The sequence below is a fragment of the Dendrobium catenatum genome, unplaced genomic scaffold (genome assembly GCF_001605985.2).
Source record: "Dendrobium catenatum unplaced genomic scaffold, ASM160598v2 fragScaff_scaffold_1520, whole genome shotgun sequence".
In the NCBI taxonomy this organism is placed as follows: domain Eukaryota; kingdom Viridiplantae; phylum Streptophyta; class Magnoliopsida; order Asparagales; family Orchidaceae; genus Dendrobium; species Dendrobium catenatum.
This window is the reverse complement of record NW_021319982.1, coordinates 3,324-65,226: the sequence shown is the minus strand read 5'-3', so window position 1 is coordinate 65,226 and position 61,903 is coordinate 3,324. Positions and strand designations below refer to the sequence as shown.

The 61,903-nt window shown below is 35.1% G+C and overlaps 3 protein-coding genes and 1 long non-coding RNA gene across 5 annotated transcripts; 3 read left to right on the top strand and 1 right to left on the bottom strand.

Moving 5' to 3' along the window:
* The first annotated feature begins 1,641 nt into the window (after positions 1 to 1,641).
* On the top strand, positions 1,642 to 10,762 carry LOC110109186 (COMPASS-like H3K4 histone methylase component WDR5B). 2 transcript variants are annotated; one of them, XM_028700431.1, is made up of 3 exons: positions 1,642 to 2,425; positions 9,922 to 10,235; positions 10,447 to 10,762. In XM_028700431.1, exons 1-2 carry the CDS (start codon positions 1,748 to 1,750, stop codon positions 10,213 to 10,215), a joined length of 972 nt encoding a protein of 323 aa, XP_028556264.1. In that variant the 5' UTR covers positions 1,642 to 1,747; the 3' UTR covers positions 10,216 to 10,235; positions 10,447 to 10,762. The 2 variants fall into 2 exon arrangements, with proteins under 2 accessions (XP_028556264.1, XP_020695786.1); XM_020840127.2 differs by having other exon boundaries at positions 1,643 to 2,425; positions 10,403 to 10,762.
* Positions 10,763 to 18,563: 7,801 nt separating this feature from the next.
* On the bottom strand, positions 18,564 to 40,052 carry LOC110109185 (5'-nucleotidase SurE). The gene is made up of 10 exons (XM_020840126.2): positions 39,804 to 40,052; positions 36,720 to 36,814; positions 34,793 to 34,860; positions 34,656 to 34,699; positions 33,374 to 33,451; positions 25,546 to 25,699; positions 21,502 to 21,681; positions 20,620 to 20,688; positions 20,403 to 20,520; positions 18,564 to 18,820 (listed from the first exon to the last, which is right to left on the bottom strand). Exons 1-9 carry the CDS (start codon positions 39,956 to 39,958, stop codon positions 20,407 to 20,409), a joined length of 957 nt encoding a protein of 318 aa, XP_020695785.1. The 5' UTR covers positions 39,959 to 40,052; the 3' UTR covers positions 18,564 to 18,820; positions 20,403 to 20,406.
* A 14,478-nt stretch (positions 40,053 to 54,530) lies between these two features.
* LOC110109199 (uncharacterized mitochondrial protein AtMg00810-like) lies at positions 54,531 to 55,853 on the top strand. The gene has a single exon (XM_020840147.2). It carries the CDS (start codon positions 54,531 to 54,533, stop codon positions 55,851 to 55,853), a length of 1,323 nt encoding a protein of 440 aa, XP_020695806.2.
* Positions 55,854 to 58,918: 3,065 nt separating this feature from the next.
* Positions 58,919 to 59,959, top strand: LOC110109230. The gene is made up of 2 exons (XR_003702920.1): positions 58,919 to 59,110; positions 59,682 to 59,959. It is a non-coding gene; the product is annotated as an uncharacterized LOC110109230 (long non-coding RNA).
* The last annotated feature ends 1,944 nt before the right edge of the window (positions 59,960 to 61,903 follow it).

Here is a 61,903-nt window from a genome sequence, read left to right as displayed (position 1 = left end):
TATATATATATATATATATATATATATTAGAAATCAATAATAAAGCTCCCAAACGAAACCTTAATCTCAAACTTACTCACACATCCATATTTATTAGGCCTGAAATTCAAGATCTTATGATTGTAGCAGAAATAACCATCAATTAGATCAAAATTGGCCAAATGTTATGCTCAACAAATAATTTTTTTTTTGTTCCTCCATCATCATATCTTTTGTTCTCTTATCTTGCTTATTAAGAGGTCATTAACTTCCTCTTTAAAAACATGAAACATGCATGAAATTTAAGAAAATAATCAAATAAACAATTGCATCATATTTAAACCAATATTTTTTAATCAATTGATTGAGAGTTATAACTTTTCTCCTTTGTTCCTCCATCATCATATCTTTTGTTCTCTTATCTTGCTTATTAAGAGGTCATTAACTTCCTCTTTAAAAACATGAAACATGCATGAAATTTAAGAAAATAATCAAATAAACAATTGCATCATATTTAAACCAATATTTTTTAATCAATTGATTGAGAGTTATAACTTTTCTCCACATAGACTGAAAATAGAGAAAAAATGTATACAATATGAACAAAAATAATCAATTATAAAATATAAAATAAAGTGTTAACAAAATTTAAATTTATTCAATTAATCTATAAATAATGAGAAACAACAAGAAAATAGCAGCCACATCAAATTGTGATTGTCAGTAAAAAGTTATGACAAATAGACTATTAAATATAAAAAATGAGAGGTCATATTATATAAATTATAGCACAAATGAATTTAATGGACAACAATTTCATAGTTTTACTTAAGTTAAATTAAAAATACATATTGAACGTTAATTATTAATTATTAGTGCAATGCTTTGAGCTTCATTCGAAAATGAGCACAATCTCAACATGAACTCTTAAATTGCAATTGATACTATGAAATTAGATTTTAGTTGAAAATATGAATTGAATTTTGAATCAATTTAATTTAGGGTCGTTTGGGGTGGCTACAGCTTTTTATAAAGTCGGTTGTAAAACTGCAATGGAGAAAATAACTTTTAAAAAAGCTACAGTAAAAGAAAAGATTCATAGCATAAGATTCCTTTTTAAAGTCTTAGAAAAATAGTGGTCAAACAGAAATTATGATCGTGGCCTGAAAACAAAGCAGCAAGAAAGTTATCTCAAATGAGAGATTATTACGTGCGGTGTTCGGACACAACATTTCGTCGGACTCCAATTACGTGAAGACATTTGTATTTTCTTTCTTTTGTACACACCCTGTGTACAAGAGACAAAAAATAAATCCAAATGCCTTCATGTGAGTGGAGTCCGAAGGGCATTCAAACTTCCCACTTAATAAATTTTCTCCAAATGAAGCCTTAATGTGAAATCTTTAACCTACTTATAAGAGCTAAATATAATGTTTTAAACATAAATTTATCCAATTTCAATTATATATTTTTTTTTGCTCTTTCTTAAATATAAAATTGCTTTACATTAATTTTTAATTTGTTGAGAATTATAATAAAAAATCACCTTGATAAGCTGAATTTTATCCAAACATATATAAGGTTTTATCAATATTTTAATTTAATTATAAAATATTTGAAAATTATAATAACTTTTTTACTTCAACCGACATCAATCATACGTTTACTCTACGGCGCGCTATTTTGTCGATCTAACCGCCCCTCGCACAAAATTCGCTGGTTGGATTTCTTGCTCATTAAAACCGTAGTCGACACCACCTCGACCACCATGTCGAACGCCGTAGCCGCCGGCGGAGACGGTGGAACGCCGCCGCCATTCCATCCCTACCGTCTGGCTCGAACCCTAACCGCACACACACGCGCCGTATCCTGCGTCAAATTCTCTAACGACGGCCGTCTGCTCGCCTCTGCCTCCCTCGACAAAACGGTTATCATCTGGTCCTCTTCATCCCTCTCCCTCCTCGCCAATCTCTCCGGCCACTCAGAGGGTATCTCCGATCTCGCTTGGTCCTCCGATTCTCACTACGTCTGCTCAGCATCCGACGATCGCACCCTTCGCATCTGGGACGTCCGATCCCCAACCTTTGAATGCGTCAAGGTCCTCCGCGGTCACTCCTCCTTCGTCTTCTGCGTGAACTTTAACCCACAGTCAAATCGGATCGTATCGGGCTCCTTTGATCAGACGATTCGGCTCTGGGATGTGAAGACGGGGCGGTGCGTGAGAGAAATAGAGGCACACGATTTACCCGTGACATGCGCGCATTTCAATAAGGATGGATCGCTTATTGTGTCGGGAAGTCATGATGGGACTTGCAAGATTTGGGATGTGGATAAGGGGACTTGCCTCAAGGTTTTGATAGATGATAAGGGTGGACCAGCGGTTTCTTTTGCCAAGTTCTCACCTAATGGAAAGTTTATACTCATCTCCACATTGGACAGTACCCTGGTATGTGAAAACCCTCAAGTGCTATATCCTTTTGAATGTATGAGCTCCATTACGCTATATTTGTTTTCGACGACTCAACTTTTAAGCTGCTTTTATACGCATAGTTATAGTTATTGTTTGGATTAAGAAGAGCTGAGAAATTCAGCATACACGAAATTTGAAACCATACTTTTTAATCTTAAATTTTAGGTTGTCTAAGATGATAAGGGGCCGTTTGTTGGCGGTAAAGCCATCATTTTGTTAATAATTTAACCCCCGCAAAGTGAATATTGTTTATTTTTCTGCTCTTTATTTGTAGCAGGTATATGAAGAGAAGGTGCTTTGAGATAATTGTATTTTTTTTTATTTTACCTTGAGCGAAGCCCAGAAAAATTCAGCACAGTCCTAGTTGCACCAATTTTACAGAAAAGCTACCCCTAGGGTTCTTGGCCAGTGTCATATGGGGGGCAAATTATTGGGTCAGGTGACCGAACGCAGAGATAGGTCCGGATATTAATAAAATATTATTTTAAAATTAGCGCAACTAAAGCGCAAGTCAAAAAGCGCAACTAAAGCGCAAGTCAAAAAGCGCAACTAAAGCGCAGGTCTAGCGCAACTAAAGCGCAGGTAAAGCGCAACTAAAGCGCAAGTCAAAAAGCGCAACTAAAGCGCAGGTAAAGCGCAACCAAAGCGCAACTAAAGCGCAAGGTGACGCGGCAAATTTTTATTGGATGTTCGAACTTATTTTTCGCCTCCGGTCACCTGACCCAATAATTTGCCCATATGGGGATACTTTAAAAACGACTGGTATTCATATCCACTTTATTGTCTAAATTTGCTTTTTAAAAAAAAAATTAGGGCAACCTTCCCTTCCATTCTTTCTATTTAGTCTACGTTAGCCTTGCTTTTAGTAGTGGTTAACTCTCATGGTGGATCATGTCTTGCCTACTTAATGTTGTCATTGTGGTGTATATGGAGGGTGAAAGAACTCACTATAGATGGATGTGTGGTAAAACTAAGAAGGATAGATTGCAAAATGGTCATATTAGAGGGACAGTGGCGATTATATCTGTTGAGAATAAGCTAGTAGAAAAATAAATTTTGGTTGCTAAGGTGTATAAAACGTAGGACAGAGGATGCACTAAAAGATGCGTGGATAAGATCAAAGTTGCAGGATTAAGAAAAGAGAATGAGCAGATTGAAGAGAACATGAATAGAAATTGTGTAAAAAAAAAAAGGCACAAAATAGATACAACATGTCATGCGTCACTCAGCAACAACAAATGATGAAAGGGGATTCATAAACAAAACTAAATAGTTGGGATATGACCAATAATGATGAGAAGACCTTTTAAATAATGTTTTCTTTGATGGTGTTGTGGTAATGGTTATCTTTATTTAGAAACCAAGCTGTAAGCTGAGAATTATTTCATTGAAAACTGCCAATAACTTTTGCATATAGAAAGCAATGGTTATCTTTATTTATTTATTTATGATGCTTATATCATCTTCAATGTTCAATTACAACTTTGTTTTTAAAAACAAAGTAGTTTAGAAAGAACATATAATCTGATGCTCCTCTCAAAGGATTTGGTTTTATGCTTTTTCTGACTAATTTTGGGTATGTTTGGTACAAATTTCTTACAGTTTTTTTTTTCAGACTGCGACCACAATTTTTATTTGACTACTATTTTTTTTCTATGCTTTTAAGAAATTTTTATGCTAAGAAGTGATTTTTTACAACAGTTTTAAAAAAAATTATTTTCCTTACAACAACTTTATGTTAGACCGGTCCAGTGGACCGGTCCAGCCAGTCCGCACGGGACCGGTCGAGTCGCGAAACAGGCGACTGGTTTCGCCTGGGCGGAAGCTGCACGCCGCCGATTCAGCCGCACGCCCGAATAGGAAGGTTTTTGAATGGATTTTAGGAGGGAAATTGATTGTAGGGATTGTTTAGGGAATTCCTTTTGAATTGTATGCATTAAATAGTAGATTTTCCTAGGGTTTGAGCATCTTGAATTTGGCTGAAATTTGAGATCTCGTAGATTTAGGTTTTCTTTGGGCTCTAGCGGCGTCTAGAGATTTGGGAGAGATCGATCCTCCTCTCGAATTGAGGATCAATTGTATCTTTGCTATTTTCCTTGCAACTACTAGAAAAATACAAGTCTTTTCTCTGATTTTTCTGCAGTTTTTCCCTGCTTTCCTACTGTTTTTGGCTGTTTTTCTGCTGTGGACAGCAGTTTTACATTGGATCTACTTGGTTTTGGTGAGAAACACTTGCAAATCCAAGTGTTTCCTATCACTTAACAATTATTTTTATAAAATGTTGCAACCATCCCAAATATGTTACTTGTTTTCAAGGATGAAATTATGGTTGAATATATTGTTTGATAGTTTTAATGAAGATACCTTTTAACCACACATCTATCTAAAGTGTACCTATTGATCCGTCATCATCAGCTAGACATCACTTCATATTAGCATAAATTGAAATTTTCCAATTGGTTGGAGCAACTCCATTCAAGGAAGTTAACTTTGAGCATTCGATCAACTTCTTTTCTCACAATATTTTTTATAAATTTGATGTATTAAATCGTATGATCTTCAGACAATGGCCTCGCTTTCAAAAGTATCAAAATATACAAATTCATCAATCGACATATAATCGATTGGCAATATTCATCAATTTACAACCCAATGGTGAATGTCTTGGTGGAAGCCTTCAACAACACCAATCGAGCTACCCAAGATGATCCTCACTAAGAACAAGAGATAATGTCCTACCAAAATGATAGAAGATTTATGGGCATATCGTACTACCTATAAAATGCCAAAAAAAAAGTCAAGTTTTATAGTGTTTTGAGCAAAACCAGTGCTGCCACTTAAGGTTGAGTTGTCATCAATTTGAGTAATTATGGTTCAGTATAACCTGACCCAAGAATGAAATGCTCGCTTGCAAATAGAAGAGCTTAATACACTCGATCAAGTTAGACTTTAAGCTCAAAAAAATTTAGAATTCTATCGGACAGGGTTGTCAAGATTCTTTAATTATATATTGCGTCATCGAACATTTCAAGAAGATGAATTGGTTATAGTGTTAGGAAAGTTATCATCCTTCATCGAAGCATTATTGGGAAATTTGAGTATAATTATGAATGCTTTTTCATCACTAAGAAGGTATATTTAGGAGCTTATGAACTCATCAACCTGAATGGTCAAAGTCCCATGCCACTAATCAATGACCAGCATTTGAAGAAATATTATATATAGCAATTTGCTTAATAAATCATTATGCTTAAAGCCTTGTAAAGTTTTTATATATGTAAGTATGTATGTCAAATTTTCTTGAAATTCTCTTATAATATAAGAAAGCCTTTCAAGTTTATTATTAAAATTTCCTTGCAAGGGGCATTTTTTAGCTTTTTAATAGTTAAAGTTTATTCGAGTTCCCACTGTATAATAGGGTGCACTACTTTTAAAGTTTTTATAGTCAAAGGCTGTTGAAATCCCCTGTAAGGCAAGGGAAATTTTAAATATTTATTTAAGTTGATATCGTGCTTTACGTCGAGATCCACATATACATGTTTAAAATTATTGAGAGTAAGCTTTACCTGATCAAATGAGCGCAGAGAGATGATATTCTTTTAACAAGCATATAAAAGTTAATTTTCAAAAGTTCGAGGTAATGTTTCTTTGAAACCCAATGTAAAGATCAAAGAAACTTATCTTCTTTAACAACACGACAAAGCACTAAATAAATGATCGAAAATATTATCCGAAAGTTTATTCAAAACTTGAGGCTAAATTGAGGGAACTTCGTTGTCAATCAGTCCAGAAATCATCAAGTATCAAGTTGACGAGTCTCTTCCATCGATCTAACATAGGGTTTAAATGAGCCGCGCCGGCTGGAACTCGACTCGTTAATGAGTTCATGAGCCAAGCTTATCTATCCACGAGCTCGACTCAAGCTTGTTTATTAAACGAGTTTGATTTCAAGCTTGATGAGGCTCAGCTCATGAGCTCACAAACTGGCATGAATCGCTATTACTATTTTTAGATAATTATTATTTTATTAAATTTGATTATTTTAAAAATAATAATAATTGATCTACAGCATAATAAATGCAACTTTAAAAAATATATATAATATTAATTTTATATTCTTAACTTATAGCTTTTAATTGAAAAAGACAAAAAGAAGCTGCTTTATAATAAATGTGCACCAGTTTTTTTTCAAGTATGTTCTAAAAAAATAATAAAAATAGACGGATCCCTTTGCTGGGCGTGCGGAAGAAGATTAGGAATTCTGGATACAGGCGGAAGGTGGACTGGACTACGAGCGAGTCGTGATCTCGATTACAGTGCTACGATCCTTGCTCGAGCTTGAGATTTGGCTAGTGAATCGAGCTCGATTTAGGTCTGACTTGAGCTCAACTCGACTCGTTTACACCTCTAATCTAACATAAGTCTCGAAAGCCTTATCAATGGCATATACACTTTGTCAAGTTCACCGCACAAAGCATATAGGATAAAAGGGGCCCCAAAATCAATTCTTAAATCACAAATCTAGTTCTTCATCATTTAACTGTAAAGCAGTGGTAAATTTTAAATCTTATACCAAACTACTGCTATTATATGTTAAATGCTTAGTGCTTATTTAATAATAAGCCTTAATCAGAAGTTTTCTCTTATTATCAGGGTCAGGGGGTAATTAACTACATGGACTTACGCCTATGAGAAACATGAAATTTAATTATATAATCATCATAAAATGAGGAAAAAATATATGGTAGTTAGGGGTGTCAAAATGAATTTTTGGGTTGGATTCAAGTCTGACCTGAAATCTACTTGATTTGAACCCATCTAATCAGAACCTAACCCATTTAATTAATGAATCAAAATCCTAGACTCAAGCTTGAACCATCGGCAACCCATTTAATTCGACCCAACCTGCCAACCCGTTTATGTAAAATAATTATTTTAATGTGGCTCCTTTGAATGCTGAAATGTGCATGTATGGGTTATTTTGATTGTTGAAATGCATATGATCTGAAATATATAATTAAATTTTGTGTTTGTAGGTCAAATATGGATTGATTTTGGGTTGGGGTCAACCTGAATTCGACCGGGTATTTAAATGGGTAAAAAAAAAAGAATTTGAACTTGACCCATTTATCAAATGGGTCGACTCGAATTCAAAGTTTTAGATCGGGTCTATATTAACATCCCCATTGGTAATGTCTTAACTTAAAAACATAAAGGTTGCGGTGTGAATTTTTGGAGTCCACAATCATTTATCAAAGAGTTTAATGCGACTCATGCGAAAGCACTCCAAGAGATCAAATCAAAACCTATAAAGATCCTACTTGTTTTTCATTTTTGTATATAGAATATCTTGTAATAGATTAAGAAAATGAGGTTGGTTAAATCACACACACTCTAAAGAACATATATTAGCCTGGAGTTTCACAAAACCAAAGTTTCCTAAAAAATCCATTTTTTTTTTATCTTACAAATGATTTTTGTAATTGCATGTACGATAGATTTGTCACACATATAATTAAAATCTGTTTATATTGTGAACTATTAAAATTCCACATTATATTTCCAATATTTTCTTACTCTCTCATATTTGCTAAATTTATTTATTTGCATTCCTTATAACACAAACATTCCATGCATGTAGTCATAGCCTTGAGAGTATTGTTTGTCAGTTTATTACTTTCACTTGGTAGAGTACCTTTTTATTTCCAATGTCAAATGGTCTTAAATGGCAGTTGTCTATTTTGTGTAGTGCAAGTAATTAAGGTTTTTATATTAAACTTTTAAACCGTGACAGTAGCTTTAGTTCTCGTGGGAGACATGAGATCTTCTCAACTAAAAGCTTCTGTAAGCACCTACATATGGATCTTACATCACTGGTTTTTTGAGTTGCTATTTAATTTTTGACTCAGATCCTTCTAAATTTTAGCCCTTTGCTTATTTGAGACCAAAAGAAAAAATCAAGGTTATCATCTAGTTCTCAAAAGAAAAAATCTAGGTTATCATCTATTCAACCTTACATTTTTCTTTTCAAACATAATGACTACTTTATCAATCTTTTAATCATTAGCTTTCTTAGTAGAATTGTTCTAAGCACCTTTACTTAGTTGTGTCAATATTTGACCCGACCTGAAAACCCGAACCCGACCCGAAAATTTCGGGTTCGGGTTAGGGATTTAAACCCTTTTGTAAAACCAGGTCGTGTTCGGGTTGAACCGGAAATCCGAAATCAATCCGGTTTGACCGGTTTTTAATTAATTTAGGAGGGTTTTAAAAGATTGTTATGAAATAAGTAAATGATATTTCTAAAAAATAATAAACATTGTTGCCCAAATTAAATTAAGCTTGATTTATTTTAAATTGATTGGAGTAAATCTTACCTTAATTTGATTTATGTTTAAATAAATCGAATTAAATAAAAAAAATTTAGTGAAGCATGGCCGAAACGGATCGGGTTTGGGTTCGAGAAACCAACCTGTTTGCAAAAAAGGGTCGGGTTCTGGTCGGGTCGAACAGTGTCGGGTCAGTTTCTGGTTGGACCTAAACCTGACTCGTGACTTGATTTTGACAGCCCTAGGTCGAATCTAATACATCTGCTTTCCTAGCAGAATCATTAAAAGGTTGACTTTATATGTGATCAAATCATCTAAAACAATTCTCTCTAATATTATCTGCCACTGGAGCTACTCTAACCTTTTCACGTATATACATGTTTCATATTTTGTCTCTAAGTGTAAAGTCACTCACCCAACTAAGCATCCTCATCTCTACAATACGTAACTTAATTTTATGCTTCTCTTTTAATGGCCAATATTCTGTGCCATAAAATATTGCAAGTCTCACCGCCATCTTATAAAAATTTCCCTTATGTTTGAGGGGTACTTTTCTAGCACACAACATACCCGATGCATTTCTTTACTTCGACCATCCAACTTGAATTCTACTAATAATATCCTCATCTATTTTACCATTGTTTTGAACAATAGACTTTAGATTTCTAAAACATGCACTTATTTTTAAGTATTTGATCATCCACTGTCACAATCCCATCACTAGATCTATTATTACTAAAATTATACTTCATGAATAGAAAATTAATGTGTACACTAAAAAAGATTGCAAGAAACTAGAATTCACACTTTGTGTAGCACTAAATGAGAATTAATGGAGAACAAGCTTTGATAAAGCTAGTTCTAAATAGTTAGTTGGGGCTTGTGATGATGATGTTGGAAAAAAAAAAATTTATCACGATATCTTGATACAAATTGTATTATGGTGGACTTAAAAATTGCATTTATTTTAAGATTAGTGCTATATATAAAAAAAATATTTATTGCAATATGCTCAACGTAAATCTAATGGCTTTCAAGTCCATCTTGATATAATTTGTATCAAGATATCCATGATGGCATGCATTCTAATATATCAGATATTTATGTGAGCGTTGATGGTTTCTATTTGTCATCCCATTGCAGAAACTATCAAATTATGCTGCTGGGAAATTTCTCAAAGTTTACACAGGGCATGTTAACAAAGTATACTGTATCACATCAACATTTTCTGTTACAAGTGGCAAGTACATTGTGAGTGGATCAGAAGATAAGTTTGTGTATATTTGGGACCTCCAAGGCAAAAATATCATCCAGAAATTGGAAGGTCATAAAGATACTGTTATATCGGTATCATGCCACCCTACTGAGAATAAAATTGCCTCAGCTGGCCTAGATAATGATAGAACGGTCAAGATCTGGATTCAAGGTGCTGCTTGAAGCATTATTTGTTGATAAAGGTAGCGACTCCTTTTATTTTTTATTCATAATCTTCTTATGGAACACCGAGCTTGCTTCATTAGTCAAAACCGTATGTTTTTCCTTGTTTATTGTTCTTGAGTTGTCATTGATGATGGTTTGCATGATTTTGTTATGATATTATCTCCAATGTCATTATTATTTGCAGTTTCTGGTTCAAATTGTCTTCAATTTATGTGGATATTTGTGAAGGCAAACTCAAGCTTGCATTCGGCTTATACAACAGCTGACCTTCCGTGTAGTTTAAATCCTAAAGAAAGCGTTCACAGGAGGAATTTCTACAGCATGTAAGTGTACCTCTATGTTAGATGAACGCCTTGATTATGTCTTCTTGTTGGTTATTTAGCTGATTTTCAAGCCTGAACAGATTCCTGTTATCTGAGAGTACAAAGCTGAAACATTTGTAGATTTATATTTTTCCTAGTGAAGAAGCTCTTTTGTTGTTAAAAGTTATCTTGAAAATATCTTTTTTTACATGCATACTTATATTGCAAAGCAACTTCAATCACACATGTTAATTCACGCAGTTTGGCTTTATTTTGTTTCTTGAATTTTAGCCTGTGAAAAAATGAGTTGATTTTGAATTTGAATAGTCTTTATGTGTGAAGATAACCTAAATTTATAAAAGATAAATACCATTTAGCAACTAGGAAGAAGAACCTCACAATGTTTTATGCTCTGCATGATGCCTCCCAACACATGGAGGGAGCCTACAATAGGTTGCCTTTCTTGAAGAGTCTTTTAGTGGGGGAGTAGAGTTTTAAGTTTTAGCATGACCTGCTTGCATTAGATACGTCCCAAAAAAAAATTAAGCACTGGTATGGTCTTTCAATGTTTGAAGCATAATTTATAACTTTTAAGTTATTGACACTAGTTTAGTGTCAAGTTTGTTGCGCGTGAGCTTTTTTGGCTTGAGAGTTGATTACTTCTAATCAAGAGGGACAATAAACTAAAAAAGGGCTTGGAATATTGAAAATCTTGAATAAGTAAAACCCTAATGTTCATTTTAAAATATGATTACATTCATATCGATTTGTATATTGAGAAAATATTTGATGTTTTCTTGTATGAAGAAAAAAGAATATAAAAAAAAAATAAAATAAAAAAATTAAAAAAAAAAGAATATTTTTTCCAGTAATCATTTGAGCAAACCGTATTTAATTCCAGGAAGTTGATGTGTATAATAATTAGTATTTTATTTTTTTCCATCAAAACTACATTTCCTAGGTAATATTTTTTTGTCCCTCATGTATGTATTTGGCTTTGGTCAGCTTCTTTGTTTCTTTGATCTCCATTTTTTTTGTGTCTAATCCCATTTGCCTCGATGACTGTTTGATAGATGTCGCCTTAGGGTTGAGCAGCGCATTTTGTGTAAGCCACCTTTGGGGGTAAGTATGGTGATTCCAACAAACAGTCTTTGTATTTAAGCAGTACCTTTAGTTCTTTGACCCCATGTTTAAAATTGAGTATTTGGGTATTGAGGCGTTTTTCGTTTGTGAGGCGACGCGTAAGTCTCAAGGCATTTTGAGACGTAAGCTTCAAAATCAAAAAATTACGTAAACAGAAAATGATAAATTTTGTATATAGTAATGAGTAAATAATATATAAAACATAAAAATGCACAATATATGAAGTAAAATCAAAATATCCCAATAATAAAACAACATAAAATATAGTTCAACTCATACTCCATTTTTCCAAAATCACAGTATTCTTTTCATTAACATATAAGAGTTATTTTGAGCGGTACCGGAACAAAATTTTATTGTAAGAATTATTTTTAGCAGTACCGAGCGGTATTGGCTCGGTACCGAGCAGGTACCTAGTGGTACCGATCATGTACTGCTCAATACCGAGCATGTACTACTCAGTACCGAGCATATACCTGCTCGGTACCAAGCGGTGCTGGCTCGGTACCGAGCATTTACCTAGTGGTACTGAGCATGTACTGCTCAGTACCGAGCATAATTTTTAGAGGCGGACGCCTCTCAACCGTGAAGCGAGGCGCGCCTCAGTAAACTTGAGGCGTACGCCTCAAATTTTGAACTCATTGCGTAAGCTTTGAGGCTTCATCTAAACCTGTCCTCTGTTCTTTATCTGGATTATTGACATTATCATTTATTGTCATTCTCATCCAAACAATAGACTGAAGTGCATCTGCCTTCAGAAACGCACTCCTCTGTTCTTTATCTGAAGTCTATGGACAGTTCTAACAAGGGTAGTGTCTTATCTACAAACCTATCTGCCTTCCCAAAATTTACCCCGGAACTTAATTCTGTTAAAACTCCCTCCCCCGAAAGAAAAGCAACAAGCGGGCGGAGGCAGGGACCGAATTTTCGGAGCCCACAAATGTCAATTTGGTCCCTCTCTCAGGACAATTGACTAGGCCACACTAGCTGATATCACGATTGCTCCTACAAATGAATTTTTGTATTTTAACTGGTCATTGTAGATTAATCCACTAGACTATCAATGATTTCCGATATGATTGCTTCTTTATATCGTTTAGGGTTTAGGATGGCATCAGAAGATTGATTGTTGTAAAACGGATTCTTTTTTGATAATTGATTTTAATGCAGATCATAGATTTCTTAGTAAAAGAGCTTCAACTCCTTTTTTTGCAAATTACTGATTACTGTGGCTATAACAACTGGAGGAGAGCCTATTCCTTCTTATGCTTTATTTTACTATTAGAACTGTCTATAGACTTCACTTCAGTAGCTTAATTTCCCTGGAACATAACATATTGGATAATAATTAGCATGCGCTAGACATGATCTGAAGCTTTAAAGTGAAGTTTATGCCAAAGATGCGAATAGCATAAAGAGCTCTTCGTGAATCAGATTCTGAGTCTGTTAGTGCAATTATGACAAGGCCTGTAAGTGGCTTTTCCAGATACTTGGATCTTTTGCTTTACTCTAGTAGATCCTTAGGGCTGCTAGTTATATGATTTTCTTACTGCAGTCCTGATTTCAGCTTCTTTGCCAGTTCTTTCTGCATAAAATGATCCAGAATTTTGATCACATGTGATTAGCAATTTATTTATTGTTGTAATGATGGTAGGAAATGAATATTTTGATTGAATTTTTAGTTAGGATGGACTTCAAAGCTCTTGGATCTACTTATAATCAAAATATCTTGGAAAAAAAATTTCGGTGGGATATTAGTTTGGTTTTCTGCTGGTTATGGTTATTTTTTATCATTTCTTTGTTATTTGTTGAGCCTATATTTTTTAATCACTACTATCCTTTTAAGGGAATTTTTTTTTTTTTTGAAAGATAGAGTCAGCTTTATGTTACATATTCTATACTATATTCAGCAATTTTATTACTTTTCCACCCATGATTCCTTGGCTTTAAGACCATCTCCAACTGAACATCAAACGAGTGTTTGGCGTCGTTCGGTCGCTCCAGCCGAATGCCAAAACGTCCGCCATTTGCTTGCGGATGAACAGTGCAACACCCTGTTCACCCACGCTATTTTGCTCTCTCAACCGGAAAAACGCGCCAAAGGAGAAGGATCGTTACCTTCCCGCGGAAGCAAAAAAATGGCGTTCGATTGGAGCAGAACCACGCCATTTTTGCGTTTTGCGGTATTTTGACGTGAAAAATGGAGTTCTCCGTTGGAGATGCCCTAATCGTTATTTTCACTTGTCCTTATCAAGTGTTTTTTGTTTATAGAAAAATTAAGGCCTTAGCCAATATCATATAAAAGATGAAAATTACATTTCATCCCAATTTTGTGGTTCTTATCATTGATTTTTTTATTTTTTTTTTCAAATTCGCTTACTAATTTTTCCTGAAAAAAAAAAATTAAAAACCGAAAAGTTATAAGATTTTAGAGCACCATAGAACGTTAACCAGTTAAACATTAGACTTTACTATAGTTATTAAAATTGTTTAATTTGACCAACTTTTTAGATTAAATTGTAGATATATGACCAGTTCTATATGGCGATCTCTGGCCCAGTGTTGTATGATGCATCTTTTTTATTTTTCTTTTTATTTTAATGAAAATATTTTTCATTTTTTTAGTTTTTTTTTTTGCAATCTTTTTGTCCTTTCTCCAATTTGACAAAGCATTATATTTTGTTTGGGTCAGTTTTCTTATTTCTTTCTAAAATAATTTTATAGTATGAAAATTTTTTAAAATAAAAACTTTTGTGCTATAAAATTGTTTTAAAAAGTCAGAGACAGCGTTTGGCAAAGATTAGGACTATAATCTGTCATCTATAAATCTGAACTAAATGAATTTTATAGTCATTAACTTTAATTTTTCATTATTAGAATATTAGATTATATTGATTAGCCATTCACTGAAAGTAAATTTATTAATTAGAAAATTCATCCTAATTAAACTTTATTATAATATTCTGATTAAATTTGTATTTTTATCCTTTTTATTTACTTGAAAAAATTTTATCTGAATTTTATTTTATTGACAAGAGTATACCATAGTCATAATAATCTTTTCCTTACACACACAAACTTCTACCATAAGATCTCTTCTAACATTTTTGTTTTAATTTAATATGCCTATATGTAACTTGTAAGCAATTGTCAAACATAAGAGATCATAGAATTTGAACTGTTCTTTAAAATAGTTACTGTGTCACTACCATGTCATTGTGTCGGCCATATAAATTATGTGTTTTTTTTTTTTTTAATTTGTGCAACCTCATCAATAAGAGAGAGAGAGAGAGAGAGAGAGAGAGAGAGAGATCTTATGGTAGAAGTTTGAAAGGTGGAGAGTGACAAGTTAACCAAAATGATATTAGATTGATGATTGTCTTTCAAGTGAATATAAAATAACAGCAGTATGAAATAGTGACAGAGACTTCACCCAACCCTAAAGCAAACCCAACTGTTCCTTTCTCTCCAATACTCTTCACTTCTCTATTTCCTTCAGCCAACCCTCTCTCTCTCTCTATCTCTCTATCTCTCCTCTCTCATTCCTCTCTCTCTCTCTATCTCTCTATCTCTCCTCTCTCATTCCTCTTCTTCTTCTTCCTCCTATGAATCTATAAGGTCCCTTCACAATGGGCTGGCTTCAGTCCCTCTTCTCTCCATTGAAGAAGCTCTGGCTTCACCTTCATTCTAGCAAGAAGAAGAGTAAGTTCCCCTTCTAACTTCTTTTTATTTCATGATTTGATCTCTCAATGAATCTTCATAGAGAAAAAATGGACCTATTGTTTTCTTGTTTTTCAATCTATTCTTGACACTTCTTCAGCCTTCTCTATCTCTCCCAACTCCAAGCTTCTAATTGCTTAGCTTAATCATTTTTCTTCACATTATCTTCTTATTTTTTCTCCTTTTTCTTCTAATTTTCATATGTTGTCTATGTTCTCTCAGTGTCGATGATATTGAGTATAATGTTTGAAATTTATATGTTGTTAATGTTATGATAGGAAGGGGGATATATCTTCTCTATGAGGATGTGAAGTCTTGTCCATGTGAAGATGTGCATGTTCTATGGTCCATTCTTGTCGAGTCACACCCGAAGTTATTGCTGCCACCGCCGCCGCTGCCATCGAAGCAATGAGAGCTCATTGTAGCTCTTATGCTTGATACAAATCCATATGATTAGTAATAAAGAAGTAAAAGAAAAGTTATGATGATAAGAGTTTTCATGTACATATATATTTTTATATATATAGTGTACTTGTGAATAGAAGAAAGGGGTGATTAGAAGAAGAAAAGCTTGTTGTTTTCATATGGTAATTCAACAGTTGCTTTGTCTATTTAGGGTTGTTGAAAGGTTGTGGGGATTTCTCTTTCACCAATCTTTGTCATTTCTAGTTTGGAGTGAATGATATGATCTTTGATGTAAATATTCATCCATGTAAATATTCATTCAAAGATGTAATTCACATGTGTGCTTTTGTTCTATTTTTTATTATTATTTTTTTTAATATAAAGTTATTTATATTGTCCCTAAGTTTTTTTTTTTTTTTTCCTTAAAAGAGCATTTTCCTTTACCTTATGGTATTAATATGACCTTATAATTGTTGGTTTAGCACTTCCTATTTTTTTAAAATTATTTGTATAACAAATAAATATAAATATAAAAAGAATGTTTATAGAGAAAGGGACTATATATTTAATATAATAAATTATTTATTTTTACAATTTTTTAATCATTTATTTAAATTTATGGTTAATATTAAAAAAATAATTTTCTTTAGTTATTTTAAATGTTTGTAATTTAATTTTTTTAAAGGAATGATAGAAAATATGTAAGAATTAATGCTTTCTTTCCAAGTAATTAAACTTAGTTTAAATTTGGGTTAGGACATCAATCTCAAATACAATCATCATTAATTTCTTAAGTAATTAAACTTATTTTAAAGTAATTATAATATGAGAATTAATTTATTAATTATATATTATAAGTGAAATAACTCAAACTCAATTTGATTAGTAATCACTCAAATTAGTAATTAAATAAATTTAATTATTTTTTAAAACATGAAGGTTAGTGAATCAAACTTCAATGCAACTCAACTTTAGAATATCTTGATCCAAAATTTCTCCATCTTTTGACATTGTTTGCTCCATTATGGGAGTTAATGATGGTGGTGAGCATTCACACTTAGATCTACAACTAATGTAACATCAACAACTAAGATACTTTTCTCTAAAGGAGTAGAAGAAACCTTTACATTGTGAAGTGTGGCCCTCATTTTTGTGCAATAAGCCACCATCAAATCAATGATTTTGGTATCATATTGACCATATAAAATCTTATAGGTGAAAAATAAAAAAAAATGCAAATAAAAAAAAATTCTATCATCACATGTCAAATTCCCCTTAACAATGCAAACACTTACATGAATATAAAATTCACGCATTAAAGCTTCGTTTGTGATGGCTTTTTTATTGCTTCTTAAAGCAATTTTTTAGTACAAAATTTTTAATTTTTATACTAGAAAGCTGCTTTAAAAAGCTATAAGAAAATTGTTCCAAACGAAACTTAAGTTCTATTGTTTCTTAATAGTACAAAAATTTTAATTTTTTGTACCAAAAAGCTGCTTTAAGAAGCAATAAAAAGCTGTCTCAAACGAAACCTAAACATGAGATAGGACCCACCAATATTTGAAATCTCCACTTCTCCTATACTGACAATGAGAGGAGACCGACACATGCATTAAAAACTCAAATCAAAGAAGATTGTAAGTCAGATGCTAATTCCTGCCGACGATCTTCCTTACCTTCTAAAACAAAGATCGCAACATAGGAACTAACATTATTGATTAATCAACAGCAATTGTATTTGATTCCTTCTTGTTTATAACTTGTATAGAAAATTCATATCAAGCAATACTCTCTCTCTCTCTCTCTCTCTCTCTCTCTCTCTCTCTCTCTCTCTCTCTCTCTCTCAATCTCTATGAGTGATTTGACTGAAAATCTATGGGAACTAATAGTAAATAGTGGTATAACAAAGCATATCATCTGCATTCCTATCAAGAACAGTACTGAGATAAAATTCTCTTTCCATGTCTAAGAGATGAAGCCTATCTTTGATAATTGATAATCAGCTTCCCAAAATCTAACTACCAACAAATAAATATAGTAAAATAATCATACTAACAATGGACACAAAGATACAAATTTCTCCATTGAATCTGAGAAGTTAGTATTAGTTTTTGGCCTAACAGTAACCAAACTTTAGAGAAAACTGAAGGGTAAGAAAGAGGATATTTCAATCTTTGAACAGTTTTTTTGTCCAAGTTAAAATCAAATCAATGCATATATAACAACAGGAAAGCATGAAAGCAAACCCTAGGTGATATAGGTCAGATCAAATCAATTTATTGAACTTAAAACCTTTGCTCAAGCAGGTCTGGTTCAGGTCGGCCCAATTAACCTTAGTCAACAATTCTCAGGACCTGCACCACATATAGTTCTCACGTGACTCTCAAGGGAAGAAAAGAAAAAGGACTAACTCATCTTTATTTACTGCATTATTATATGAGCCCCTAAGGCTTCGTTTGGGACGACTTTCTTGATGCTTCTTAAAGTAATTTTTTAGTAAAAAATTTAAATTTTTTATTAAAAAACTGCTTTAAAAGCAACAGGAAAGCCATCCCAAACGAAGCCTAAATTTATAGCTCAAAAAGCTTTACAAACCATCAGGTAACGAAAATTCAGCTATCCTAACCACACAAAATTTCCCAAGTATCAATCATCTAAATTTTATATCTAAAGTTATGAAAATATTGAGTGCCAAAACACAATTTTGATGTCGGTAAATATTGATCCTAGAATATTGACAAGAAATTCAAAATCTTTACTGACATATGACCTTTCGAATAAAAAAAAATCATGCCTTGCAAGAAGTCCAATGACAATACGGTGTTCTTTGCTCGTACAATCACACTTTATTGTGAGAAATCGGAAGTTGCATAAGATAGCATGGAACAAAAGTTTGATAAATAAATTGAAAATGAAGCAGATGGTACCACAAGGGCTCATAAGTTGGGAAGACAAATGTCTGCGAAAACTGAATTTATAAGAGCAACTCCATGTAATTTTTCAGTCTTCTACAAGTAATAATTTGATGCATCCTGTAAGGAAAGATAGCATACAATCAGGATAAGTTTAAAGTTACTAGAAAGGAAAAAACACAGACTTAATTTAGTGAAGATAATGTGCCATAAAACCCAGTATTTATTTATTTTTGTTCATTATACTATTATTTAGGTAATTTGTCCCCCTTCAATCTATTTTTAAGTCTTTATTACAAGGGTTTTTAGGCAATTGCCCCCCTAAAAATATTAAAATACTATGGTCTTTAGGCAATTGCCCCCAATATAATTAAATACATTGTGTAGATGTGTTATTATTAGGGAATGATGAACCAAATACAAAGAGAAATAGTAAATCAAAACTTGTTTCGGGTGCGCTGCCCCCGGAAACCCCCGCAGGGGCGCTGCCCCTTGACGCCGCTACCTGACCGGGCAGGTCGAACCCCGCCAGGGGGCGCTGCCAACTTGGACCCCCAACATATATGCCAACATTTACTTATAAGTCTGCCCGCGCCCCCCCGAAAATTATGGTTGGTTCCGCCCCTGAGAAATTGCCGAAGAAAACAACTAATTGAACAAGTTTTAACCATCATGATATCCATGGTGATCACCAGATATTTGCTTCTATGTAGCTTCTACATGAAGGTCACCCAGAAGTCCCTCATTCCTAATCAGCAATGATACCACACAGTGAAAATATTAACAGCAATTTGCTCCAATCTCGTCAACAAGTATAAACTAGCAAACGAAATAGGTTTTTTTTTCCATAATAAAATTTTCCACTCCATATATAAATATTTTTTATGTTAAAATGAAAAATATCATAAAATGATCTTTTACGTGCATTGTGTTGACTGCATATGATTGAGGCTCATACTGAATCACATGCATATGCATTAGTTTAATGATGGTGAATTAAAATGAATATATATAATGCAAGTTTTGTCTTGAATCTGCACTGAATTTTGATATATACTTTTTTAATTTCTAACTAGTTGGAGATGGTTTGGATTTAATACGAAACCTGCATTTTTTTAATGCAGATTTAGATTTATAATTTCCAAAATAAAAAACCTGATCACCAGAACCATAGCATGCATTCATATTGCACAAGCAAGTACTTTGTGGTGGTTAATATGTTATTGATGACACATTAGGTAGTTTGACCAGAACAAGAATAAAATAAAAATGAGATCAAAAAGATGGTTGACGAAAAATTTAAACAAAATGACGAAAAAATTAAAAAGAAATAAAATAAACTAGACACAACAGTCGTTAAGATAAAAATGGGAAAGAATAGAAACAAGTTTGATTCAAACAAGACGGATAAATGGATGCACAAATAAGATGGCTAGATATAATCGATGTTGAAAAAATAGGTGAAAAAAAAGGATGAACCACGGTTACATGTTTAAAAGTTGGGAAAAAATAAACGAAATAGAGTTTTATGTAAAGATTTTGAAGATGTTGATATGAACATATCAATAAACCAAATTTACTACAATGAATAAACATGTTACTTGAATATGAAAGATGTGGTATGATCAGAAGTATCCTGAAAACAGATTTTAATATAAATCTGGAAAAGAAAATAATTGAGACACGGATCAATGAAACTGACTTTTCTATAAAGATGACGAGGATGTTGAATAATCAACCAAATGCCTCAACCAATCTTTGAAGTAAGTTACATCCTCTATTTCTGTCAGCGAAAGGGCACCAAGGGGTGTAATTGTAACCTGCAATAGATTAAAGTGCAATTTCAGTTAATTATAGACGCATCTAAGCAGGCATGCACTAGAAAAGTAAAACACTAGAAGAAAAAAAAAAAAACTAACGTAGCCATTTTGGAGAGACCAGTAGTCCGTGTCCTCATCATCTTTTTGTTCAAAGCTCAAACGTGAAACCTGTTGTAACATATAAAAGTTTGTTTAGATTGATCAAAAGAAACTGTTATAGAAAAAGAACCTTTGTGTTTGTAATTTGAGATGGGAATTGCAGAACAGAAAACATATATTTAGAAAATGAGCTTAACCACTATGGCATATGAAGGATTAGGCTATAGGAAAAATTCAATTTAAAATTTGTATAAAAAATATTTGGAAGTTATGATAATATAAAAATGGCCAAAGCAACATCATAAAAGGATATCATCATAGAGACGATGTTAGACATAAAGCTTGAAAATTAAACAAGCTAAAGAACCTCTTACGCCTATTCCATAAGTTAGTTAAAACTTTTGAGGTGAAATCATTATAGTGATACCATACAGGATGATACAGAAGTTACCATGAGAAAAAAATATCACATACGATGGCAAAAAGCTAAATCATTTAAGAAATCAAAGTTTCCTTAACAAAACTGAAACCATGATCGTCACAAATTTGATGTGGAGTCATGAGGTCGCACATTTAAACATAAACTGAATGTGATCAACAACTAAGAGTCAACAACCAAGCTCCACTCCACTAATTGCTAGCTTTTTATTTTACAGTTATTTGCAGCCATCTGCTGCTTTGGTTGTTATTATTGTCTGTTTTGATTATTTGATACAGGTTCTTGGTGCTACATGGGTCTTATCTAATATGCTGCACATGCCCTGTTCCGAAATCAAAATGTACTGCAATATCATCAGAAATTCAGTGCCATGTTAGTCTTTTAGTATATGATATATTATTGTTGTTCGAGCAGCACATGGCTGGAAGAGAGGATAAACTTACCGATCTCTTGAACAAAAGCTGATCCTGCAATGGAGCTGAAACAACATCCATTTCAGTGTCCACAACAGTATTTCCCTCAATGCTTGCTGTTTGATAGCTTTCTGTAGCTGGTGTATTGACATGAGTCTGCTTCCACCCAATCCTTATCATATATGTACCCTGTTTTGTTATCTTGAAACCCTACTGGCAAAAACAATAAAGTAGAGAAATAGATTATTCAAATGCATCGGTCTTATGATCTTCAAATTTATGAACAAAAACATGGAGATGAAAATGATAGGAAATACTTGATTTCAAGTAGTTCCTAATCAAAGTCTGAAGCAAATGGTGATAATTTCTGCTGTTTACAGCAAGAAAACAGTAAAATCTGAACCAAAACAGAGAAAACCTGAGAGGAAAATGGAGAAAAACTCGCCCAAACACTTGTACTTTACTAGTAGATGAAAGAAAACTTGCAAAGATACAAAGATCCTCTAGAGAGACACAACTAGGAAGCCTTACCCTAAGTCAAAATGATCAAGTACAAAATAGAATAATCCTTCTGGTCACTGGCATTGAAATCTAGAGCATGATTAATGGCTAGGGGTATAGTTTCCTTCTTAACATAAAACAAGAAGAATATTCTCACCAAATAGATGTCCAAAGTGATGTAGGGCAGTACAGGATTAATATTTTCTAATACAATTAATATGTTGTTTAATATGAATTCATTCAAAGGAAATTAGAGGATTCATAGATCAAAAAATCAAAAATTAATTAAACTTGATTTTTTTAAGTGTAAACAGACAATACTTGAATTAAAATACAACTGAGAACAAATTGATTGAAATAATCCGATAAATTCAGCAATGATTTAAAAAGTAGAAACATGTAAAATTAGCAAAAATTTGTAATTTAACTTCACAAATTAAATTTTTTATGTACCAAATTTGAATAAAATCAAGAGTACTAGTCAAGAAAATATCAAATTATGCAGAAACAAATAAGAAGGAACGAAAGCACCAAAATAAGATAAATAAGGCCTTGCACCAGTACAAGAGATGATCTCCCCAAAAATCAAGCAGTTGCATCTATATCACACTTGAAGGAATTACACATCCAACTTGCACATATATGATTGAAAACTAAAAAGACAATTTGTTCATCCAAAAATTATATCATTACATGCCTTAAAATATGTATTTGTAAATTCCTCATTCCCTGAGCTAGCAGATATAGTTGGCATAGAATCATCCTAATCCAAGTTTAAATAAAAATCCTAAAAGAGAAAATTAGTTATAGCCAAGTTTAAACCCCATAATTTAAAATTAAGTTTTAAATTTTAGATTTATTTTAAGGCATTCATTATTAATGAATCCCCTGAAATATTGTTGCAGCTTAACTATCTCAATAAAGTTTTTTTTATGAATTGGTATGACAAAAAACAATGAACCAAACATAAAGTCAACATTTTGATCATCCATCACGGGAACAACATCAACTAATAATTCATCAACGTTATGTTTTAATATTGCACATTTAATTTATCACTTACATAAAACATGATTGGATTATCTTCACATTCATAAATAGATTCAATTTTTATTGGAAGTTTATATTTAGATTTGATCCTGTGCTCAATTCCAATTTTATATTCAAATTTTGACTCATGCTTAAGCATACATCAAATTTCATGTATATGTATATAATCTATTTCAAATGCAAATTTAAATTTGTTTTTGAATTTTAATTTGCATTGCAATATCAAACAATTTTCTAAGTAAAACATCCAAAAAGGAGTATTCATGAAATAAAATTTCTCCAACGAGATTGCCATACTTGATTCTTACGTTTGTGCATTTTTTCAAGGCTTTAGATAAAATGTTTTTTGAGTTTTCCTTAAGTTCAACACAGGTGCAATAATCCTAATAAGAAATAGTTGTACATCCAAAGTAATGCACAAAACCTCAAACAATATTTTTTATGAATTGTGGCTTATTTCATCCTCATGGTTAAGATATTTAAATTAACAAATAATAATAAAAAATAAACTTAAAGGCAAAAAATATTTAGCTAAAATACAAATAACCTTGCATAATACTCAAACGCATCATATTCACCTTATTTACAATCCCTAAATTGATCAAGTAATTGATCCACATAATCACACCAAATTATAAGTATTGCCTCTTAAATATACGTACCATATGAACCCATGAAGACTTATGCTTCGTTTGGAATGGCTTTTTTACTGCTTTTTAAAGCAACTTTCTAATTAAAAAATTAAAAATTTTGTACTAAAAAGGTGCTTTAAAAAGTAGCAAGAAAGTCATCCCAAACGAAGCCTTAGTAGTAAAATTTCACAAATGATTGAGCATATCCCATAAGTTTTTATTTGACACAATCAACTATTTGAGGAACAAAAAATTTATATTTCAAGTAAATCTTCCCAATTATTGATCAATTCTGAAAATTCTTCTAAGATTATAGCTTGCATTGAATTTATGAACATATTTTCAAACTATATGTGCCCATCATGTTTACATCATTTCTCACTTTTTTTATTGACCTAATTAATATGTTCTACATTTAATTGCTATAAACTCTGAAGACAATTTAATGCAGAGCAATTCATATTTAGTTTTTTAATGCAACTAGTGTGAGGTATAGAATGGCAGAATGCAAAGAAAATTGAGAATTCACATATCACAAACGCCAACTAATTTAACAACTTATTTACTGTAAATTTAATAAGCAAAACTTGAATTAAAACCAATCGATAAGGATATGATCGAAATCATCCCAGAAATTCAACAAGGATTTAGAATAATAAAAAATCAAAGAGCAATTGTAATTTAATTTTTGATGTGCTAAATATGAACAAAATCAAGAGCATGTTCATCAGGCCAATATCAAATTATATAGAAGAAATGAGAACACAAGACAAACTACAAAAATAAAGAAAATTAAGCATCACATCGATACAAGGAGAAGACTTTCTTTGGAATCAAGTAGTCACACTTACACCGTACTCAAAGAAATCAAACGTCCAACTTATACATATAAATTAAAATTAAAAAATAAACTTTATAGTTTATTCAACCAAAAGTTCTTCCATTATAAGCCTCAAAACATCTATTTATAAATTCCTCATCCTCTAAGCTAGTAAATAAGATTGGTGTAGAATTAGCTTAATCCATAATTAAATTAAAATCCATAAATAGAAAATTAATTTCAGCCAAACTTACAACTCATTAATTCTTATCCAAAGCAGCCCGATGAACAAGAAAATTAGAGATAAAATCACGAGAAACATAATAATTGATCCAAATAAATGTGAAATAAACCATCCCAACGTCATACTCAAGGAGAGAACCATGGCACATAACAAAAATTGTATGAAACACAAGAACAAGAAGAAGAAGAATGATGATGATGGTGGTAATAATAATAATAATAGTAATAATAAAGCAGTCCACCGAAACAGTGTAGGGGCTTGAAAAGCTTTGAGGTAATAACATAAAGCGGCTGTTTGAGCTAGAACTCTTCCACTGCTACGTAATGTTTGCATTGTTAAAAAGAGATGATAATGCATGCTCTAAACCAGGGATACCCTATCTTATGATCTTTAATGAAACAGATAAATTATCAGGTAGTTCATGTATCAATTAGTTATCATAAACAAATATGTATGTTGACCGATAGATAATGGTGAAACTCTTCATATCACTACTATTCTGATATATGCAAAGCAAAATTTAGAAACTTGTCATAACTGCGCTTGAACAATCTGACCTATAAATTGAAGTTTGCTACGATCCCATAGAATTTTTTTTGTTGGCTATTTAACGCTTCTTTTACACCAAAATACCCCAAACATAAAAATATAAAAGAATACAGACAACATTCATGTTACTGGGACAGAACCGAATCAATAAAATGTGATAATTCAGGGAACCAACTGCCCAAATTATTTGCAGCTAAAATATACTAGAGTTGTATTAGATGAACAACTATTGTACATTTAATCATTCCAACCATTATGTACCATAGTTTAAAGATTACCTTATGATTAGCTACATCTGTTGGCACGTCTATATTCAAAAATGATCCTTTGGGATATGTCTTATTCTTCAATTCAGTCAATACAGCGTTTATTACTGGCAAGCATACCTCTACAGCTAGTTTGAGATCCTGAACGTTGCTCTTACCTCCAACCCTGAAATGACAGCCAAAAAAGAGCCACAGATGATGATGGTAATACTCCAGTAATCTAGCATGAAGACGAACAAAAATAAAATAATGGTGACCACAACGGCAATAGAAGTATAATATTAAGCCAACCCAAATCTACTTGAAATGCCAACAATATTCTTCACAAAACAACTATCAGCAAATTAAATCTATGGGATACATAGATTAATTCTTAAACATGAACAATAGTATCAATCCTCCAAGCCCTAGGGTTCTTATTCACCATATTGCCTGACCAGAAGATAATTGATGCGAAGCTCAAAGTTTACAGCTGGCAAAAAGGTAAAATGGATCACCATACGACCTAGGGGTGTAAGTGAGCCGACCCGGCTCGAGCTCGACTTATTTATGGGCTTGCGATCCAAGCTTATCAAGCTCACGAGTTGAGTTCGAGCTTGATGAGGCTCGGCTCATGAGCTTGCAAGCCGGCTCGAATAATTATTAATATTTTTTAAATAATTTTATTTTATTTATTAAATTTAAATATTTAAAAATTAATAATAAATATTAAACATATTTATTAAATGTAAATATTTTTAAGTCCCGACTATATTTTAAAAAATCCCGCCTAAATTTTAAAATCCCGTCGAGGCTCGCGAGCCGGCTCGAGCACATTTATTGTGGGACAAGCTTGAATTCGAGCTCGAGCTCTAGTTCGAGCCGACTATATATATGACGAGTCGAGCTCAATAAGGTCAATACTCGACTCAGACTCGTTTACACCCCTAATACGACCAATCAAAAAGTTGAACACTTACATAATTTTTTTATGTTTTGATTTATTTTTATTATTGTTGATTTAATAAGAATATATATGAACATGCCTAGGATGTTATCACATGTAAAGTTTGATTTGTAGTTGGATCATTACTCTATACTACAACTACCAAGAAAATTACTAGTGGATTCCCTCTATGATTGGACTCTTCTTAGCAACTTCAGTGACCTATTGACATTCCTATCTAGCTTTATATTCTCTATTGATCTGAGGCTGTCTTAGGGGCTCCAGTGGTTTATGTTGGCTCAAGAAAAAAATAATGTGTTGGCATGAACCCCGCTTTGAAGCTATAAGATTCCATCTTTCTCGAGTCAAATTGTAATTAACCAGATTTCATCTGAGAGTAGTATCAGGGTTTAGTTAGATCCGGGCCCTTACTTCTTATGAGTGCAAGCACTTATAATTAATTACTCATCTTAATACGTAAGAGAGAACTCTCGATTAATGATGAATAATTTAGGTGTTTTAGTCTCAGTTATAGGAAAAAATGGAGGTAAACTCGATCAAGATCTCATTGTTCCGTCATCTTAGGTATACCAAAAGTTTCAGTTTACCAACATTAGCAATCGTTTACCGTAGTGTCGAGGGAATCTGATTAGCAGTCATGGATTGCTTCCTCTCAGGGATCCCGAATAAATTGAAGTGATTAGATGAAGTTAATTTAGTTTAGGTTTGAAAAAAAGTAGTTTGGGGTTTAGATCTATTAGAATACCCATAAGTTATCTTTGGTTTGGGATTTATAACTTCGTTTAGAAGTTACCCAAAAGTATGAATTGAAACGGGTCTTACGGCTTCTTCTTAGAAGGAGTCGAGTGTTTGAATTTGGGTCAGAACTTATGGCTTTCATCAAAAGTAGCCCGTAGAGCGTGTGGCCTATATTAGAAGTAGTTCACTGGTGGACCTTACAACCTAGCCCTTATAGGCTAAGCTGTCTATTAGTTTTGTTTGTTTGAATTTAGGGTCTCGCAATTTATTTAGTGATTTCACTCACGTGTGGGTCATAAGACTTTACTTAGACATTGCCCGTTAACGAGTCTAACAACCTAGCCCTATAGGCTAAGCTACCCATTAGTTCAAATTTAATTTGAGAGTTTAATATTTATCTTAGAAGTTTCTCTCAAATAACAAGCCTTACAAATTCTTTTGAAAGATGTCTAAAAATGGGTCTTACAACCTAGCCCTTTATACTAAGATGGTCATTAATTTGGTTGGTTAACAAGTCTTAAGACTCCCTTCAAAATTGTCTATAGATTTGCAGGACTTACTGCTTCCCTTAGGAAGTAGCATGTTGTCTGTGTTTAGGGTAGATTAGAATTTACCCGTAAATACTTTAGTTTGTGGTTGCTTGCTAGCTTGACACTAGACCTTTAGCTTTAAGTTGCTTACTAACCCGACACTTACCAGCCATCAGTTATTGTTGTTTGACACTAGTGTATCTGCTATAGTACCCTACTCTTTTTTCTTTCAGTACCATAGATTGTATCGGTAATTACTTTATTGTACCAGTAGCATGTTCTACTTTCTTTAGCCTGGTTTTCTTTCTTTAGCAGTTATTTTGATGTTAATCAATTTTGGTTCGTTAACTTACAGGTGCCTGGAGTTTTGTGCCTGGAGTTTTGTGCCTGTAAGAGCTTACTTAGGAGTATTGAAGAGGTTACATGGGTATTGATTGAGAGTTGAATTGAGTGGAGTTGTGTTGGTTGAGTTTGAGCTGTGTTTAAGTTTGAGAGTTTGTGTTTGTTGAGTGTGTTTTGAGTTTGAGTTGGTTGAGTTGAGTTTGAGCTTGAGTTTAGGTTTGAGTTGTGTTTGGTTTGGGTTGTATTCATACTTGTTAACGACGAATGGCGCACCATGGTGCAAAGATCCTAATTGAGCCATGGCGCATAGCGCACGGCGCGGCGCGCGCCATTTTGAACATGGCGCAAATTATAAAATAATTATAAAATAAGAAGCATGAATATGAAATATAATTAAATTGAAAGACAAACTATTATAATAACAAGCAAACAACGACAATATAAATAAATAACAATCCAACATAATTTCAATTCCAATAAGTAGTCAATCTTTATACAACTAAAATATATTTAAATGAAAGCAAATAGCATTAAAAAGATAATAATATGAAATCTAACATTTATCTTAATTCTTTTAATATATTTAAAAATTAGAAAATATATTATCTTAAAAAAATATTTATAATTACATTAAAAAAAATTAAAACAAATGGCGAGCGCTATTTTGTGCCTTGCGCCATGCGCCATAGCGCACATGTGGCGCAAATAGCGCGTGCCATTTTGAACATTTGCCCCGCGCCATACACATGACGCCGTAGATGCGCCGCGCCGCGCCGTGCGCCACGGCGCGCAATATTTTGCGCCATTGACATCTATGGTTGTGTTTGGTTTGAGTTTGTTGAGTTTAGTGTTGAGTTGTGTTTAAAGTTTGGTAGTATAAACATTTGTTAATTATGCATTTATTTTATTTCGTTTATTTAATTGGGTTTAAAAAAATTGGTTGGTAAGATTTTAAATTTTAAAATGATTAATGAATTTTGAATTTTAAAATGATTATAATTAGTTATTTGAATTTTTAATTGGTTACTTAATTAAATTTTAAATTAATTGATTAATTATTAAATTTTATTTAAATAGAGTTAAATAAATTATTAAAGTTTATTAAATTAGGTGAATTTTAATTAAGGTCTTATGCTGGAAGTTTTAATTGAATTTGTATTTTAAATTAATTATATTTTAATTAATAAATGATTTAGTTAAAATAAACTAAGTTTTTAATTTTTCTCCAATTAAATTAATTTATTTTATTAATTAGAATTTTAAATTTATGTTAATAAGTTAATTAATTTAATCATCACTCTCCAATCTTGTGGACATTTGGCAGTCTCTCGGGGCAATTTCGCCAGCCTCCCGGCATCCCCTCCCTATGGGGGAGGTCGAGAGTCGAGACGGCACTTGAAGTTAATTTCATCTCGACCGAATCTAAGATCGACGGCATGAGGGCTTCGAGTGAATTTCATCCCGGCTAGATCTAAGATCAACGGCATGAGAGCTTCAATTAGACTTCATCCCGGCCAGATCTAAGATCGATGGCGCGAGGGCTTGAGTTTGAAACCATCCCAATCGAATCTAAGATCAATGGCGTGAGGGCTTGAATTTAAAATCTTCCCATACCCAGATCTAAGATTAATGGCAAGAGTCTTCAATTTGCACCTAGTAGCTTATCCCTCTTTTATTATTATTATTATTATTATACATACCATTGCCCCAATTCTTTGTATTCATGGGCAATAGTAGACAAGATTATACATTATAGAAGAGTGAAAGTTATGAAACATTATGCACTTGCAGTTGGGAAGAATTTTAGTTCAAGATACAAAGTGGAGGTTGTATACTCGTCGTGGAGACAAGCACACAAGACCGCTCGTATGAGTTCGATCTTACGAACTAGGGTGTTCTTGTGTATAGTGTCGGACGAAGCAAGCTGGCAGGAGAAGGCTATGGCATTCGAAAAAGGTTAGAGCGGAGGGTTTATAGGAGATTGTGGGCTTTAGTGATTGACACAGGCTAGGAACAGTCAGAACGAGCAAGGCGGCATAGAAATCGGGGTGGTCCTGTGCAAGGAGACGCGCAAACATTTTGTTAGAGGTTTGATCGAGAGTAGGGTTTTGAGTCGAGACAGCTCACACAAATAGGCGAATCATGGGAGTATTGTACTCACACAAATAAGAGAAAAACACGCAATGTTCGTGTGAACTTGAGTTCCGTGTGGGTTCCGGGAGTCCGACATAAGCGGATACGCAAGGTGACGTACGTGCGAAGATTCTCTCACAACACGGTACGAAATATGGACAAAATTTGCACGGGGGTAGTGGAGGTCTCCCCTTTGCAATGAATCAGATAGTCATCAAAAGATGCGATGTAATCCTAGACCGGTTTGTTGTCCTGAGTCAACCTATTCCACCTATCCAAGCCTGGGGAAGTACGAGGGAGGCAAGTACTTCTACTTGAGCTCATGCTTATTCGACTACCAATCATTGATGGGATACTCGTTTTGGGACTCTCTAAGGCTCTTTAAGTTTGACCAAAATTGACTAGCCCTACTAGTGAGTTTCATCTCAGCAAATTTAACTTTTCTAGCCTCAGAGATGTACCATTTAAAGAAATTATCCATACCCTTAATCCAATCCAGAAAGAGCTAAGGATTGAGGGTACCATCAAAGGTTGGGGCATCAACCTTGATATTTTTCATCAGTGGAATATCCAGGTCAAGATTATGATCATGTCCATAGTGGGGAGCTCGATAAACGGACAAGGTGGTCCCTCATCTCGAAAAGTGTCGTCCCCATACATGGAAGGAGATCTAGACGAAGTGTAAGGAATATGGTGGTTCCTACCTCAATCAAAGGTCGTTCTACGAGTTCAGTGATGTCAGCTTGATTTTTCTTGAGTTGCTGGCTAATAGTGTTCATTTGACCTACCAACAGCTCTAGAGTCCGGTGAAGTTGTTCAAGGTCCATCCTAATGTCTAGGACAACTCAGAACTATGCAGAAGTGAAAGAAAATAATATGCAAACAAACAAATGTGCAGGATGCGAATTAAATGCTAAACATGTAAGAAAGCTTTCCTAATAGGCACATAAATGCAATCATGCTCTGATACCAGATGATGTAGAACTATGAATGCTTTAAATGATGAATATAAAAATTTGCACGCTTTCAAATAAGAGCAATAAGAATTAAACTTAGCTGCTTAACGAAAATGGAAAACAAGAAAGGGGTGCCTTAGCTTAGGCCAAGTCACACAATAATAGTTAGGATCACAAAATAATTATAAAATTCCACATAAGCAAATATAGAGGATTTCAATAACATCCCTAGATTAACAACGAGATTCTTCATTCATTCCCTACGTTTACTAAGCTTTGGCAGAGAGCTTTGCACGCTTCCTTATGCTTGATACAACAACAATCAAAGGAGAGTAGGAAGGAAATTGAAGAGGGGAAAAGAGTTCACCCTTTTCTTGGCATGGTGGTGATTTTTCACTGAATGGTGGAAAGTTGTTCTTCGATTGCTTCTGAAAGAGTGAATATTATACGCTCCACGCATTCCTGGACGGAATTATCTACCTCCGGATTGACATCAAAGAAAGGTGATCGGAGGATATCGACGAAGCCTTGTTCGTTGTAGACGAAGCCGGAGTCGAGTTCATGATCAGTTATACATAGGATGCGTGGCGTTGAAGTATTGTGGAAGACGGCCCTTTGCCGTCCTTTAGGATTATCCTTGGGAGAAAGAAGTTTCTCCAAAGAATCTAAGTGGAAGAAGGGGTGAGAGAGTGGCCGGCAAAGGTAGGGAGCTTGGGAAAGTTTAGGTTCAGATTTTAAAGGTGTTAGGGTTAAGGAAAGGCCGGCTAGGTTACAGAGGGATGTGGGGAAAATATAGTTCAGATTTTAAAGGGAGGAGGACGGGGGAAAATTAGGTAATCGTTTCCCTAATTAATCCCCTAAAGTTGGAAGGATTTTATGGAGGATTAGAGAGAGGGAGGGGGTGGGTAAGAGAGAGAAGGCAAGGTTTGAATTCTTTCCCAAGTGAGAGGCTTAATTTTGGAAAGCAATTAAGTGGTGGGGACAAGAAGGGGGGCCGGCAGCATAGAGCAGAGGATGGGGGTTTAGGAAAGGGTTTTAATACTTGCTTAAGTGGGAAACCCAAATTAAGGAAGAGTATTTAATTCCAATCCAATTCAAAATTAATTTAGATTTGATTTAGAAATTTTCCTAAAATAGAACTTCGTATTTTAGGGAACAATTTCAAATTCAAATTGATTTGAATATGAATTAAATGGGTTACCTAAAATATAAAGGCCAAATTAGGAAGGGCTTTGATTGCATGCTTTGATGGGGGATTCAAGGGGGGCTGGCGGCTAAGGCTTGGATGTGGGCATGCGGCTTAAGGTGGTAGGGTAGGAAATCGGTGGTGTTGAGGGTGGTGGGGTGTTGGCCGAGAGGGGAGGGGAAGGGGCTTGGAGCTTGTGGTGGCCGGCTGCTAGGAAGAGAGGGAGAAAGAGGAAATGAAAAGATAGGGAAGAACGAGTCACAAACCCAGATACTTCCAAGGTTGGTAGGTGATCCAATTCCCTCTCTTAGGGATTTCTCTCCAAAGCTCTCAAACTCTCACACAAACATAAGATTGTAAGAATTTTCAGTATCATTCATTCATTAGTGCTCTCAAAGGAGAGGAGGGACTTAAATAGTCCAATACATTATGGGAAAACAAAAGACAACATTGTCCCAAGGGCTTCCATATGACAAGACCCTAAAGTAAGGTTAAACAAGAAATGCTAATAAAACAAATACATAATGCAAACAAATAAAAAAAATACATATGATGAATCAAAAATAGATTGGCGCAATCGTGACCATAGTTCGTCGGCCACGTCTCTGATATACTTTCCATGACCTGATGTCCCCATCAGTCTCTCAATCCATTCTTCCTATTTTTTGCAAAATATCGAATAACATTCTCCTTCTTGCGACACTCAACTTTGTTGCAGCTATTGCCAATTAGTGACTTTTTTATTGCCTAAGTTCTTCTATTACCAAACTTTACCCCTTTTTCAGTGTATTTCAGACCTAATAGCTCTACCAAAAATAATAGTGTAACTAGGAATACAAAAAAAATGCATGACAGGTTGATAAAATGTGTAGATTGAAAGCCTTAGGGAGAGAATATAGAGAATTGAATTTAATAAAATGGTTGCCTAAACTTTTTGTTTCACCAAAGGACAATTAAATGAAATAAATTGCAATTCTAATTTAAAATATAAATAAACATCAAAACTCACCAATCGTATGATATGGCAATGGAAGGGACACCATTCAAAAAAGCCTCACGTGCACCAGCAACAGTACCGGAGTATACACTGAATAGCAATAACAGAAATGCCCGATAAAATTAGTGCCAAAAGCCTTCCATGTACAAGTTATAGATACATCCAGTCCACAAATTTTTTTTTTTTTTACCTTTTAGCACTTGAAAGGTTTTTTTTTTGTTCTGGGGGTGGAAGCAGTGTATATCTCAAAATAAAATTGAAGAATTTTTTACATACATAAGAAAGAGAATGTACTTGTAGACCAAAAGCTGTCTAGAAAGGCAAAGAAGATAGCTAGGCTGTGTTATTGTAATGAAATAGGGGGAATATCAAAGTGTGTTCGTCCCATTTTGAAACAAGATAGGAGTAGCAACTCCAGATCACATTTTGGTTAAACAATATGAAAATATCTTATTTTACCTTAATTTGTCGGCTAGTCTCAGGCATTAATAGTAAAATAGATGGGATTAAAACCGCAACAGAGCATGTTTTCAAGAAAAATTGGCACTGTCCGCAAAGGTGGAATAGCCACTCGTAATAGTCTGCTTATTCTTAGGAAGAGCAAATCAAATCATGTTGCTGGCTGAGTGTTTAGCTATATGCGGAAGTTTCTACACAGGCTTTCGCTTTACCAAATGATGCCTAAATAAATAAAGAAATAGATGCTGAGGTTTAAAAATTAACAAAAGCGCCTGATATGCCGTACTGTAAGACAACAAAAAAACAAATCTCAAAAGAATACACGTTATGATAAGTTTTCAAAAGATTTAAACATATGGATATCACAACTAATACGCTCAAATGGAAAGGTATATCCAGTTAAGGTTCACAATTTATGCATGAATAACAGTTGCCTCACAAAGAGATGTTTTGCAAGTTAACGAATGCTCACAGATCTATTAGACCATGACCACTTGGTCTTCATTGGTGGCGTGTAAAAGTTGATATTGTGTATCATACCAACCTTCTTAATTATTCCAGAAAAACCAAGATAGTATAATCATGTTTCACACCCCCGTGTTATAAGAGTAAAATCATCACATGCAGCACATTCAATCACTTCAAAATGTGATCAGAACTCGCACCATTACAACCTTGCTGGCGTAACAAGATATATAGTTAGAGTGCAAGACATCAGGTGTTTAGGACCACGTATCAAGATAGGAAAAAAAAATCTCTATTATCTAGAGTTGTTTCTCTTAAAAGTTTAGAGTATGAATGGTGAAAGTAAAAGCAAAACAATGTGATAACTGACACGTGATATCCGCAGTTGTTTCCAATGTTGACGCCACTGACTACCTACATCATTTAAAAGATTATAGTAGTCACTTATCAGCAGCAAAAAGAAACCCAAAACAGTCAGACTCGTATTCATATCAAAATAAGTTTTACCAGGTCAGGAACTAAACCAGAAAAAAGCACTCCAGAGATTCCTAGAGAAGCACAATCTGAAGGTGTCCCTGTAAAGTGTAGCAGAAAATATTAACTAAAGCAGTCAATGATCCAGCTTGGTAAGACAAGAGGCCTTCCTTTACATTACACTATCAAAATGCGAAGATATAAACATAGAAATGAAAAAACTAGACGACCAAGATGGCCTCCAAAATTTCTTGGTAAGCTCATTTTAGACCCAGATTTTTCTAGGTGTTCAATTTAATCCATCAAATCAAATATTAACCAATTTGGTCATACCATCAACATTATCATTTACCTGGATGAAAATTGAAGGAAGCTTTCTATGAGAGCGTTTAGACTTTTCAATATCAATCAAATTAATTTCAGCTAATATTAAGTAGTGAGATTCACCCTAAGAAGTCAAAATAACCTCATGGAAATGGTTCTTTCCACCTATTTTTATCTTAAAAATAGTGAAGTTAACAATAGGACCAAACTTGTTCAAATTTGGAGAGTTGAGAAGTGAATTAAATCCCTGAAAATTTTTAGGACTAAAATGAACCTACTAAAAAATCTAGGAATAACTTTAATCATTTACTCAAATTGAAATCTTGTCAATGACTTTAATATAATTACAGGATCAAGGCTAGGCAAAGGTGTGGATGATATATCTATGGAGTGATTGATGAGGTCAAGACAAAGTCAATAACACTTCTACTTCTCGTAATTAGGCAACAAAAAGAAAGGTCGTCAGTTTAAAAAGTACAGGGTGAAAGAAAAAAAAAATTCACATCATCATGTAAAAATTAGAAATGGCAAATAATAGTCAAACCATACAAGAAACCTCACGTGCAACAAAGACATCACAATTTCCCTATACATTTTATACGGAAAACTGAAAAAAAAAAAAAAAAAAAAAAAAAAAAAAAAAAAGTATAACACATAGGCAGCACAAATTTTCCTTACACAAACGCTGAAAAAATGGGTCACGAATCACAAATTGCTTATGAAAGTCTCAGTAGCTCAAGTTTGCATAATTGTAGGTGAAAGTATGTCAAATTGACAAAGTGAACCCTACTTTACCATCCATCCCTATTACTTCAATCCACGAAAATCATTGACAAAATATGAAGGACTAAGTTTCAGCCAAAAAAATAAGATTTTAAGGTTGATTTTTTAGTAAAATATCTTTTAAATTAGTTGGTTATTACCGTTTAGCTTCTAGGCTGGTTGGTTCTAGGTGTTTAATAAGAGTTCAAACGAAGAGATTTCAAGTACAAGTCAAGTCCATTATCCATATGCATGCAGTGAAAATGGGCCACTTGTGTTTATTCACTGTGGCGGTCTCTGAAAGCGCATTTGAGCTCAAATTGATCCTCCTCATACATGTTCAAAGTTTCAAGAAAGAACATAGAGGTACGTGGAGTTTCAAAGATAGATTAGAAGAGGTCTTAGAGATTTCTCCAAAATAGAAAGCGAGTTGGCGAGGATTACTTCAATTTTGAGTGATCAGTTTTTCCCATAGGAACAAACCCTCATGATTATTAGGCCTGAGGTTGAAGAATACACCAACTGTGCTCTGCAAGGTAGTCAGGAGTTCAATGTTTTAAACAAATTGCAAATGTGAGCAAAAGATATATGAGATTAAAAATCAGGTGATAAGATAATGGTTTGTCTAAATCAATGATTCATCTAAGCCTTAATGTTTTCCCAAAAAAATATGCAACAACAGAGTAATATTTAAATATGTGATTCCCAATAAGGTTTCAAATTAAACCAACAAATAAATCATAATAATAAAATTTGACATAATCACATAAATAACATGTATGGACATGACTAGCAATTAAATATAACCTCCAAGCTAGTTAAATGTTATACCCACATGAACAATCCTTCAATAGTTAATAGGAAGAAAAGGTACCTGAAACTGCAAATGCTGAAGCTCCCTTAATTTCAACTTGCTTTGCACAAACAGCACGGCGCCAAGTGATGCTATGACTTACACCTGAATTGTCTCTACAAATGGTTTAAGGAAGACAACAATAATAAGTGCTCTAAATTTTTTAGCAAATTTAGTGTCATCTTTTTGTATAGCATTTCACTAAAAAAATAGATGACAAATCAAAAATAGGTCAAACTTCAATAAAGGCAAAGTCACTTGTATATAACTTAAATGATAACTAAATAAAAAATATCCACAAGTATTGTTGATAAAAGTCGCTTATGACTTCGTTGTTTCCCCGCATACAACTTCACCTTAATGTAATTGAGACTAATGGAGCAAGCAAATTAATTTATACGAAATATCTTAGCATGCAGTGATGGGGACATCAGCAGCGATTTCGACACATGTACCTTCAGGAGATGCCGGAGATCGACGACCACGATCATGATCTGTATTTTCATCATTTTATGTAGTAGTTTATTTTTATTTTATGTTTTTCCATTTTTTCCCTCATGGGTATTTGGTAGCTATTGTAGCCCAATGGGCATTTTAGTCTTTTGTTTTCTTTGTCATTTTGAGTCCTATTTATATGGTCATTTTCTTATGTAATAGCTAGTTTTGATGAAATGAAAATTTGCTCTTTGTTCTCTTTGTGAGTTCATGAAACCTCTAAAGATCTCTTTGTGAGTTCTTGAAGAGGAGACCGTCGGAGATCTCTTTGTGAGTTCTACTGGTGGATTGGTGTTGAGACCGTCGGAGATCTCATTGTGAGTTCTACCGTGGATTGGTGTTCAAGGTTTTTCATTTGAAATTTCTTTGTTTTTCTTCCCAATCTTTTCTTCCCCCACTTAGCCGAAATCCCCTTCTTTTTTTTTTTTAATTCCCCACCACCACCCAAGCTCCACCGCCGGCCTCCCTTGGCCGGCCCAGCCACCGGCGGCCTTCCCCGCAACCAAGAAGCCGGCTGTCCCACCCTTCTGCTCCCACAGCCGAACCCGCGTCTGCCCACCAGTAACCTGTTTCAAAAATTGAACTTCAATGCAAAACCCTTAATTCCTTTCCTATTCTACATCCCCACCAATTAGGAAAGATGTCCTCTTGATTACTTCTCTTCTTGTAACGGTAAAATCCAACGTTACTAGAGGCATCAATCTATTTAGGAACTTTCCTAGTAGAGCAAAGCTGAAGAATTAATTCTCAGATTTTTATTATTCTGTGAGTTCTCTAGAGGGCCCACATAAATAAATCTAATTGCTCTCTCAGCTCTCCTTTGGCCGGCCACCTCTCTCCCTTCTCTCTCCATTTAATTGCACCACTAATTGCAATTAATCCCCTAATTCAAATTTTGGGTTTGAATTAATTCCTTTTGGGATAAAATCTGAAATTAATTCAGATTTTAATCCTAAACCTAATCACCCCCGTCTGCCCTCTTCATCCTAGCCGACCACCTCCCCTCCTCTCTCGGATGCTCCATCAACTCCCGACAAGAATGCATGGCGGAACCCGAATGGAACTTTGGGTTTGTGCATGCAATCAAGATCAAGTTGACATCCTCCAATCACCGTTCTTTGATGTGGGCTTTGATTTCGACGACACGATTGAAGATTACATCGACCGTATCCAGTACACCTTAGTAGATGTGATCGACGAGCAAAGACCAAAGGGACGTTGGATCATCATTGGACGGCCGTCATCCTCCACCACTCCGGCCACCTATCCAAGAACGATGATCTTAGGCTCCTTCTTCCTCGGAGTGACCTCGGTTCTAATGTGGAGACTCTTCTTCCGCTAAAGCCTAGACTAGTTGAGCGTATGGGCTCCAAAGGTGAAAGTTCTCATTATTAAATCGTGGACTCTTGTTTATCATCGTAGTTTTACAATTACTCTTTGTGTTTCTTGAATTGTTTGGTTGATTGATTTCACTCTTCTATGCCTAAGCAAGTTAAAAACCGAGAACTCTAAGGATCTATCTTTTGTTATAAGTGATCATTTTATTTTGGATTATTTTGTAAAATTTGCTCTCTTTAATTTCCTTAAAGTAACTCCACCATGTTTGTTTCACATCATGCAGTCTCCCAACAATTCTCTTTATCTCTTTATAAAGCACAATTGTCCATGCAAATGGAACATAATATTTCAAATTTAAAACATTTAAATCCTATGTATGCTTGTATGTACATAAAAATTAACCTATTAGAGAAACATGGGCGTTTTGAATCAAATAATCAAATTTGCAAATTTTAAGATTTATAAACTATAAAAGCAAAAAGAAAAAATAATGGCAGTTTCTAAGTTTCGAAAGGGAGCCATTCAGCCAAGTGAGCCAACTTTAATGGCAATACAAAAACAAACAACCTTGTTGCCCAGAATTTGAGATATTTTATCATGCAATATGCACTAGAACATGTGAGCAGCCTCACTAAAGGGCCTTCATGATCCATAGAGTACTCGAGCATGCAGACAACATACAATTTCCAATATACCGACATTTCTTATCCCTCTAAATGTTTTACCCCGCCCATACTGGCCATTAACAAGTCCATTAGTTGCAACTAATGATGGTAAGAAACAACCTAAAACAACTACATAACTATTTTTCTCCTTCCATTCTTTACTCACTTTTTTTCCCTCATCTCTTCTTTCTCAACATGTCCACTAATATTACTAAAATTCTCCAGAGCCCAAACTTATAGTAGCAATACGACCATCTAAATCCTTTCTTCCACTCTACTCCTTCCTTCATTTTCATCATAGAACAAAACCACCAACTCATTTTCATTCCTACCTTAATCCATACAAAGATATTACAGATATATGCCTTAATCTTCAACAATTAAATATCATAAACCATATAATAGAAATCCCGACAACGTGGCAGATGCCAAAAGATCATAAAAAACGTGGTAAACAGCAAAACGACAGGACCATTGAGGATGCTCGGAGCATCTCATGAACAATCACTCACAACATTCTAAAGTAAAATCTCCAATCGGTAAAACACATTAAAGCGATTTTAGAAAACTAAGAAAGGATAAGAAAAATGAAGGAGACGGGACTCACACATCGGGTGCACAGACGAGAACGCGATATCGATTGGCGGCGACGAGGAGCTGTACGAGGTGTTGCAGGCCCAAGGCATCGATCCCATCGTCGTTTGTCACCAGCACTGTCGGCCGGCCAGTGGCTTCGGCTTCCGCGTACGATCCTGCTTCCATCCGCTCCGGCTACCCGCGCAACCCCACAGAACTTGATTCCCGCTTCACCGAAGCAAACAGCACTTGACCAAAAGGAGCTGGTTCGCCCAACCTGCCCTGCGTGACAGCAATAAACGACCAGAGCTTCGACAGCTGGAACCGCCCTCTTGTCGTTTTGCTAAGCGAAGTCCTCAATTGCCAGGACAATCAGGCTGTCCAAAATTTTTTTTTTAGTTTGATGGAAATTTCTGTCATTTTTTAACTTCCAATGCATTAGGCCTCTCCAGATAAATTCATTTTGGACTGTTTTTTTTTTTTTTTACTATTTTTTAAAAGCATTATTTTATATAAAATTTTAAATTTTATACACTAAAAATTTATTTTAAGAAGAAGTAAAAAATTTGACCTAAGCGAAGCCTAAGTGTAGAGTTCGGAGCCACGTGGCTTGATTTTATTAGAATTTGAATGCGGGCTATGTCCGAACTCTGCACGTAATAATTTTTCGATCTTTCCATCAATGTGCTCGGTGGAGTCGCATCCCAATATGCATTTTTTTAATTTTTTGAAAAATCCAATATGCAATGTCACTAGCATAGATGTACACTTGAGGTTACTAAGTCATCACCATTAATTTTATATTTGTTGAATATTAAAAATTTTAACAATAGAGTTTATCATATTAATTTTCTATATATATCATACCCATGCATATACATCATTGTTTTTTTGTGAAAATATGAAAAGATAAAAAAGCATGAGGTCTAGTCAAATTGAAATGATTTTACTAGTGTATATCATGGATCATGGGCGGAACCGTATGGTTCCTAGTGGAGAGTTAAAAAAAAAAATTATAGGAGAGTAAAAAAATTTTTTGCCCATCCTAAAAAATTATTTTTGCCCCCCCTAAAATTTTTTTTGTCCTAACTTGCTCTAAATATCTATATATTTCTTCACATTTAATTCTAATATTCTCTTTCATGATTTTTATGACAGTTTCCCCCCACCCTAAAAATTGAAGCTGGTTCCGCCCCTGGACTGTATATTGTAGGTCATATATGATAGTCATCTATGCAATTAGAGAAGCATTAATATAATATAATTGGCATGAACAATGAATGATGACTTCCATTGTGTGAGTTGGATGACCATTGAGGCATTGGAAAAATCTTTGAGAGATTTTTGGCAATATGTTCAATTGTTCTCCTTAGAGGAGAAGAGATCAAAGATACAAAAGTTTAGCACAAGTCTTGATGTTGATATTATGTGTCGGTGTTGGTAGTGATGACAGGAATCGAGATTGATATTGGTGATAGATATCTATCATGTTAGTGATTTTGTGTGTCAATATTGACATCAACAAGCAATAAAATCACCAATATTGTTGGTGAGCATTGGCATTTTTGTCGATGTAGTGCATCAATCTGATTGGCATACATTCAACAATATTGTTGGTGATGATAGGCTATGAAGTTAATGAGCGTTTATGTATAACATTGTGGTACAAAATGTGATGGCAATCAAGGGACAAACGATGATGGTCAAGTCATAGCAATCAAGCGGTGTTCACCGGGTGATGGTAATTCTTAGCAATGATCACTGACGTTGATAATCGAACAGTTACTAAACTTCTTCGACTCTCTAAGCTCTTTCCCATTTTAGGCAAAAATCTCAATGTGAGGAATGAAATTTTTTTTTAATAATTTAGCATTTTTATATATTTAACAAAAAAACACTCCAACTGCCATATTGATTCATTTGATCATATTTTATTTGTTGGCATTTAAATGCATTAATGACCTAAAACATTAGTGATATTTGGCTCATTACATTCTTCTTATTGAGAAGCTTATTTTGATTATAAGCACACAAGATTTGAAGATTATTTAGTTTCATAAATAGTGTCATGAAGTTTTTAACAATGCTTCAAGTGCTTGAATTAAGCTCAATTGGATTTAAATCAGGACACATATGATGCCATTAGATTCATCTCTTTGAAACCTTCAATTTGACTATAAGTTTGCTTAAACCAAAGTTAGTATGGCCTTCAATTTAATTCCAAAAGTTGTTAAGTCAAATAATGTATTGAGATTCATGCTTGTTTTGATGTAGTAGTTAGGTGTAATCATTAGTGACAGTCATTGAACAGGATTATGAGCTTCTTCAAATATCTAAGCTCTCTTTCATTTTAGGTCAATGTTACCTTCATGTGATGAATAGAAGTCCACTTATAATTTCTATAAGTATCATTTTGATAAATTTAGCCAAATCTTTGAAAACCCTATCCAACATCTCATGTTGATTTCTTTTATTATAGACTTCATCATTTGAGAGATTTACTGGCCTCATATTTGAGGGATCTCAGGCTCATTGGATTCTTCTCATTAAGGAGCTCGTTTTAACCATATGCGTACAAGCTTTTGGAAATCCTATAATCCTTCAAATGTTATCAAAAAGTTTCTAATTAAGATTTCAATTGACCTAGGCTCATTTTGACTTTTAGTGTCTATGGATTTGTCTTAGCTATAAATTTACTTAAATTGGAGCAAATATGGCCCTTAATTTAATCGCAAAAGCTTCTAATTTAAATAGTACATCTACATTCATGTTTGATCTGATGAATTTTCTAGTGATATGTCAATCTTTATTATTTAAAATATGTATGAGCCCTTATTATATATAAGGTTATCAAAAATATTTTAAAAAATTATTTTTCTTCTTTATTTCAATGAATTTCTTAGTATTTCTCTTTATTTTAATTATTTTATTAAACTCAACCTCAATTAATTATGCAAGCTCAAGCACAAGATTAAGGTGGCTTGTTCTTCATTAACTCATTTACACAAATATTTGATACCATATTCAATTATTTTATCTTCAATATTCTAATCATTCCTCTAATATAATCATGTGTTGATTTATCCTTCCTAATTTTTCTATGGGAAATTTTTTGAACTAAACCTCGTTTCAATTTTAATTAAATGTTTAACCATCACAAAAAATAAAAAATAAAAAATAAGATTGCCAAATTCGTCCGTTAAACAGGCGACTTAAAACTTAATGTAAGTCGCCCGTTAAACCCCCCATTTCCCCTGCCCTAAACAGGCGACTTAAAACTTAAAAAATAAGCCCGCAAAATCTCTCTGTTCGACTCCGTCCAGTTCGACAAAATAGGTAAATTTTTTTATTTTAATTTTTGTTGTTGCTACTCTTATCCTTTTGTGCGATGCTTAAGTTTTTTTTATTATTATTATTCTCATCTAGAATGCTTAAGTTTTTTTAATTATAATTAAAATAATTAATAACTGGAATGCTTAAATTGGGTGATTATTTGTGCAAATTTAGGGTTCATTCAGTTGTTAGGCTTAAGGTGAGAAATTTGTAATTTACATATAGTTCATTCAATTGCAAGTTTAGGGCAAAATCTTCTTTTGTTCTTTGATCTATCTGTAGCTTGATACAGTTGTAGAAATTTGTGATTTATAAAAAATTATAAATGTAATTTTGTTGGTGAATGAAATATTTTTAAAAGTAGTTTTCTTAGAAAAATTTATTTATAATTAGTTTTGTAAAATTGTTTTAAAAGTATTAATTCTTTTAGATAGTTGTCTTTAGACAATAAGTATTCACCAACTTATGTTGGGGGTAGTTATTGTCGATCCGTTGCAAGTGCTAGTTTAGACGAACTTAGACCAACTGAAGATTAAGGGTCTATTTATAATTTTATGTGAGTGGCATGGCCAGTAAATAAGAGGATGATCAAAAGTAAATTGGGAGTGCTTTGAATGGACGACCGATGTTGAATCTCTTGATTGTAGATTGTTTATTAGACATTTCAATGCCTTAGTGACGTCAAAATGCGACTAGCTTGGGCTCGTTGGATTCGTCTCGTCGAGTTGCTCTATTCGACTATAAGCATGTCACGTTTGGAAAACGTTTGGGACTCCAAATTATGGTTTGACCCTTCCAAATATGCATTGGGTCTTCAATTTGGACCCATATGGTCTCAGATTAAGTCGAGTTTGGTGTCGTTAGGTTCGTATTTTTGAGACGTTCAGTTCGACCGTAAGTTTGTTGAAATTAGAGTTCATATAATCTCCGGTTTAATTTTTGAAGTTTCTAACTTAATTTTGTTTTGAGATTCGTGCCCGATCAATATAATTTATTGATGATATATCAATTTCTCCCCTACTTTCGGATGTCAAAGCTCTAAAATGTTGAAAATGCATATCATATTTTTGGGGAATTTTTGGACGCAATTTGTCATTCCAAAATATTTCGAAGTCCGCGAAATTGCTTAGAAAGGCTTTGTTGAGCTTTAAAAGTATCAAAATTTAATCTGGAACATTGAAAACGTTTATGAGGACTCTAAAAATATTTGATTTGAACTGTCCGGTCAAAAATTTGGGCCCGAACAGGAATGGATGGCCGAACAGGCCGGCCGGACGGCTGAATAGGCGCACCCCATAGGGGCGCTCAGATATGATTACAAAAATTTTAATTATGCTGGCCTCACCCGCTTTTTTTAAATTGTTTTAAGGAGGGGGCAGCGGCTACAGGCTACAGGCTACAGCAGCCCCTCTTAACTTTTTTTAATATAATTTTTAGATTTTTTTTTTCAAAAAAAAAATAATTCCGAAAATTGCATGTGAGGGGCCAAAAATTTTAGAAGAATTTTTTAAAAATTTTAAACTATTTTGAAGGCAAAATTCCCACAAAATTTCAAATAATTTTCCTCCCTTTCGTCCTATAAATACCCCATTTGGGGTAGGGGATTAATTGCACATTTCTCTCTTCTCCCTTATCCCTTCTCCCTCTAATTTTCTTACAGTTGAGGCCTTCTACTATATATTTTTTGTAGGTGACATCCTCTAATCAAATTTAATGTCCCTCTCTTATGTAGAAATTAGAATTTTGGCTTTTTCCTTCCTTTTATTCCCCACTTTTCCTTTTACTTTAGAGGCTTTCCATTATTTTTCGTAGGTGGCATTCCCTACCCAAATTTAATTCTCGTCTTTAGTGTAGAATGAATTGTCTCCTCCTTACACTTCCTTCTCCTTTGATTTTCCTTTTACATTAAAGACATTCCACTATCTGAGATAGGAGACATTCCCAACCAAACTTCAGTGACCCTCTCTTATGTAAAAGAAGTCACGATCAGAGCTTACTCTCTCAATAAATTATCCTTGATAGATGAAGATCAAATGCTTATTATATGGAAGGGTGATTTGAGAAGATCTAGTGATAATAATATCAGGGATGAGAACTAATGGTTCTCAATATATGAAAAGAATTTTAATAATGTTTGAGCAAAACTCTAACAACGATCGACGACCAAGTGAAAGTATGGCGGTGATCGGTGATTGGGCGGAAGTCCGACGGTGATTGATGATCAAGTGGAAGTCTGATGGCGATCGATGGTTAGGAGGAAATTTGGTGGCGGTTGACGACCTGGTGGAGAGCTGAAGGAGATAGCTTGAGGGTGTGTGTCGTTATCGTTAGTTGAGCATGAAGATGATGAGGGTTGATATGAAGTAAAGGACCGATGGCAGACATCAGACAAAGGGCCAAAGGTGGTGGTGGTCTAGTTGCATTTTGCTAAGGCGATATGTATCCATACTAACATGTGCGAACATCAAATATCAATAATTGAAGGGATCGAATCAGTGTGTGATGTTAATAGTCGGGTGACACACTATCAATGTCAATTCAGTGGAAGCCTGATGATGATCAAGTTATAATCTTTCTTTGAAGAAGAAATTATAGGCGATTATTCATTATTCAGTAGAGAAGAAGTCAATAGAACCCACCAAGGATATTTGATCTTTTTGAAGTTGCTTGTTGTCTAATAACATTAACTTGTATATATGATGATGACATACTTTTAGTTTCATCTTCTTGCAAGAATAAATGTACACTTGAATTTGTTGTACAATTTTGCTATGCAAATCCAATGACATGGTATATGAATTTGTATGAACTTATCATCAAGAGAAAATAAAGGCATTTATGCAACTTTGAGATATGCTTTTACATATTGCTCCATATGTATTTTGAGGCTTTTTAGTCTGTTAAGGTCTTCATATGAGTGATGACTTTATGAAATCTTTCTAAATAGAACGTCGTTCACTCAGAGCATTACTCAATGATATTAATCTTTGTGGAAGAGGTCGAGGGAATTCATGAATAACGTATGACATATCCAAGGTTATTTATTAGAGTGTTGCTCGATGACATTAACGTATAGAGAGAATCCACCAAGGATGTATGACCTATCGGAGATTATATGTCAGAGCATTGCTTGATGAAGTTAACATATATAAAAAAGGTTGAGAGAATCCACCAAGGATGTATGACCTATCTGAGATTGTATGTTAGAGCATTATTCAATGATGTTAGCCTGTGCTTAAGATGTCTAGAGAATTCATCAAAGATGTATGATCTATATAAGTTTATATTTCATAGTATTGCTCGATGACATTAACCTTTATGGAAGAGGTCAAATCAAATTTCCCTTAGATCAATTTTTCCTTGATTGGGATAAGGCAAATGCCACATGTATCATGAATCAAAGGTGAAGAATGATCTATCTTTAGACTATTGCTGCCTTTTCGAGATCAAGATTAAGACCTTCTCTAAGGATTAGAAGTCTAACTAAGGATTACATAAAGCTTAAAATTTATTAGAAGCATCATTGCATTTGCTAGAAGCTTTATGATCCAAAGGTATCGTCTTGGATATTTGAAGAGTTAGATGAATCTTCTTGACCACGATTGTAGTCAAGGTTTCCCCCCAGTTCACATTTAATTTCCATCAAATTGATGGAGCAATAGTTGATACCAAGATGTTGACATGAACGACCTTTTGAGGTTGGAGTGAAAATTGCCTCCAGTCAGGAACCAGGTTCCTACAGACAGTGCCAAACTGTTGCATCCTAGAATATTCATGGCAGTAGAGAAATATAAAGTTTAAAGTCTGAGCTTTGTACGAAGATCCAGCACATAATTAAACAAGAGAGTGTGCAGTATTTATAAGAAACAACATGATTTTTATGTGTAAAATACTGAAAAAGGATAAAAATCATTGGGCCTAACCCAGTTTGAATGAATCCACTAGTATTTGTAGTCGATTACAAATGAGGTTCTTGCTTATTGGAAAGCTTTGGCTTGATGCAATAAATATACATCATAAAAATGCATTACATGATGGGACTTAAAAGAATCACTATTTATATGTTTGTTTTATCGGTAGAACCACCGTTGGTGGGCGACAGAGATCGAATTATAGTATTGTGATGGTGGTTAAAGAGACTATAGTCATTCAGAGATAGTGATCATAAAAGACTGTTGTCTGGCGACAGATGTCAGAAGAATCATAGTCAGCGGGAAATAGTGGACATAAATATTATTATTTGGAAACGGAGGTTGGAAGGACCGAAGTCGGTGGGCGCCAGTGGTCAGAAAGACTGTTGTTTGGTGAAGGAGGCCGGATGGACAGTAGTTGGTAGGCGACGGAGGTTGGGAATCCGGTGATGGGCGAAAGTCCGACATCGGGTAGAAGTCTGATGAAAATCTAGAGACGGACGGAAGTCCGACGACTAGCAGAAGTCCGATGTCGGGCAAAAGTTTGGCGTCTGGCAGAAGTCCGGCATCGGGCAAAATTCCAACGTCGATCGGTAGTTAGGAGGTGGTTGAGGAGTTTAATGGCAAAAGAACTCTTCCTTCTCTTCTTGCTTGGATCAAAGGTAAATTGGGAGTGGTTTGAATGGACGACCGATGTTGAATCCATTGATTATGGATTGTTTATTGGGCATTTGAATGCCTTAGTGATGTCAAAACTTGACAATCTTGGGCTTGTTGGATTCGTCTTGTCGATCTGCTTGATTCAACTATAAGCATGTCACATTTGGAAATTGTTTGGTAATCCAAATTAATATATTATGGTTTGACCTTTCCAAATATGCTTCGATACTTCGATTTGACCCATTTGAGCATGGCTTGAGTCGAGTTTGGTGTCATTGGGTTCGTATTTATGAGACGTTCAGTTCGATTTTAAGTTTGCTGAAATTTGAGTTCAGATGAACTCCGATTTAGTTTTTGAAGTTTTTAATTTGATTTTGCTTCGAGATTCGTGCCCGATCAACATAATTTTTTGATGATATATCAAGCATCATGATTTTGCTAATATTGTTCATCATAATTGGAATATTTTTAAGTATGGAAGAATATCCTCAATAAGAGAGCTTATATTTTGAAAATAAATTTGATAGATTCTTATCATAAATTTAAATGGTAGGTTTAAATTTAGGGTTGAAACCTATTATTAGACATTTTAAGAAAACTATAAAACTTTTATTGATCTTAATTGCTAACATGCATATATAAAGGTGAGAAAATAGAGCAATCAAGAAAAATATCTTCAATAATGATGATATATTCCCTTAATAAATATTATAGATTCCTATCATAAAGTAAAATGATATGTTCAAATTCGAATTTAAAATGTACCATAATTGATTTAATTTATGTTTCTTTATTTCCATTAATTTTTATTTATCCCTTCATTCTTAATTTGTTTATTGTATGCTAAATTTCTCTAACTAACAATTAATCTCTCTCATTTACCTTTATAATTATAATAACTTCTTTGTTTTAACTTTTACGAACTTTGGCCTATGTTGATCCTAGAAAGAAGGCAGTTAGGCTTCACTTAGAACAACCTTTTTTATCGTTTTATTTTTCATACTACAATCAAAATTTTTGTTTGGCCATTGCTTTTAGATTTTGTTTTTTACTTGGAAACTTCATTCTACAGTAGCTTTTAAAAATATTATTTTCTTTATAATAATTTTAAAATCACTTTTATAAAAAGCTACCGTTGCCCCAAAAAGATAACAAATGAAGATATGGTGTACAATAAACTAAAAAAGAAAGAAGGGAAAGATAAAAATGAATGGCAATAAAGCAACATAAACCAAATCAATTATGGTGAGTTTTGAATTTGAATTTAAACCTATCATTTAAATTTATGATAGGAACCTATCAAATTTATTTTCAAAATATATTCTCTTTTATTGAGGATATTATTCTTGATGGATCTCCTTTTTTCTTCTTTTTTGTGCCTTTATAAATATGCTTGTTTGTGTTAGCATTATAAATCAAAAAAATAAAATCGTAGTTTTCTTATTATTTCTAACATGGCATTCGAACATTTGCTTCTGCCATCCTATCCTTCTCCTTCTGGTGATCATTATGACAAAAAAATTCTTAGATTTAATTGAAGAAATCAAGAGGATTTGCCTTATCATGCAGGTATTTTAATCTTTCCTGATTATGAGAATAAAGTAAATGATCTGTAGCTCACTTAAGAGCACAATTATTAAAACTAATAAATAATAATTATGATATTTTAAAGTTTAAAAAACAGGCTACCTGAATTTTGTCCTAATTTCGAAATCATTTGCAAGCTCATGAAATTCTTATAATTGCCTATCCCATATGTCCAGGCTCCAGGCTATGTTTTCTCTGTAATGTAAGGCATGAAATCATATGAAGTCCTCCTACAATTCCTCTCTCTCTCTCCCTCACTCCACAACTCATTTCTTAAAAATGCCCGCGCCCCTACCGTAACCCCATTTAGAATTAGGTAAAAGAGGAAGCCATGGGAAATGCAGGAGAGAAGAGGAATGTCGAAGAAGATTTATTAATCTTCGACCTTTGCAATCCCCCAGTATCCTCAGTGCCGGCGGCATTCTCCTCCTTTTTTTCCTCCATCTTCCTCGCGATAATACTTTTCTCTATTTTATAATTATTTTCCCCCGTCCATAGAGGCGGCGATGGCGGCGACGGCGACAGCGACGATGGCGGCGACGATGATGGCGGCGACGGCGATGGCGATGACAGCGATAGTGACGATGGCGCCGACAGCGACGGCGACGTGATGGAGCCAAGGAACAATGAGGCTAGATTAGATCCGGCTATCATTTCTTTGTTTCCAATGCTTCGCCATCATAAGGCGATGAAGTTGGTGGAGGGGAGACGCGTAACAGAGTGCGCGGTGTGTCTCATGGATTTTGCCGACAATGACATTGTTCGGCTGCTAACTATGTGTGGCCATGTATTCCACCCGGATTGTATCAACCTGTGGCTTTTTTTGAACAAAATATGTCCCGTATGGCATTTTATCTTTGCAGCCACTGCATTCCTGTATGACACTCACCTTTGTTCTTTTGGTCCTTGTTAAGGAGCTCCAGCATTGCCCTTCATCAGCCTCTTCGGGCGCTTCCTCCAAATTCGAGCGGCATACGGGACATATTTTGTTAAAAAAAAAGTCACGGATTGATACAATCCGGGTGGAATACATGCCCGCACACAGTTAGCAGCCGAACAATGTCATTGGCGGCATAATCCGTGAGGCACACCGCGCACTCTGTTACATACTTACACGTCTCCCCTCCACCAACTACATCGCCTTATGATGGCGAAGCAACGGAAACAAAGAAATGATAGCCGGATCTAATCCAACCTCATTGTTCCTTGGCTGCATCACGTCGCCGTCGTTTCCATCGTCGTTGTCGTCGTCGCCACTATCGTCGCTATCACCGTCGCCGCCATCGCCGCCTCTATGGACGGAGGAAAATAATTGTAAAATAGAGAAAAGTATTATCACGAGCAAGATGGAGGAAAAAAGGAGGAGATCGAAATGCCGCCGGCATTGAGGATACTGGGGGATTGCAACGACTAGTATAAGGCCGAGTGTAAGGTCGAAGATTAATAAATCTTCTTCGATACGGGCAGGGGGGAATCTTCCCTTGGCTTCCTCTTTCACCTGCATTCTAAATGGGGTTAGGGTAGGGGTACGGGTATTTTTAAGAAATGAGTTGTTCAGAGAGAGGTTGTAGTAGGAATTATAGGAGGACTTCATATGATTTCATGCCTTGCATTACACATAAATAATAGCCTGGAGCCTGGACATATGGGATAGGCAATTATAAGAATTTCATGCCAGTAATGCTCTCTGCAACAACAATTATTACATCCTCTGACCTGACGTAGCTCTACATTCGGCCGCCAATAACATGTCGTCACGTGCACTCATTCTTTACCGCGCGGCCCGACGACTTGACCCAGACCGGAACCCGGGATTACTATCTTCGCGTATTGCTAGGTATTACTCGGTATTTGCTAGGTATTGCTTGGCAATAACGAGAAATACCGCTCTGTGAAGACCAATACCGAGCAATACCGAGTATTGCTCGGCATTGCTCGGTATTTTTCGGTATTGCTCGGTATTTGTCTTCACATAATGGTATTTCTCGTCATTGTCGAGCAAAATCGATCAATACCTAGCAATACCGAGCAATACCGGGTTGTCATGGATTTAAAATATGCACGAGCGACATACCCACTATTCGCCGGATCGGGTCCGCAATTTTGTGCCTGCTACGTGGCGCGATCTCAGTGGTGACCGACCGGACCAAATAAAAGTTCCTGCAACAATTGCAATTAAAAACTTGAAAATCTCTAAACAATATAGAAATTTTTTTGGAAGCTTCTATCTGTATTTAAACTTGTTATCAAAACACTTCTCTTTTGACTTGATTTTTGCTGTGCTTGACACAGAAAGGTATCTTGCAACTCCATAAAATTGTATTGCAACTCCTAAAAAAGTAGTATTCTAAGAACAAACTTGCGCATAATATTCTTCCCCTAACTTCATTGTAATGAACAATTGCATCTCTGTGTTTAGAACACTTGGTCACATTTAAATGGTGTGCAAACTACTGTTCGGATAGGTAATATACGTTGGTATGCACCAATCAATTTAAAAGTTTAAATAGTTTAGGGGCTCTTTTTAACGCTCATCTGCCCCTGAATGCTTTTTTTCAATCAAAACAGCATATAGGAAAAAGATTCAAACTAGAGGTATTTTATATACATATGTAATTATCAAAGCTACAGGTCACATGGGCTACACAAGCACTACTCTCTGCGCCACTACTCTGACCGTTAACGGTCTTTATCCTTGTAGCCATCTATGCTCCGCTCCGGTTTTATATACCGCGAGCTCCTCAATAGGAATGTGTGCATTTCTTCTCAATTTACTGTTCATCTTCTTCTAACCATGCTTCTGCAGGAATTCCATCATGGTATCAGAGCTTACTAAGCTTCACCGCACTTCTCATCTTTCTCAATGGCGGATCAGGGAAGTTCGTCTCAAACTCAATCATCCTCTCATCCAAGCACCGCATCTCTATCAGCCACGATGGCCGACTTCACGGTGCCTGCACCCCTCAAATTCCTCATGTCCAATCTTAAACTGCTGATGCACACTCAACTCACAGTGGAGAACTATGCCATATGGAGGTTACAAATTCATCAAGCCTTCTCAGCCAATGGGTTTGAAAGTTACCTCACCGAGCAACCACCGAGCTCCGTCCCACCCTCCGACCAGAAACTGTGGAAATTAATAGATCAGAACCTTGTATCAGCTCTATTCTCCACAATATCTCCCTCGGTCTGGCCCTACATTCTGCACCTTAAAAACTCTCACGACATCTGGAATACACTGGAACTCCGACTGCAACCTTCCAATCGCTCGCGCGTTCTCCAGTTAAAGAACGAGCTACACAATGTTCAGATGCGTGATCAAACCATTCCTCAATATCTTGCTCAAATCAAATCTCTGGTGGACAACATTGCTGCGGCCGGATCGCATATCGAAACCGAGGATGTCATTTTATATACCCTGAAAGGCTTACCATCCTCCTATAACCCATTCAAGGCAGCGATCCGAATCTCACCTCACACGATATCTCTTGAATCCTTATACTCTCTGCTATGCAGTGAGGAAGTTAACCTTCAGTCCGAACTCCAGCAAGACACGACTTCAACCGGTGATGTCCAAGCTCTATACTCGTCCAGGGGACGAGAAAAACCTTCAACACCTCGCAGCACCAGGGGCCGCGGAACTTCCTCTAGTTCCACTGGAACTATGAACAGGGCATCATATCCTAAAGAACAAACTCAGCAGCAAACTAATCGCGGCTTACCGAGACCAACATGCCAGATCTGTGGAAAATCTGGGCATTCGGCTTTATCGTGCTGGCACCGATACAACTCCAAATACAGCTCACCTCCGGTCTCTAATACAAGAGCTTACCTCACCCCATCTCAGAACACCACCAACAATGAGTGGATACTGGACTCAGGGGCCTCTGCTCATCTCACACCCGACGTGCTACACATACCGCAGCCAACATCCTATCAGGGCTCAGATTCAGTCTCTACAGTGAGTGGATCATCACTTCCCATCCATCATAGTGGCTCGGGTATCCTTCCTCTCCCAGAAACCAATCGTAAGTTAAAACTCACTCGCCTCCTTCACGTTCCTTCAATATCACACAATTTGCTATCTATATCCAAGCTCGTCACTGACAATCAATGTTCCGTATCATTTGATCATGGTGGATTTGTCATCAAGGACCTACGGGACAACACAATTCTTCACCGTGGCCTTAGTCAAGACGGAATCTATCCACTCAAAGCTCTCCACACCAAATTCAGCTTCGATATGGCACGCTCGCCTTGGTCATGCTCATCCCCGCGCAATGGCCGCTCTATCTACACTTCTACCGGAATTAAAGAAATGTTCTCTTTCTTTTGTTTGCACTTCATGTAATGTGGCCAAGAGCCACCGTCTTTCCTTTCCAAAACAAGCAAATCATGTATCTACTCCATTTAGTTTAATACACTCAGATGTTTGGGGTCCTTCTCCTGTCTCTTCCTTAACTGGTTATCGTTACTACTCTGTGTTTATTAACGACTCCACACGCTATTGCTGGATCTACTTAATGCACACTAAAAATGAAACCTACTCAAAATTTAAACAATTTCTTGCAATGGTTACAACCCAATTCAAAGCAACCATACAAATTTTTCCTGCAACAATTGCAATTAAAAACTTGAAAATCTCTAAACAATATAGAAATTTTTTTGGAAGCTTCTATCTGTATTTAAACTTGTTATCAAAACACTTCTCTTTTGACTTGATTTTTGCTGTGCTTGACACAGAAAGGTATCTTGCAACTCCATAAAATTGTATTGCAACTCCTAAAAAAGTAGTATTCTAAGAACAAACTTGCGCATAATATTCTTCCCCTAACTTCATTGTAATGAACAATTGCATCTCTGTGTTTAGAACACTTGGTCACATTTAAATGGTGTGCAAACTACTGTTCGGATAGGTAATATACGTTGGTATGCACCAATCAATTTAAAAGTTTAAATAGTTTAGGGGCTCTTTTTAACGCTCATCTGCCCCTGAATGCTTTTTTTCAATCAAAACAGCATATAGGAAAAAGATTCAAACTAGAGGTATTTTATATACATATGTAATTATCAAAGCTACAGGTCACATGGGCTACACAAGCACTACTCTCTGCTCCACTACTCTGACCGTTAACGGTCTTTATCCTTGTAGCCATCTATGCTCCGCTCCGGTTTTATATACCGCGAGCTCCTCAATAGGAAGGCGTGCATTTCTTCTCAATTTACTGTTCATCCTCTTCTAACCATGCTTATGCAGGAATCCCATCATGGTATCAGAGCAATACGGAGTGAACTACAAAGAAACCTTCAGCCCTGTTGCCAAAATGCCTACAATCCGTCTCCTCCTCATCATTGCCATTCATCATCACTGGCCCCTGCTACAATTTGACGTAGCCAACGCCTTTCTCCACGGCGACCTCAATGAAGCAGTATATATGAAACAACCCCAAGGATTTGTCGACCGGGACCATCCCAACCATGTCTGCCGTCTACACAAGGCACTCTATGGCCTAAAACAGGCTCCCCGGCAGTGGTTTCGCAAGCTCACAGAATTCCTTCTTCATTTCGGTTTTCAATTCAGTCGGGCAGATCCCTCACTACTTGTCTACAACCGAACCATCACTCAACTCTACTTACTCATCTATGTTGATGACCTTCTCCTCACGGGCAACGACTCCTCAATCATCAAATCTCTTCTACAACAACTCCAAACCAATTTCGATCTAAAGCAGCTCGGTCAACCAAGCCTATTTCTCGGCATTCAAATCGCATATACTGCTACAGGGGCCTTCCTTCATCAATCACATTATGCTCGTGATATACTCATCGCAGCCGGACTCCAAGACAGCAAACCAGCAAGCACACATATCTCCCCCTCCGGTACCAGAACTGCACCTCTTCTCAAACCATATGACAATCCAACACAGTTCAGGCAACTCGCAGGTTCCTTACACTACCTCACAATAACCATACCCGATTTATCCTTTGCTGTCAATACGATCTGTCAAAGTATGCATAATCCGACCATTCATGATTACATGCGGCTCAAACGGCTTCTCCGCTACGTCAATGGCACTCAGCACTTTGGTCTACCCATCACCAGAGGCTCCATGGAACTCACTACATACTGTGACGCCGACTGGACTTCGGACGCCACCGACCGGAAATCCATCACTGGATTCTGTACTTTTATCGGCAACAACATTCTCTCGTGGAGTGTGAAGAAGCAAACTACGGTTGCAAAATCCTCCACCGAAGCCGAATACAGGGCTCTCGCCGCCGCTCTCTCGGATGTTATATGGTTGCGCCGGCTACTTCTGGACTTCCAAATACCTCTTGACGAACCGACCACCATCTTTTGTGACAATGCCTCCGCCCTGTCCCTTGCTCACAACCCCGTGTTTCATGCACGGACCAAACACATTGAAATTGATCACCACTTCATCAGTGATCACATTCAAAAGCAGACCATCACCGCAACTCATCTCAACTCAGAAGATCAAATCGCCGACATTCTGACGAAGCCGCTCTTCACAACTCGCTTCATCACTTTAAGGAACAAACTAACCATCAGTGCCTTAGATTGTTAGTTTGAGGGGGGATATACAGATGTAATTATCAAAGCTACAGGTCACATGGGCTACACAAGCACTACTCTCTGTGCCACTACTCTGATCGTTAACGGTCTTTATCCTTGTAGCCATCTATGCTCCGCTCCGGTTTTATATACCGCGAGCTCCTCAATAGGAATGTGTGCATTTCTTCTCAATTTACTGTTCATCTTCTTCTAACCATGCTTCTGCAGGAATTCCATCATTTTATACTTGATGGAAATTAAGACCAAATCTTGCTGCAACGAAGCACCAAGCAAGGATGGAATTCGAAGCTCGATGACAGATCCATGGCTTTTTGCGATGCAAAGCTTCAATAAAGATGAGAAAGAGAAGCTCTGCAACTGATACAATTGTTTGAACCTTGCTATGATTTTGCTCTTTGTGAAGAAATCCAACTCCTTAAAGTTAAGAGTTCTCCAGCAGTCAGGATCAATGGAGGCCTTATACCATGACTTGCAAACAAAGGGGACAGCAATTGTGAGATCCTCAAATCCCAACTTGCAGAAAACAAAGATCAATCAATCAAATAAATTACTTTGTTATTTGATTGGGTTGACGTTGATTTAATGAGTATTATGTGCATTTGAACCCTCTGTGTGCTCTTTGTTTTGTGCTTAATATATTTTGAGCAGGACCTTCTCTTGCAAAACGAATCGCGCAAGCGCGCCCAGATCGTCGAGACCTTCAAATGAGCCTATTCATGCATGTATCGGGTGTCATTTGAGTTATGTCGAGCTTGTTGAACAAATCTCATGATATTTAAATAATAGTTAAATAGTCATACAAGTATTATTTTAATGATTGTCTAAATCTTAATTAAATCATTATTTAAAATTAATATTTAAATATTACTCAAATTATTATTTAAATACTATTAAAATTATTTTTGTACATATAAATATATAATAAAACATTAATGAACATAAATATTATTTTTGAAGTATGATTCTCTCATTCATATTCAATTTTTTTTTTTTTTTTTTTTTTGGGACAAATTAAGGGCCAGGCCCATTCATTCCAATATAGAAAATAGTTACAATAGTAGAAGTGGAAACAAAAAACTATTATGAGGAGAAACAAAACAATAAGAAGGGGGAGGGGCCAAAAAATGTGTAAAACAATACACATCAAAAATTATAAGTGCAAGCAAAAACTGCAAAGCACCAAAATGTAAGAAAAATTCAAACAGCAGTGATTTTTGCCTCTTTGTAGATTTTTTTTTGCACAAATTGATAATGTGAAGCATTTTTCATGCAAAATATGTTAACTTAAAATATAATATTTTTTAAGTCATCACTAAGAAGTGATGAGGACACAGCGGCAAAAATCACTGTTGTTAACAAAGAACCAACGTACACAATGTAAGGCAAAATTTTTTTGAAGTAAACTAAATGATTTGTAGCTCACTTACGAGCACAATTATTTTTGTCACTCTACGAGGAAGTAACTTATCTCTAATCTTATTTGCCACTGGAGCTACTCCAACCTTTCCACGTATATGCTCGCTTTGTATCATGTCTCTAAGAGTAAAGCCATAGCCACTCATTTATCCTAAGCATCCTCATCTCTGCAACACTTAACTTAATGTTATGTTTCTTTTTAATGGATCTATGCCATAAAAAATTGCAGGTCTAGCCACCATCTTATAGAATTTTCCCTTAAACAAAAAATTTATTTGGCCACTGCTTTTAGAATTTTTTTTTTACCTGAAATCTACTTTCTACAGAACCTTTCAAAAATTTTATTTTCTCCGCAACAATTTTAAAATCTCTTTATAAACAACTAAAACTTCCCGAAAAAGATAACAAATCGAGATATGGTGTACAATAAACCAAAAAAGAAAGAAGGTTCAGATAAAAATGAAGGGAAATAAAGCAACATAAATTAAATCAATTATGGTGAGTTTTGAATTTGAATTTAAACCTACCATTTAAATTTATGATAAGAATTTATCAAATTTATTATCAAAATATATCCCGAAAAAGATAACAAATCGAGATATGGTGTACAATAAACCAAAAAAGAAAGAAGGTTCAGATAAAAATGAAGGGAAATAAAGCAACATAAATTAAATCAATTATGGTGAGTTTTGAATTTGAATTTAAACCTATCATTTAAATTTATGATAAAAACTTATCAAATTTATTATCAAAATATATGCTCTCTTATTGAGGATATTATTCTTGATGGCTCTTTTTTTCGGCCCTTCATAAATATGCTTGTTTGTGTTAGCTTTATAAATAAAAAAAAAATCATAGTTTTCTTATTATTTCTAACGTGGCATTCGAACATTTTCTTCTTCCATCCTCTCATTCTCCTTCTAGTGATCATACGACACAAAAATTCTTAGTTTTAATTGAAGAAATCATGAGGATTTACCTTCTCATGCACGTATTTTAATCTTTCATGATCTTGAGATAGTAAACATTAGTGAAGAAATCGACAGCAGAGTCTTTGATTTCCTTCAAGTCAATTGAGATTGTTGTGTACGGAATTCAGACGCATCCAGATATGTCACATCACCCAATAAACTATGCATTTGATTACATGGCATGACCTATGCAAAATAAGCCATGAATCGATGCACGACTGGACACCGTTTGTAGCCGAATAAAATCTATCACGCTATGCTGGAGTCAGGTGATTGCTTCCCATCACGCAACACTGACACCATCATGGCGTGATAATTTAAAAGATGCCTTTGATGAAGCCAATATATAATACGCAGCTGGAACAAGAGAAAATGAACGGCAATAATATATTTTAAGATATTTGATAATATATTTCAGGATTTATGATAGTTATATATTTAAATTGTATGATTATTGAGATTATTAAATTAAAATTACTCATTAATTATTATTTAAACTATTAATTATATATTTTAAGTTATATTAATTAAACTAATTATATTATTTTTAATTACTTGTATATCATTAATTATTCAATTAAGTTAAATTAGATAATTATTTTATGCACTAATTATACTATTATTTTAAATTATATTAATTTAGCAGTGATAACTTAAGAGGCCCGTAAGGTTTGCCTTTCATCTTCTCTTTTCGTCGTTGTTCGGCTTCGGTGCTTCGTAGGTGTATAGATTGCACGCGTCAATACTACGGCTCCTTCGTGGTTGTTCAACTTCACTCCTTCGATGACTTTCCCTTCCTGTCGGATCAGAAGTTAGGACATTTTTGATCGGATGCAACAACGGGAGCTCGTTGGCTTTGAAGGTAACTTTCTGCCTTTCGCGCCCTTCTCCGGCCAATTCCCGTAAATCTCATTAAATCTGAGAGAGAATAGGATTATGATTTACACCTATTTACCAGGATTTATGTCGTAAATCCATAAATCTCATATTTACGAATTCACTAGATTTACATATGCGCGAAATTCGTTTGGCTGGATTTATGTAAACTTAAAACTACAGCTAAATCCAATACGAAACACCCATTAGAAAATTATTAAAACTTTTTTTATATAGAAGAAAATAGCAGAAAATTTAAAATAAATGGATCAAGAACTTTGAAGATGGAGAGAAAAAGAAGTAAATTTTAGTAAATAAAATTGGAAGTATAACATGAAATTTGTCCTAATTTCTAACATGAAATTCCTACGAAGTCCTCCTGAAATTCCTATTACAAACTCATTTAGAATGCAGGGGAAAAGAATCTCGGCCTTGCACTCGACCTTGCAATACATCAGACAAGGTCAATGCTGCCGACGTCTCTTCCTTGTTTTTTCTCCATCTTCCTCGCCATAATCAATTTTCCTTATTTTACTATTAGTTTCCCCCATCCACAGAGGCGGCGACAACGACGATGGCGGCGAGGGCGACGACGTGATGCAGCCAAGGAACAATGAGGCTGGATTAGATCCGGCTATCATTTCTTCATTTCCGATGCTTCGCCGTCATAAGGCGACGCAGTTGGTGGAGGGGAGACGCGTATCAAGACCAGGACGAAGGTGATTTTAGTGGCTCTCCGTGCCAAAACAAAGATGAATGTAGTGGCTGCAAAGATAAAAATTTGTAAGCTGGGTGCTTCTCAATAAATAAATGCTTAGTTTCGTTTGTTAAAAAATAAATGCCGCATATGAGACACTCTCTGTTTTAAAAAAAGCCACGGATTGATACAATCCGGGTGGAAGCAATGGCGCACTCTGTTACGTGTCTCCCCTCCACCAACTGCATCGATGGCGAAGCATCGGAAAGGAAGAAATGACAGCCGGATCTAATCCAGCCTCATTGTTCCTTGGCTGCATCATGTCGTCGCCGTCGCCGCCATCGTCGTCGTCGCCGCCTCTGTGGATGGACGAAAATAATTGTAAAATAAGGAAAAGGATTATGGCGAGGAAGATGGAGAAAAAAAAGGAGGAGCCGTCGCCACCATTGACCTAGTCTGATGGATTGCAAGGTTGATTGCAAGGCCGAGTGCAAGGTGAAGGAGTTATATATCAAATCTTCCTCCGCACTCCTCTTTCCCTTGCATTCTAAATGCGGGCTGGGGGAATCTTTCCTTGGCATTCCTCTTTCACCTGCATTAATCCTCTTTCACCTTAAAGGAATGCATTCTATATTGGTTTCGGGTAGGGGTGCGGGGATTTTTGAGAAATGAGGAGTGTGGAGAGAAAAAAATAGCCTGGAGCTGGAGCTGGAGCTGGAGCCTGGAGCCTGGAGCCTGGAGCCTGGAGCCTGGACAAAAATAATTGTGTTCGTAAGTGAGCTACAAATCAATTAGTTTACTTCAAAAAAATTTTACCTTGCATAGTATACGGTGTTCTTTGTTAACTTAGGTTGGAATCTTCATTTAATCTTTGTCTTTTTTGACAGGCATTGATTTCATAATTCCTTGCATGCTGTCAATCTTGCGATGCCAACCTAATTATCCTTGTAGGAGGTCTCCATGGCTTGCTCAACGAGCTCTAATGGCTGTCTACCATTGCCATTGCCATCATTCTCCCTATGCCAGTTAGCATTCCATTATACCCACACGTTCCCTTGTTCTTAAACAGCCACTTCCAACTTTTTAGCTAATACATGATACCAGCACTATTCTCATTACTAATTATATTTAACTTTTAATCTCTTTAGTTAACACCTCTTTGACATAATTATTTTTTGTGCTTTGTTTGTTTGACCAAAACAAATCATTAGAAGCCAAATAGAGATGTTTTGTCTTTCTTATAGAACTGATCACAAACTATGTTTGAACCTAAAATTATAAGTTGCTAATACAAGGATGGCAAAGTCATCCTTCAAGAGGTAATCTTCAATAGGAGGCTAAATGCGTAGTTGTAAAATATTGTTTAACTTTTTGAAACAATTTATCATCATAACATATGTAACTGTAAATATATTTAGCACACCTTCAGGAGTCCTTCAGTGAGAAATATCAACAGAAGTTTTAGGAAGAAGTAAAAGATTGGTGACATTTGACATGGTTGCTTCCTGTACAAGTGCAAATCAATATCAGTAAAAGATAGGTTGTTCCACCTCTGCATCACCCTCTTGATTAATCCATCCATACAAACTACACCTTATATTTGATCTCACTTCCTGTAATTTATTTATCATTTGAGGAGCTGGAAACAAAACGAACAGTATTATAACTGCAAGAATAACAGAATTTTCATGTATGTTCATCATTATATCATCAAAACTATCATCCTTAGTCAAACCCAGTAGGACTGGTAGGTAATCTTCAATGGCCTGCAAAAGATCTGCTATTGTAGAACCTCCTTCAACAATACAAATTTCTCATTAACTTCTTCACTTCTTCAAATTGAAACAGTAAATTCATTGTAGATGACAGCATACCATGGTGCATAGCTGCCTTCAGCAATGGTGTTGTCTCTCAATTGGTGCTTCTTATGCAGAATCCAGACACATATACATAAGATATTATTAAATGCGGAGTTTGGACGTAGCTTTTCATCCATACTCCAATCACATGATGACATGTGAATTTATTTCCTCTTGTACACAAGATGACAATATTCGGACTCCACATGCAATAATTTTTCCA

Excerpts from the sequence above, each read along its gene's own strand:
- LOC110109186 (XM_028700431.1), top strand. The coding sequence starts at position 1,748 with ATGTCGAACGCCGTAGCCGCCGGCGGAGACGGTGGAACGCCGCCGCCA. Across the intron at positions 2,426-9,921 it reads CCACATTGGACAGTACCCTG|AAACTATCAAATTATGCTGC; the intron begins GTATGTGAAAAC and ends ATCCCATTGCAG.
- LOC110109199 (XM_020840147.2), top strand. The coding sequence starts at position 54,531 with ATGGTATCAGAGCAATACGGAGTGAACTACAAAGAAACCTTCAGCCCT.
- LOC110109185 (XM_020840126.2), bottom strand. The coding sequence starts at position 39,958 with ATGGAAGCAGGATCGTACGCGGAAGCCGAAGCCACTGGCCGGCCGACA. Across the intron at positions 25,700-33,373 it reads ATTGCCATATCATACGATTG|GGTTGGAGGTAAGAGCAACG; the intron begins GTGAGTTTTGAT and ends CTGTCATTTCAG. Across the intron at positions 20,689-21,501 it reads AGCTTTTGTTCAAGAGATCG|GTTTCACGTTTGAGCTTTGA; the intron begins GTAAGTTTATCC and ends ATGTTACAACAG.